The sequence below is a fragment of the Chiloscyllium punctatum genome, chromosome 36 (assembly GCF_047496795.1).
Source record: "Chiloscyllium punctatum isolate Juve2018m chromosome 36, sChiPun1.3, whole genome shotgun sequence".
In the NCBI taxonomy this organism is placed as follows: domain Eukaryota; kingdom Metazoa; phylum Chordata; class Chondrichthyes; order Orectolobiformes; family Hemiscylliidae; genus Chiloscyllium; species Chiloscyllium punctatum.
The window spans coordinates 4391325-4458810 of NC_092774.1; the positions used below are offsets into that span (position 1 = coordinate 4391325).

Consider the following 67486-nt stretch of genomic DNA (forward strand, 5'->3'; position numbering starts at 1 on the left):
TCTCCCGAACTCAAAAGACATTGGTGCTGCTCAGTTTCAATTCTCCCTGTTACTGCTTCAGAAAGCAACATTCCACCTAGTTTTCCAGCCAGCTCTGTTATGAGACACCTCTGGAAAAGGTAGAAGTTCAGACCAGGCCTTCCAGCTCACAGGCAGGGACACAGCCACTGCACCACAAGGGACCAAAGGCAACACTGTAATGTGTGCTTGGCAATATTAGAATGTGATTTCAAAGTGCAAAACACCCTCAGCTCTCTCGGTCCAATTTGCAGGTTGTAGTCTCAAAAAGAAGGGATCTGAGCTCTCGCAGCCTACAGCTTTTGTTCATGCACGGGGCGTGGGCATCGTTGGCTCAGCTAGTATTGATTGCCCGACCTGAGCTGATTCTCAAGGAAGGGGAGGTGGGCTGCCTTCCGGAGACGCTGCAAGCCATTTTGTGTTAGGGAGGGAATTCCAAGAGTTTGATGCGGCCACACAAAAGGAACGGCCTGTGTATTTCCAAGTCGGGATGGTGAGTGGTTTGGAGGGGGGAATCTTGCAGGGGTTGGTTTTCCCATGTATCTGCTGCCCTTGTCCTCCAAGATGGAAGGGGCCGTGGTTTGGAAGGTGCTGTCTGAGGACCTTTGGTGAATTTCTGCAGTGCATCGTATCGATGGTACACACTTCTGTGACTGAACGTTGGTGGTGGAGGGAATGAATGTTTTGGCTGTGGTGCCAATCAAGCAGGGGGCTACCTTTGTCCTGGATGGTGTCGAGCTTCACAAGTGTTGTTAGAGGTACACTCATCCAGGGCAAGTATTCCCTCACACTCCTGACTTGGACCTTGTCGATGGTGGGACATGATATTCAATGATATTAACATCCTCCTAACTCCCCAAAGCAAAGACAATGTTATTGGAAATGGTCATTGCCTAGCATTTGCATGGTGTGAATGCTACCTGCCCCTCCTCAGTCCAAGGCTGGATATTGTCCAGATCTTGCTGCATTTGGACACGGACTGCTTCAGTGTCTGAGAAGTGGCAAAAGGTGCTGAATGTTGTACAGTCATCAGCGAACATCCCCACCTCTAACCATCTGATGGAGGAGGATCATTGTTGGGGCAACAGAAGATGGTTGGGGCTAGGACACTACCCTGAGGATCTCCTGCCGACATGTCCTGGAGCAGAGATGACTGATCTCCAACAACCACAACCATCTTCCAACGTGCCAGTTTAGACTTCTACCAGCAGAGTTTGCCCCGACACCCACTGCTTCCAGCTTTACTCAGGCTCCGTGATGCTACCCTCAGTCAAATGCCATCTTGATGCCACGGGGCTGTCCCTCTCCCCTCCCTCCCCTCTGATAATTCAGCTTCTGTCCGTGGCTGGAATGAGATCAGGAGCTGAGTGGCCCTGGTGGGACCCAAACTGGGTGCCCCCGAGCAGGTTATTGCTGAGCAGATGCTGCTTGATAACACAGTCGATGATAGTTTCCATCACTTTCCTGATGATCAAGGGGAGACTGATGGGGCTGGGTTGGATTTGCCCTGCTTTTTTTGTTTTGGGTACAGGATATACCTGGGCAGTTTTGCACATTGTGGGCTAGATAGATGCCAGTGTTGTAACTGGACTGGAACACCTTGGCTAGGGGGAGCGGTAGGTTCTGGAGCACAAGCCTTCAGTCCTATTGCTGGAATGTTGTCAGGGCCCATCGCCTTTGCAGTATCCAGTGCCTCCAACTATTTCTTCATTTCAGGTGGAGTGAATGGAATTGGCTGAAGACTGGCATCTGTGATGCAGGGGGACCACTGGAGGAGGCTGAGCTGGATCATCCACAGTGGAGATGATCAGAAAATCCCCAGAGGATTTGAAAAGTGTGACTGTAACGGTCTTACTTAAAAAGGGAAGGAGATGAAGGGAAAACGTTGGAGTCTGTTATAAAGGATGTAATAGCAGAGTATTTAAAAATATATAGAGTCAGGGTAGTTTCATGAAGGGGAAGTCATTCCTGACAAATTTCCTGGAATTCTTTTGAGGAGATCTGATGCAGGATAAATGAAGAGGATACTTATAAATTTTGACTTCCAGAAGCCACATGTTAGGCTAGGTAATAACATAAGAGCTTCTGGTGTCAGAGGGAGCATGTCAGCCTGGAGAGAGAATTGGCTAACTAATAAAAGACAGAGAAATAGGATAGGTGGTCTAGGAACCAGAGTGGCATCATCTGAGAATAAGGGGTCGCCCATTGAAGACAGAGACAGGAAGGAATTTCTTCACTCTCCAAGGGAAGTGAACCTGTGGGATTCTTTGCTGCAGAGGGCTGTCGAGGCTGGGTCATCAGTTTATTCAAGGCTGAGACAGACAGAGGGAGAGAGAGAGAGAGAGAGAGAGAGAGAAGGGTAACCAAGGGGAAAGGCAGGAAAGTGGAGTTGACGATGATCGCATCAGCCGTGATTTCATCAAATGTTGGAGAGCTCTGTGTTGTTTTGATTACCACGCTATAGGATAGATGGGATTGCACTGGAGAGGGTGCGGAGATTCACCAGGAAGTTGCCTGGGCAGGAATGTTTGAGCTGTGTCGGGAGTCTGGATAGGCTGGGAGTTGTTCTCCTTCCAGCAGAGGAGGTGCGGGGGGGGGGGGGGGGGGGGGTAGGGGGGTGGGAATATCTGTTTGAGAATGCACAAAATGAGCACAGTGAGGAAGGAATGATTCCCATTAGTAGAGGGGTTAGTAAATAGAGGGGCACGGGGTGGTGGGTATCTGGAAGGGAACTTTAAGTCATTTAACAGGTGAAGTGCCAGAGAGTACAAGGCTACAGGGCGAAGCTGGAGAATGGAGAGGCATTTGATGACAATTACAGACATGATGGACCAAAAGACATCTTTATTTGAGCTATTAAAGACCAATGACTGTTATAGGGAGAGACTGGAGAAGGTTAAGAAGGGAATGGCAAACGAGAAGGCATATTCTCAAAGTCACGAGGGGACAGAGCAGGCCGAGAGAAACCATTCCCCATCATAAAGGATGAAGAACGAGAGGGTCCTAATTTGGAGGAATTTGCAGAAGGAGTAAGTACAAGACGTTGTAGAAATCTTCTTACACAGCACGTGGTTAGGCTCTGCAGCACAGCATAGTCTGAGAAGCAGTTCAGATGAAGAATCACTGGGCTTGAAACATATCTTTGCTTTCTCCCCACAGATACAGTCAGGACCTGCTAAGTTTCACCAACAATTTCTGTTTCCATTCAGGAGAGACGTTAGGAAGCACTTCGACACACAAGGATAATGGATGTTTGGAACGAGCTTCTGCAAAAGGCACTGGGTGCTGGATTAGTTGTGAATTTTAATCTGAATAGATTTTATTTTGGTTGAGCGAAGGTATTAAGGGAAATGGGCCAAAGGCCTGGTATTATGGAGTTAGGCAGCTTCCATCTTGTAGGATGAGGGCGGCCGATACATGGGACCACCACCCCCCCTGCAAGATCCCCCCCCCCCCCCCGAGCCCCACACCATCCCGACTTGGAACTATATCGCCATTCCTTCACCATCACTGATTGAGTGATTATCACAAGAGGAGGGAGAGTCAAAAAGGGTGGTGCTGGAAAAGTACAGCAGGTCAGGTATCATCCATGGAACAGGAGAGTTGATGTTTCGGGCATAAGCCCGTCATCAGGAATAATTGTAACAAGGATTACAAGCCAGCTGGACCTCATAGACTACGAGTTCCCTGATGGACCAGATGAACATCCCAATCAGGGAGATCTGGCTGACATAAAAGGATAAAAAGCGGGAATATTGATCCCTTGAATGCTTGACTCAGTGAGAGGCGATACTATTGTCAAAGGTTATGCATTTGTAAATAAAGGTTGATTGGTGATGGGATGCCAGCCTCTGAAGAGTTATTACAGTGGCAACAAGAGTGAAGCACGATCCTGAAGAGACTTTCTCACAGCAGTCGTTTTGAAGTTGGGGGTAAGCATTTTCCTACATCATGCCTCTGTTTGGGAAACTTGACTCATTCAATGCTGCCATCAGGGACTGTGCCCATTATGTGGAAAAAATGCATTATTTTTACTGGGCAAATGAAAAACAATAAGTAATTCTCCTGACAGCCTGTGCAGCTGCAGCCTTTTCTGTTATTAGGAACCTCCCTTTTCCTGAGGCACCAGCTACTAAAACATTTCAAACATTGATTGACACAGTTGAGGAATATTATGACCCCAGCCTCCTTCAGTTCTGAGACACTATCATTTTTACTCAGCAATTTGAGAACCAGGAGAGTCCGTATCAGGATTTGTGATGAGGTTAAGTTGTGAATTTGGTTTAACCCTTAATGAGATGTTTCAAGACTGTCTAGTGTGTGGGATCAATGATGTGACTAGACAAAAATGCCTACTTACTGCAGCTCAGCTGGACTTCAAATAAGTGCTACAACTGGCTTTATGATGGGAAAATGGAGCATGTGGGCGGCACAGTTGTTAGCACTGCTGCTTCTCAGCGCCAGAGACCCGGGTTCAATTCCCGCCTCAGGCGACTGACTGTGTGGAGTTTGCACGTTCTCCCCATGTCTGTGTGGGTTTCCTCCGGGAGCTCCGGTTTCCTCCCACAGTCCAAAGATGTGCAGGTCAGGTGAATTGGCCATGCTAAATTGCCCCTAGTGTTAGGTAAAGGGTAAATGTAGGGGTATGGGTGGGTTATGCTTCGGTGGATCGGTGTGGACTTGTTGGGCCGAAGGGCCTGTTTCCACACTGTAATGTAATCATGTGAGTTGCAAGGTATTCTGATGGAAATGGACACCTCCTCACCAATCTGCCTGAGCTTCGGGAATACCACTTGAGTACAAGCAAGTATCCTGATCAGAGGGATTCCAGGTTGGCCCACAGTCTCAGCCAGTTATAACTTTCTTCAGGATCCTGCCTGCAAATATGTTGTAATTGTTGATACTTGGACTCTGGACAGCAAGGGAGCCCTGTTATACTTAAATGGAGAAAGATAACTCATAGGCGGATAGCCAGGAGAGTTCATTCTCTGGAAATTCCACCTGCATCGAGCTTGGGACAGTTAAACCACACAGCAACATCCAAATCAAAACCAATCAAAATAAACATCTGGTTAAATGGTCTCCTGGTTGAAATGGAGGCCAATATTGGCTGTATTGCTGATCATAAAACCAGCTTTTAAAAAGATTTTCTCTGGACTTCAGCCCTTAAGTATCCTCTAAGTTCCCTGGTACAGGTTTTCACTCGAGCTGAAGTCTTAATAGCCTGGACAGAGTGGATGATGGGAAGATGTCATTGGCAGGAGAGATGAGGACTTGAGGGAACATCCTTAGACTAAAGACAAGACCCTTCAGAACGGAGATAAAGAGAAACTTCTTCAGTGGTGAATATTGAATTCATTGCCGGGCTGTGGAGGCCAGGTCACTGGGTATATCTAAAACAGAGATCAATAAGTTCTTGATGGGTCAAAAGGATCAAAGGTTACGGTGAGAAAGTGGGAAAATGGGGTTGAAAACCCTGTCAACTGGGATCAAACGGTGGAGGAGATTTGATGGGCCGAATGGCCTAACCTCTGCCCAGATGCCTTATGGTTTTATTCCAACTTGGAGGAACAGCCAAGGTCCATTGAGGAGTCGTGGCTGATACAGGAATAAAGGCAGTGCTATTGTCAAAGGTAAATGAAACAATGATTGTGATGGAGTGCCACCCTATGAAGAGTGTTGTCAGCTGGGTCAGAGTCCATGGTGGGTCTACCCTACTGCACATGGACTCCAGCAGTTCAGGAAGGAGTTCACCCTGCACCCCCTTCTGAAGGAGTAACTCGGGATGGGCTGAACTCATCTGAGACCATGAGGAGGGACTTCCACAGAGAGACAGCCCCTGAATCCCATTGGCGGACATGGATGTCAATCAGCACCAGGTTCGCTCCGGATTGGTAGGGGAGACGTCAATCACTTCCGCGGAGGCCGCTTCGTGCGGGTGGGCGGACTACGTCACCCGCTCCCCATTGGTCAGGCAGGACGTCAATCTTTCAGACGCCCTAAGTTGGCCGCCCAATGGTAAGAAGGACCGCCAATCAGGTTCAATGGGAAGGACCTGATTGGTGGAGAGAGACGTCAATCAGATCCCACCCCTGGATCACGTGTTGAGAGCAGGCCGCTCACTCTCCGGTAGGTTCCTCATTCTGGATCTTGTCTTTCCCCCCGTTTCTCCATGTCTTTCCCCGGACACAGAGGTGACTGTGACACTCCGGGTTTCCCCCTTGACCGATAACTCACCTTTACCCCCCTCCCCTCCCCTCCCCTCCCCAGACCGTTATTCACGGGGCGGACCCGGGACCCGGGACCCGGGCACCTTCCCCACCGACAGCACCGAGCATGCGCACAGCCGGCTCCAGGAACATGCGCAGTTCACCCCCACCCCCCCCCCCACACACTCACTGTCACACTCCCCCCCCCCCCACACACTCACTGTCACACTCCCCCCCCCCCCCTCACACACTCACTGTCACACTCCCCCCCCCCTCACACACTCACTGTCACACTCCCCCCCCCCCACACACACTCACTGTCACACTCCCCCCCCCCCACACACTCACTGTCACACTCCCCCCCCCCCCTCACACACTCACTGTCACACTCCCCCCCCCCTCACACACTCACTGTCACACTCCCCCCCCCCCACACACACTCACTGTCACACTCCCCCCCCCCCACACACTCACTGTCACACTCCCCCCCCCCCCCACACACTCACTGTCACACTCCCCCCCCCACACACACTCACTGTCACACTCCCCCCCCCCACACACACTCACTGTCACACTCCCCCCCCCCACACACTCACTGTCACACTCCCCCCCCCACACACACTCACTGTCACACTCCCCCGCCCCACACACACTCACTGTCACACTCCCCCCCCCCCACACACACTCACTGTCACACTCCCCCCCCCCCACACACTCACTGTCACACTCCCCCACCCTCACACACACACTGTCTCACTCCCCCACCCTCACACACTCACTGTCACACTCCCCCCACCCCCACACACTCACTGTCACACACCCCCCCACCCCCACACACTCACTGTCACACTCCCCCCCCCACACACTCACTGTCACACTCCCCCCCCCACACTCACTGTCACACTCCCCCCACACCCCCCCACACACTCACTGTCACACTCCCCCCACCCCCCACACACACTCACTGTCACACTCCCCCCCCCCTCACACACTCACTGTCACACTCCCCCCCCCACACACTCACTGTCACACTCCCCCCCCCCACACACTCACTGTCACACCCCCCCCCACACACTCACTGTCACACTCCCCCCCCCCCACACACTCACTGTCACACTCCCCCCCCCCACACACACAAACTCACTGTCACACTCCCCCCCCCCCACACACTCACTGTCACACTCCCCCCCCACCCCACACACACACTCACTGTCACACTCCACCCCCCCCCCACACTCCCACCCCCACACACACTGTCACACTCCCCCCACCCCCCCCACACACTCACTGTCACACTCCCCCCCCCCACACACTCACTGTCACACTCCCCCCCCCCACACTCACTGTCACACTCCCCCCCCCACACACACACTCACTGTCACACCCTCCCCCAAACACTCACTGTCACACTCCCCCCCCACACACACACTCACTGTCACACTCCCTCCCCACACACACACTCACTGTCACACTCCCCCCCCCCCCCACACTCACTGTCACACTCCCCCCCCCCCCACACACACACACTCACTGTCACACTCCCCCACACCCCCCCCACACACACTCACTGTCACACTCCCCCCCCCACACACTCACTGTCACACTCCCCCCCCACACACACACTCACTGTCACACTCCCCCCCCCCACACACTCACTGTCACACTCCCCCCCCACACACACACTCACTGTCACACTCCCCCCCCACACACACTCACTGTCACACTCCCCCCACTCACACTCACTGTCACACTCCCCCCACTCACACTCACTGTCACACTCCCACACCCCCCCCCCACACACTCACTGTCACACTCCCCCCCCCACACACACAAACTCACTGTCACACTCCCCCCCCACACACTCACTGTCACACTCCCCCCCCACACACACACACTCACTGTCACACTCCCCACCCCCCCACACACTCACTGTCACACTCCCCACCCCCCCCACACACTCACTGTCACACTCCCCCCCCCTCACACACTCACTGTCACACTCCCCCCCTCACACACTCACTGTCACACTCCCCCCCCCTCACACACTCACTGTCACACTCCCCCCCTCACACACTCACTGTCACACTCCCCCCACCCCCCCCACTCACTGTCACACCCCCACCCTCCCCACACACTCACTGTCACACTCCCCCCCCCCCACACTCACTGTCACACTCACCCCCACACACTCACTGTCACACTCCCCCCCCCACACACACACTCACTGTCACACTCCCCCACCCACACACACTCACTGTCACACTCCCCCCCCACACACACACACTGTCACACTCCCCCCCCCCACACACACACACTGTCACACTCCCCCCCCCCCCACACACACACACTGTCACACTCCCCACCCCCCCCACACTCACTGTCACACTCCCCATCCCCCCCCACACTCACTGTCACACTCCCCACCCCCCCCCACACTCACTGTCACACTCCCCCCCCACACACTCAGTGTCACACTCCCCCCCCACTCACACTCACTGTCACACTCCCCCCCCCCCACACTCACTGTCACACTCCCCCCCCACACACTCACTGTCACACTCCCCCACCCACCCCCCCCACACACTCACTGTCACACTCCCCACCCCCCCCCCACACTCACTGTCACACTCCCCCCCCACACACTCACTGTCACACTCCCCCCCCACTCACACTCACTGTCACACTCCCCACCCCCCCCCACACTCACTGTCACACTCCCCCCCCCCACACACTCACTGTCACACTCCCCCACCCACCCCCCCCACACACACTCACTGTCACACTCCCCCCCCCACACACTCACTGTCACACTCCCCCCCCCCACACACACTCACTGTCACACTCCCCCCCACACACACTCACTGTCACACTCCCCCCCACACACACTCACTGTCACAATCCCCCCCCACCCCCCCACACACTCACTGTCACACTCCCCCCCCCCACACACACAGTCCCCCACCCCCACCCCCACCCCCCCCCCCCCACACACTGTCCCCCCACCTCCCCACACACTGTCCCCCACCTCCACCCCCACCCCACACACACACACTGTCCCCCACCCCCACCCCCACCCCCACACTGTCCCCCACCCCCACCCCCACCCCACCCACACACTGTCCCCCACCCCCACCCCCACCCCCACACTGTCCCCCACCCCCACCCCACCCACACACTGTCCCCCACCTCCACCCCACCCACACACTGTCCCCCACCTCCACCCCCACCCCCCACACACACTGTCCCCCACCTCCACCCCCACCCCCCACACACACTGTCCCCCACCTCCACCCCCACCCCCCACACACACTGTCCCCCACCTCCACCCCCACCCCCCACACACACTGTCCCCCACCCCCACCCCCCACACACACTGTCCCCCACCTCCACCCCCACCCCCCACACACACTGTCCCCCACCCCCCACACACACTGTCCCCCACCTCCACCCCCACCCCCCACACACACTGTCCCCCACCCCCCACACACACTGTCCCCCACCTCCACCCCCACCCCCCACACACACTGTCCCCCTCACACACTGTCCCCCACCTCCACCCCCCACACACACTGTCCCCCACCTCCACCCCACACACACACTGTCCACCACCCCCACCCCCACCCCACCCACACACTGTCCCCCACCTCCAACCCCACCCCCCACACACACTGTCCCCCACCTCCACCCCCACCCCCCACACACACTGTCCCCCACCCCCCACACACACTGTCCCCCACCTCCACCCCCACCCCCCACACACACTGTCCCCCACCCCCACCCCCCACACACACTGTCCCCCACCCCCACCCCCCACACACACTGTCCCCCACCTCCACCCCCACCCCCCACACACACTGTCCCCCACCCCCCACACACACTGTCCCCCACCTCCACCCCCACCCCCCACACACACTGTCCCCCACCCCCCACACACACTGTCCCCCACCTCCACCCCCACCCCACACACACACTGTCCCCCACCCCCCACACACACTGTCCCCCACCCCCACCCCCCACACACACTGTCCCCCACCCCCACCCCCACCCCCCACACACACTGTCCCCCACCTCCACCCCCACCCCCCACACACACTGTCCCCCACCTCCACCCCCACCCCCCACACACACTGTCCCCCACCCCCCACACACACTGTCCCCCACCTCCACCCCCACCCCCCACACACACTGTCCCCCACCCCCACCCCCCACACACACTGTCCCCCACCCCCACCCCACACACACACTGTCCCCCACCCCCACCCCACACACACACTGTCCCCCACCCCCCACACACACTGTCCCCCACCCCCACCCCACACACTCACAGTCACCCTCCCCCCCACACCCCCGTCACCCTCCCCCCCACCCCCACCCCCCACACACACTGTCCCCCACCCCCACCCCCACCCCCACCCCCCACACACACTGTCCCCCACCTCCACCCCCACCCCACACACACACTGTCCCCCACCCCACACACACACTGTCCCCCACCCCCACCCCCCACACACACTGTCCCCCACCTCCACCCCCCACACACACTGTCCCCCACCTCCACCCCCACCCCACACACACAGTCCCCCACCCCCACCCGCACCCCACCCACACACTGTCCCCCACCCCCACCCCCCACACACACTGTCCCCCACCCCCACCCCCCACACACACTGTCCCCCACCTCCACCTCCACCCCCACCCCCCACACACACTGTCCCCCACCCCCACCCCCACCCACACAGTCCCCCACCTCCACCTCCACCCCCACCCCCCACACACACTGTCCCCCACCCCCACCCCCACCCCACCCACACACTGTCCCCCACCCCCACCCCACACACACACTGTCCCCCACCTCCACCCCCACCCCACACACACACTGTCCCCCACCCCCACCCCCCACACACACTGTCCCCCACCTCCACCTCCACCCCCACCCCCCACACACACTGTCCCCCACCTCCACCCCCACCCCCCACACACACTGTCCCCCACCCCCACCCCCACCCCCCACACACACTGTCCCCCACCCCCCACACACACTGTCCCCCACCTCCACCCCCACCCCACACACACACTGTCACCCACCCCCCCACACACTGTCCCCCACCTCCACCCCCACCCCACACACACACACTGTCCCCCACCCCCACCCCCACCCCCACACTGTCCCCCACCCCACCCACACCCCCACCCACACACTGTCCCCCACCCCCACCCCACACACACACACACTGTCCCCCACCTCCACCCCCACCCCCCACACACACTGTCCCCCACCCCCCACACACACTGTCCCCCACCTCCACCCCCCACACACACTGTCCCCCACCTCCACCCCCACCCCCCACACACACTGTCCCCCACCCCCCACACACACTGTCCCCCACCTCCACCCCCACCCCACACACACACACTGTCCCCCACCCCCACCCCCACACTGTCCCCCACCCCCACCCCCACCCCACCCACACCCCCACCCACACACTGTCCCCCACCCCCACCCCACACACACACTGTCCCCCACCTCCACCCCCACCCCCACACTGTCCCCCACCTCCACCCCCACCCCCCACACACACTGTCCCCCACCCCCACCCCCCACACACACTGTCCCCCACCTCCACCCCCACCCCACACACACACTGTCCCCCACCCCACACACACACTGTCCCCCACCCCCACCCCCCACACACACTGTCCCCCACCTCCATCCCCCACACACACTGTCCCCCACCTCCACCCCCACCCCACACACACTGTCCCCCACCTCCACCCCCACCCCACACACACACACTGTCCCCCACCCCCACCCCACCCACACACTGTCCCCCACCCCCACCCCCCACACACACTGTCCCCCACCCCCACCCCCCACACACACTGTCCCCCAACCCCACCCCACACACTGTCCCCCAACCCCACCCCACACACACTGTCCCCCAACCCCACCCCACACACTCACTGTCCCCCACCCCCACCCCCACCCCACACACTCACAGTCACCCTCCCCCCCCACACCCCGTCACCCTCCCCCCCACCCCCACCCCCCACACACACTGTCCCCCACCCCCACCCCCCACACACACTGTCCCCCACCCCCACCCCCCACACACACTGTCCCCCAACCCCACCCCACACACTGTCCCCCAACCCCACCCCACACACACTGTCCCCCAACCCCACCCCACACACTCACTGTCCCCCACCCCCACCCCCACCCCACACACTCACAGTCACCCTCCCCCCCCACACCCCGTCACCCTCCCCCCCACCCCCTCCCCACACACACACTGTCCCCCACCCCCACCCCTCACACACACTGTCCCCCACCCCCACCCCCACCCCCCACACACACTGTCCCCCACCCCCACCCCCACCCCACACACTCACAGTCACCCTCCCCCCCCCACACCCCGTCACCCTCCCCCCCCCACACCCCGTCACCCTCCCCCCCACCCCCTCCCCCCACACACACTGTCCCCCACCCCCACCCCCACCCCCCACACACACTGTCCCCCACCCCCACCCCCACCCCACACACTCACAGTCACCCTCCCCCCCCCACACCCCGTCACCCTCCCCCCCACCCCCTCCCCCCACACACACTGTCACCCTCCCTCCCCACACACACACTGTCCCCCACCTCCACCCCCACCCCCCACACACACTGTCCCCCACCTCCACCCCCACCCCCCACACACACTGTCCCCCACCCCCCACACACACTGTCCCCCACCCCCACCCCCACCCCCACCCCCACACTGTCCCCCACCTCCACCCCCACCCCACACACACACTGTCCCCCACCTCCACCCCCACCCCCACACTGTCCCCCACCTCCACCCCCACCCCCCACACACACTGTCCCCCACCCCCACCCCCCACACACACTGTCCCCCACCTCCACCCCCACCCCACACACACACTGTCCCCCACCCCCCACACACACTGTCCCCCACCTCCACCCCCACCCCCCACACACACTGTCCCCCACCTCCACCCCCACCCCACACACACACTGTCCCCCACCCCCACCCCCACCCCACACACTCACAGTCACCCTCCCCCCCACACCCCGTCACCCTCCCCCCCACCCCCTCCCCCCACACACACTGTCACCCTCCCTCCCCACACACTCACAGTCACCCTCCCCCCCACACCCCGTCACCCTCCCCCCCACCCCCTCCCCCCACACACACTGTCACCCTCCCTCCCCACACACACACTGTCCCCCACCCCCACCCCCCACACACACTGTCCCCCACCCCCACCCCCACCCCACACACTCTCAGTCACCCTCCCCCCACCCCCTCCCCACACACTCACAGTCACCCACCCCCCCCCTCCCCCTCCCCACACGCTCTGTGTCCCATTAACCCCCTCCCCACGTGTCCGATGTCACATTAAAACACTGAACCCCCCCCACACTCAATGTCACATTTAAAGAGGTGATTGAGAGTTACAATGTTTAAAAGATATTTGGACAGACTCACAGGAAAGGTACATTGGGATATGGGCCTAGTGTAAACGGGACTAGTGTCCTTTGGGAAACTGGGCCAGCTTTGACAAGTTTCCATGCTGTAGTGACTCTATAACTCTCAGTGTAAAATTAACCCCCCCCCACAAACACAGTACAAAATTACACCTCCCATCTACAATGGGCACACCCACACAGACTCATCGCCATTGCCACAGAGGGTTGTGGAGGCTCAGTCATTGAGTCCCCTTATGTCAGAGTTCGATCGGTTCCTGATTACTGAGGGGGGGGGGAATCAAAGCTTATGGGCCTGTCCCCCCTTCTCCATTGCTCCCCAGAGTTTCCATTAAGTTTGTTTGGTGTTGTGGGGGTGTTTAATTATGTCCTGAGCATGGGGGGGGGGGGGTCAGTGTGGAGTGGGAGGCAGAAAGAGCCATGTTATGATTTCATCTGCCCCTGCCCCTGCCCAGCCACTGCCCCACCTCTGTCATGGCTGACACTAGTGTTGCAGTTTGTACCTGGGAGAGGGGAGGAGATGTCCTCGTGGTATTAGTGCTGGACTGTTCATCCAGAGACCCAGGGTAACACTCTGCGAGATGTTGCAGTTTGGTAAGGTAAACCCGGATAGGACTTCTCCAGTAAATGGTAGACCCTGGGAGTGTTGCCAAACAGAGACCTTGGAGCACAGGGTGGAAGGTAGAGTTGGAGGTAGACAGGATAATGAAGAAGGGGTTTTACACACTTCCCTTTACTGGTCACTGCACTGAGTATAAGAGTTGGGAGGTCATGTTGTGGTTGTACAGGACATTGGTTAGGGCCACTATTGGAAGACTGTGTACAATTCTGGTTTCCCTGCTATAGGAAGGAGGTTGTTCAACTTGGAAGGCTTCAAAAGATTTACAAAGGATGTTGCTGGGTCGAGAGGGTTTGAATAAACTGGGGCTGTTTTCCCTGGAGCGTTGGAGACACAGAGGGAGTGACCTTGGAGAGGTTTACATTCTAGGTTCATAAAAGGTAGGGTGAATAACCAAGGTCTTTTTCCCCAGAGTGGGGGGAGTCCAAAACTAGAGGGCATAGGTTTAAGGTGAGAAGGGAAAGATTTGGGGGAAAACTTTTCACACAGAGGGTGGTGCATGTATGGAGTGAGCTGCCAGGTAAAGTGGTGGAGGCTGGTATAATGACAACATTTAAAAGTTATCAGGATGGATATATGAATAGGAAGGGTTCAAGGGAATATGGGCCAAATGCTGGCAAATGGGACGAGGTCAGATTGGGATGTCAAGTTGGTACAGATGGCACCACCGGGTCCCTTACCTGTTGTGTGACTCTCTCTGACTGAAATGAGGAAACTTCTTCTTCCGAGTGGTTGTGAACCTGTGGAATTCTGTACCTCAGAAAGCTGTAGGAAGTCAGGTCACTGAAACGTATTCAGGGAAGAGATTGGTTCAAGACTAAGATGCGAAATTCATCAAAATGTACGGGGAGAAAGCAGGAAAATGGCTTTGAGATAGAGGATCCGTGGTAATCCTCCTGAATGGCAGCGCAGGCTGGGAAGGCTGAATGGCCTACTGCTAGTTTCTGTGTTTCCTCTTCAAGGGCCCAGAGGCAAGAAAACCCAGGTCATATTGGAAATAAGGACCAGTTCCAGTTTGGAGGCAGGTGGAGAGATGGAACCATTCCAAACGGGCTCCGATTTGGGGCCAGGTGGCAAGACAGAATAGTTCAGATGTACTTATGACCCAGAGCTTGGGATATACTGGGTAGCGTTTCTACAATTGCAACTAACATGAAAAACGGAAAGTGCAGAAGATCACGAGACAGTGGCACGGGCAGAAAAACAGCAGATGAAGTTTAGTGCAGAGACAGTGTGAAGCGATCATTACAGCTGCAAGGTAGGGAGAGGTGAAAGGTTACCAGGAACATTCTATCGGCACAAATTGAGAAAGGTGGTAGAGCTGAGTGAAGGAGCAGTCAGTACAGGACACTGTGTCCAGAACTCGTTCACAAGGGAGGGGGGACAAGAGGAAGGAGGCAATTGACCCCACACCCTCTAATGACACGACTCGCCATCACCCACACCACTCCCCACCACACCAACCCTCACACACACACACATCAGTGGTACCAGATACAGAACGTTAACTCCATTTCTCTCTCTCTCCAGCGTCAGAGCTGCTGAGTTTCTCACTTGATTCCTTAGCACACCTGGAGTCTCACAGCCAGTGTTAGACATTGGGTTTGATGTCTGCTTGAAACTGTGTGTTCCAGAGAGTGATGCCTACTGGCCAGAGACCATGCAGCGTAAATTGTTGCTCCTTTCAGAATGTGACCTTCTTTGTCCTTAGAAGTGCAAGCTGAAAGCAAGTCTTTTCTCTTTTAGCAAGTGTCTTTCAGAGCTGCCTCTTCGCCTGTCTCATCTCCTCCTGACAGGAAGCTGGAACCTGCCTTCAGGGGCTTGATGGTATCTCGCTCGTCTGGGATCCCGAAAGGCCGCAGGATGGAAGGAGAGGATAGTTGCCCTGGCCCTGGAGAGACGCGGTATGGGTGTGACGTGTGCGGGAAGCAGTTTGCCTACACCTCTTCACTGTCCAGGCACAAGAGCAGCCACACCGCTGGCACCTGGTTTGAGTGTGAGGACTGTGGCAAGGGTTTTGTCTACCTGGCCAAGCTCAACACGCACCGACGTACCCACGACAAGGCCCGCCTGTACGCCTGTGCCGACTGTGGGAAAGGATACCTGCACCCCTCAGTGCTGGAAGCTCACCGACGTTCCCACACCGGAGAGCGGCCCTTTACCTGCCCAGTGTGTGGGAAAGGCTTTGCCCAGTCCTCTGCCCTGTGCTCCCATCGGCGGGTACACAGTGAGGAGCGCCCCTTTGGCTGTGGTGAGTGTGGGAAGAGATTTAAGAGTGCCCAGTGTCTGATGAAGCACCAGCGGTTACACACTGGTGAGAGGCCGTTTGGCTGTCGGCTCTGTCTGAAGCGTTTTGTAAGTGCCGGGGGGTTACTGACCCACCAGCGGGTCCACACTGGTGAGCGCCCCTTCACCTGCTCACTCTGCAGCAAGAGCTTCGCCCACGCCTTCAGCCTGCGCACCCACCAGCGGGTACACACTGGGGAGCGTCCCTTCACCTGCTCCCTGTGTGGCAAGGGCTTCACCCAGTCATTCAGTCTGCGCACCCACCAGCGGGTCCACACTGGGGAGCGCCCCTTTACCTGCCTGGAGTGTGGTAAGGGTTTCACCTACTCCTCCAGCCTACTGGGGCACCGGCGAGTCCATACAGGGGAGCGCCCCTTCACCTGCCCACACTGTGGGAAAGGCTTCACCTACCTGTCTAACCTGCAGGCCCATCGCCGACTCCACTCTGGGGATAAACCACTGGCACCTCCTGCCCCACTCCCTCCCACCGGTTAGGGGGTGATGCTCCTGCTGCACAACCAGTCAGACCATGTGTCTAAATCACTGCCCCCTCCCCATTCTCACTGAATTCGGTCCATAGTGCCTGCACCAAGTTCTATCCCTCTCGTATCTAATCTCCTGCACTTTTCCCCAATATCCCTGTATTCTATTTCTGTCCGAATAACCATCTGGAAGCCCCTCAGTTGAACCTCCCACATTTCCGGGTAATTCATTCCACACTGTTAACTCTTTGCTGGGTGGAGATGATTTCTTTCTCACATCACCCTTATTTTGTTTGTACTTCACCCTAACTCTGCTCCTTTCGTTCTTGTTCCTTTACAATCAGGTACAGCTCTGTTGAGACCCCGACCCCCCCCCCCAACCCCAACCCTCTCTCTTAGCCTTGACCACCCTCTGCAGTGTTCCCTGCTGAGAGAAGACATTCCTCCCCATCTCTGGGAATTCTGTGGGGAATGAATGGATTGGAGGTGTGGTAGCGAAGGGGGGAGAGCATGAAGCCTGATCAATCTATCTAACCTGGCCCTACCTATCCCACAGAGGACAGAATCCATAGTGACGTACTCCCCCCTCTCCCAGACCCCACTGAACCGGAGTAGAACACAGGTCACCCTCCATCTCGAGAGTCTGTCCCCTTCGAACACACAGACTTCAGCAGTTACACCACTTTTCTACAAATGTTGGCCTTGCTGGTGACACCCACAGGAGGACCTAAGAAAACATTTGAAAAAACAAAATCCCCATTCACACTGCACAAGTGGTAGATAATGACCATTTCCAACAAAGGGGAATCACTTAGCCATCACCCTGTTTTACCATTATCGACATCCTGGGGGTTCCCGTTGACCAGATACTGACCTGGACCCAGCCCCATATAAACCCAGCGGCTACCAGAGCAGGTCAGAGGCTGGGAATCCTGCAGCGAGTAACTCCCCAAATCATTGACAAGGTACAACCCTGGAATGTGGCAGAGTATACCCCAGTTGCCCTGGATGGGGGCAACTCCAATAACACTCAAGAAGCTCAACACCGAGCTGGGGGGGGGGGGGGGGGGGGCTGCTTTGCCCCTGGACAGTTCGCACTACATCCAGCCACCGACACTCAGTAGCAGCAGTGTGTAACATCTCCAAGATGTACAGCAGAAACACACCAAGTCTCTTTCAACAGCACCTTTCCCCACGACCACTTCCATCTTGGACAGGGGTAGCAGGTACATGGGAACACCACCCCTTGCTAGTCTGACTCATCCGGACTTGGGAATATATTGGCCGTTCCTTCAGTGGGTCAGAATCCTGGAATTCCCTCCCTAAGGGACACTGTGGGTCTACCGACTGTAGTGGTTCAAGAAGGCAGCTCACCCCCACCACCACCTCGAAGGCAACGAGGGAGGGAGTAGTAACGGCTGAGCCCCGTTCCTGACACCCGCATTGTAAATGAACCAGAACATGTGTCCTGAAACTGGCAATGTGGACATTGGTTGTGTCAGTTGTCGAATTCTCCTGTGAGCTACTTGTATGACTGTCTGCAAACTGACGAAACAACTGTGTGATCTCTGAAGTGAATGGTTAATAATGGTCACTTGAGTCCTGGAGAAATGACCAGTGTTCCTGCAAGTTTCACTTTCTGGGACTCTGAATCATTAACTTTAGCTTCAGAATGTTTCTGTGGGATGTCCCAGCTGCTGACCCAGCAGTGTCCATATTGTGGCTGCGGGGAGTTGGAATCCCTGCAGGACAGCGTTAAAATTCAGCACAGCTTCTGAAGTTAATGTCCCACTGTCAATAAATTCTCTGGTTTAAGCACACCAAGTTTTCAGTCATTCTTTGCCAGATGTGCTGGCCATGGGAGGTGGGATTTAGGAGAAGGCAATGTGTCCCTTTGATTCCTGCTTTTCCATTTGACCCAATCCTGTGAATGAGATGATGGCATTAACCCCACCTTCGCGGGTCAAAAATCAACCCGACATCTCCTTCAATCATTCACTGAGCCTGCCTCCAACACTCAGACTCAATAAAGTTCACTCATTTACCCGTGTTATGGTACAGAAAAAACTCTACATCGACTCTTACACATAGACAGCACAGTATCCCCTACCCTATAAAACTGAAAGGAAGCTGTCTCTACACTGTCCCCCCCATCCCAGGGACAGGGACAGCACGGGGTTAGGTACAGGGTAAAGCTCCCTCTACACTGTCCCCACCCCATCCCAGGGACAGGGACAGCACGGGGTTAGGTACAGGGTAAAGCTCCCTCTACACTGTCCCCACCCCATCCCAGGGACAGGGACAGTACGGGGTTAGATACAGAGTAAAGCTCCCTCTACACTGTCCCCCCCCCATCCCAAGGTCAGGGACAGCACGGGGTTAGATACAGAGTAAAACTCCATCTACACCGTCCCCCCAAACACTCCCAGGGACAGGGACGTCAGGGGGTTAGATACAGAGTAAAGCTCTCTCTACACTGTTTCCCCCCCCACCCCCCACCCCCCCCCAAACACTCTCAGGGACAGCCCGGGGCTATATACAGAGTAAAGCTCCCTCTACACTGTCCCCCCCCATCCCAAGGACAGGGACAGCCCAGGGTTAGATACAGAGTAAAACTCCCTCTACACTGTTCCCCCCCATCCCAGGGATAGGGACAGCATGGGGTTAGACAGAGTATAGCTCCCTCGACACTATCCCAATCAAACATTCCCAGGACAGGGTCAGCACAGGGTTAGGTACAGAGTAAAGCTCCCTCTCTATGTATGCATTCACAATCATAAATATAAAAATAAAATCACACAACACCAGATTATAGTCCAATGAGTTTATTTGGAAGCACCAGCTTTCGGAGCACTGCTCCTTGATCAGAGTATAACTCCACAACCACCTGATGAAGGAGTGACGCTCTGAAAGCTAATGCTCCCAATTCAACCTGTTGGACGAGAACCTGGTGTTGTGTGATTTTTAACTTTGTCCACCCCAGTCTAACACCGGCTCCTACAAATCACAGATCTACCATTGCCTGAAACACCTCTAAATATATACTGTATACTGTATACAATGTAAAAGGTGATAACTGAAGCTCCCTCAGTATGTATACATTCATTTGAGCTGGAAGGTTCATTTTCAGAGGTTTCGTCACCATACTAGGTCACATCTTCAGTGAGCCTCCCAATGAAGCACTGGTGGTGCAGCCTGCTTTCTATTTGTATGTTTGAGTTTCCTGGGGTTGGTGATGTCATTTCCTGTGGTGTCATCATTTCCTATGGTGATGTCATTTCCTGTTCCTTTTCTCAGAGGATGGTAGCTGGGATCCAAGTCTATGTGTTTGTTGATAGAGTTCCGGTTGGAATGCCATGCTTCTAAGAATTCCCGTGCATGTCTCTGTTTGGCTTGTCCTAGGATGGATGTGTTGTCCCAGTCAAAGTGGTGTCCTTCCTCCTCTGTATATGAGGATACTAGTGAGAGAGGGTCATGTCGTTTTGTTGCTAGTTGATGTTCCCATATCCTGGTGGCTGGTTTTCTGCCTGTTTATCCAATGTCGTGTTTGTTACAGTCCTTGCATGGTGTTTTGTAAATGACGTTAGTTTTGCTTGTAGTCAAGTTCATTAGCTGCTGCTTTAGTGTGTTGGTGGGTTGTGGGCTACCATGATGCCAAGGGGTCTGAGTAGTTTGGCAGTCCAGAGCTTCAACCGGCACGGTACCACAGTGGTTAGCACTGCTGCCTCACAGCACCAGAGACCCGCGTTCAATTCCCGCCTCAGGTAACTCTCTGTGTGGAGTTTGCACATTCTCCCCATGTCTGCGTGGGTTCCCTCCGGGTGCTCCACCCACAATCCAAAAAATGTGCAGATTAGGTGAATTGGCCACGCTAAATTGCCCGTTGTGTTCGGTGAAGGGGTAAATGTAGGCGAATGGGTCTGGGTGGGTTGCGCTTCGGCGGGTCGGTGTGGACTTGTTGGGCCGAAGGGCCTATTTCCACACTCTAATCTAAACCTGAGCTACAAATCTTCTCAAAATATGGTAACACCTATGGGTGCAATACGGTGAAACTGGGCGGAAAATGGGAAACCAATACCATCCGACAGAGTGCCACCCGCGACCAGCTGTACTTCCTGCATGAATGTCTAAGGAAACATGTCCTACCGAAATGTCTTCAGTCCAAACCTCCCCTTAACACCCCACTGACCAAAAGATCAGCAGAGCAAAACGGCCACAGAATGCTAAGAGAAATGATTAATGATGCTCACAACAAACTCCATAAATACAACCGGGACATTTTACATCAGAAATCCTTACTCACTCATGCAACAGACACAGTACAACAAGCCATAGATATTAGACAGCGACAAACACAGAAAATGTCAAACTAGACCTGCAGAAAAAAAACTGGAGAAATGTACACAAAATAACAACACTGACAACACAGAGGCATGGATAAAAAACTTAACAGACACTGACAAAGCTGTCTTAGTAAGAGAATTAAATTACAACTTCCAGGATGCGGACAAGAAAGAGTTCTTCGCAGCATAAGAAACAACACTGAAAGACAGCCAACTCACAGAGGAAACCATCAGACAGGCAGTCACACCAACATTAAGCAGGAAAAAAGGAAGGAAACACACAAAAAAATCTAAAAAAAAGGTAAAAACATGGTAATCCTCCCTGCAAAGGATGCTTGACAGTCATCTTAAATCAAAGATTTTACAATCCCACCGACTCCCATAGCTACCTGGATTACACCTCTTCCCACCCTACCTCCTGCAAAAATGCCATCCCGTATTCCCAATTCCTCCGCCTCTGCCATGTCTGCTCCCAGGAGACCAATTCCACCACAAAACACACCAGATGGCCTCATTCTTTAAAGACCTTAATTTCCCTTCCCACATGGTTGAAGATGCCCCCCAGCACATCTCATCCACATCCCGCACCTCCGCCCTCAGACCCCACCCCTCCAACCGTAACAAGGACAGAACGCCCCTGGTGCTCACCTTCCACCCGACAGACCTTCGCATCAACCAAATCATCCGCCGACATTTCCACCACCTCCAAACAGACCCCACCGCCAGGGATATATTTCCCTCCCCACCCCTTTCCACCTTCCGCAAAGACCGTTCCCTCCGTGACTACCTGGTCAGGTCCACACCCCCCTACGACCCACCCTCCCATCCTGGCACTTTCCCCTGCCACCGCAGGAACTGTAAAACCTGTGCCCACACCTCCTCCCTCACCTCTATCCAAGGCCCTAAAGGAGCCTTCCACATCCATCAAAGTTTCACCTGCACATCCACTAATATCATTTATTGTATCCGTTGCTCCCAATGTGGTCTCCTCTACATTGGGGAGACTGGGCGCCTCCTAGCAGAGCGCTTTAGGGAACATCTCCAAGACACCCGCACCAATCAACCACACCGCCCTGTGGCCCAACATTTCAACTCCCCCTCCCACTCTGCTGAGAACATGGAGGTCCTGGGCCTCCTTCACCGCCGCTCCCTCACCACCTGACGCCTGGAGGAGGAACGCCTCATCTTCCGCCTCGGAACACGTCAACCCCAGGGCATCAATGTGGACTTCACCAGTTTCCTCATTTCCCTTCCTCCCACCTTACCCCAGTTCCAACATTCCAGCTCAGCGCTGTCCTCATGACCATTTCTACCTGCCAATCTCCCTTCCCACTTATCCACTCCACCCTCCCCGCTGACCTATCACCTCCATCCCCACCTCCATTCACCTATTGTACTCTTTGTGACCTTCCCCCATCCTCCTCTCTGACCTATCACATCCATCCCCACCTCCATTCACCTATTGTACTCTCGGTGACCTTCCCCCACCCTCCTCTCTGACCTATCACCTCCATCCCCACCTCCATTCACCTATTGTAATCTTTGTGACCTTCCCCCACCCTCCCCGCTGACCTATCACCTCCATCCCCACCTCAATTCACCTATTGTACTCTTTGTGACCTTCCCCCACCCTCCTCTCTGACCTATCACCTCCATCCCCACCTCCATTCACCTATTGTACTCTTTGTGACCTTCCCCCATCCTCCTCTCAGACCTTTTACCCCCATCCCCACCCCCATCCATCTATTGCATTCTTGGCTACCTTCCCCCACCCTCCCCTCTGACCTATCACCTCCCTCCCCACCTCCATCCACCTATTGTACTCGTGGCTACCTTTACTCCAGCACCCCCCCCCCCCCATTTCTCTCTGCACCCTGGAGGCTCCCTGCCTCATTCCTGATGAAAGGGTTTTTTCTTGCTGCTTGGATGCTGCCTGGCCTGCTGTGCGTTTCTAGCACCACTCTAATCTAGACTTAAATCAAAGAGATTACATTGAGAAAGCACATACACGATTTGCTGATACCAACACTCACCAACAAGTGGTGATAGTCCCAACCCCATAACTAAAGAACCGAATCACAGCCCTACTCAAAACACTTCAGAAATCTGGAGAAATAAATAAGACCGACCTCCAAAAATGAAACCAGATGGATCCAACACACCACGCTTCTGTGGATTACCCAAAATTCACAAAGCAGGAGCCCCCCTCAGACCTATAGTCACACTACCCAGAAGCCCAACTTACAGATTGGCCAAGGAACTACACGTAAGACTAAAATACTTAATAGAAGACTCACGCCACTCCACCCAAGAATTCCTGAAGACCATCAAAGACACTAAGGTAGAAGAGGATGAAATAATGGTCTCCTTGGATGTAACAGCCCTGTTTACATCCCTCTACATCAACCTAGCCAATGAAACACTGACTACACTATTAGAAGATCCAAAGACACATACACCAAACACCAATGTCATCACCAAGGACAGTATCGTCAAGCTAGTGGACCTATGCCTTACCACCCACTTCACCTTCAACAACAAAACCTCCAGAACACCCATGGGATCTCCGATATCAGGGTTCTTAGCAGACACAGTAATGCAGAGACTCGAACAAACAGCTCTGCCCCACCCATCCAACCCAAACTCTGGGTCCACTATGCGGATGACACCTTTGTCATCACTAAACAAAACAAATTCGAGGAAACCTTCCAGACCATCAATAATCCCCTCACAGTCATATAATTCACTAAAGAGGGGGAAAACAACAACACACTGCCATTCCGAGATGTCACACTAGAATGAACAGCCAATGGGGAACTTCAAACCAGCAGCTACAGGAAAATAACACATACAGACCAAACTCTGAACTACAGAAGGAAATACCCCAACACCCACAAACGAAGCTACATCAGAACATTATTTTAACCAGCCACCGCACACTGCAGCACAGACGGACTACACAGAGCAGAGGAGAATCACATATACCGTGTATTCAAAAAGAATGGGTACCCAATGAACACAGTCCGCCAATTTCTCAGCCACAAACCCAAACGAGCAGACAAAACACATCCAGAAACCCTAGCCACTCTCCCCTACACCAAAGACATCTTGGAAGTGACTGCCAGACTGCTCAGACCCTTTGGCATCATGGTAGCCCACAAACCCACCAACACACTAAAACAGCAGCTAATGAACTTGAAAGACTGTATACAGACAATGAGCAAAACTAATGTCATTTACAAAACACCATGCAAGGACGGTAACAAACACTACATTGGACAAACAGGCAGAAAACTAGCCACAAAACGACATGACCCTCTCTCACTAGTATCCCCAGATACGGATGAGGAAGGAAACCACTTCGACTGGGACAACACATCCATCCAAGGACAAACCAAACATAGACATGCACGGGAATTCTTAGAAGCATGGCATTCTAACCGGAACTCTATCAACAAACACATCGACTTGGCTCCCAGCTACCATCCTCTGAGAAAAGGAACCGGAAATGACATCACCATAGGAAAGGATGACACCACAGGAAATGACATCACCAACCCCATGAAACTCAAACATACAAATAGAAAGCGGGCTGCACCACCAGTGCTTCATTGGGAGGCTCAGTGAAGATGTGACCTAGTATAGTGATGAAACGTCTGAAAATGAACCTTCCAGCTCAGCAAGCAAACCTACATCCAGAACCTCATCCTGAGCTACAAATCTCAAAACCTGTCTCCATTCAGATAGATAATATATAAGGTGCTGAGTGAATCTCCCTCTGCAAATTTACATCAACAGGTGGACATAGTGCTGACTAGTCACCCCTCAGTCTAGACTCTTCTCCCTGTTGGTGAGAGCAGCTCCCTCTGGCCACAGGAAGATGACACTACTCCCCCATCCTGGCATGTTCCCATTGGCTGGAGGACCGCACCACATGCTCCCACTGCTGGGAGGACCACACCATACCCTCCCATTTGTTGGAGGACCGCACCACACCCTCCCACTGCTTGGAGGATCACACCACACCCTCCCATTGCTTAGGAGGATCACAAAACACCCTCCGACAGCTTGGAGGACAATACCACACCCTCCCATTTCTTGGAGGACCACACCACACCCTCCCACTGGTTGGAGTACTGCACCACACCCTCCCATTTCTTGGAGGACCGCAAAACACACTCACGTTGCTTGGAGGACCGCACCAGGACCACACCACACTCTCCCATTGGTTGGGGGACCGGACCACACCCTCCCATTGTTTGGATGACTGCAGCACACCCTCCCATTAGTTGGAGGACTACACCAACTCTCCCATTGGTTGGAGGACCACACCACACTCTGCCATTGGTTGGAAGACCATACCACACACTGCCATTGGCTAGAGGACCGCAAATTCTCCCTCCCATTGATTGGAGGATTGTACCACACTCTCCCATTACACCATTATAACACCACAGGGACAGACCTCTCTCACACCGCCCCACCATTACACCATTATAACACCACAGGAACACACCTCTCTCACACCGCCCCACCATTACACCATTATAACACCACAGGAACAGACCTCTCTCACACCGCCACACCATTACACCATTATAACACCACAGGGACACACCTCTCTCACACCGCCCCACCATTACACCATTATAACACCACAGGAACAGACCTCTCTCACACCGCCCCACCATTACACCATTATAACACCACAGGGACACACCTCTCTCACACCGCCCCACCATTACACCATTATAACACCACAGGAACACACCTCTCTCACACCGCCCCACCATTACACCATTATAACACCACAGGAACACACCTCTCTCACACCGCCCCACCATTACACCATTACAACACCACAGGGACAGACCGCTCTCACACCGCCCCACCATTACACCATTATAACACCACAGGGACAGACCTCTCCCACACCGTCCCACCATTACACCATTATAACACCACAGGAACACACCTCTCTCACACCGCCCCACCATTACACCATTATAACACCACAGGGACAGACCGCTCTCACACCGCCCCACCATTACACCATTATAACACCACAGGGACAGACCTCTCCCACACCGTCCCACCATTACACCATTATAACACCACAGGGACACACCTCTCTCACACCGCCCCACCATTACACCATTATAACACCACAGGAACAGACCTCTCTCACACCGCCACACCATTACACCATTATAACACCACAGGGACACACCTCTCTCACACCGCCCCACCATTACACCATTATAACACCACAGGGACAGACCTCTCTCACATCGCCCCACCATTACACCATTATAACACCACAGGAACAGACCTCTCTCACACCGCCCCACCATTACACCATTATAACACCACAGGAACAGACCTCTCTCACACCGCCCCACCATTACACCATTATAACACCACAGGAACACACCTCTCTCACACCGCCCCACCATTACACCATTATAACACCACAGGGACACAGCTCTCTCACACCGCCCCACCATTACACCATTATAACACCACAGGAACAGACCTCTCTCACACCGCCCCACCATTACACCATTATAACATCACAGGAACAGACCTCTCTCACACCGCCCCACCATTACACCATTATAACACCACAGGAACACACCTCTCTCACACCGCCCCACCATTACACCATTATAACACCACAGGGACAGACCTCTCTCACACCGCCCCACCATTACACCATTATAACACCACAGGAACACACCTCTCTCACACCGCCCCACCATTACACCATTATAACACCACAGGGACAGACCTCTCTCACACCGCCCCACCATTACACCATTATAACACCACAGGAACACACCTCTCTCACACCGCCCCACCATTACACCATTATAACACCACAGGAACACACCTCTCTCACACCGCCCCACCATTACACCATTATAACACCACAGGGACAGACCTCTCTCACACCGCCCCACCATTACACCATTATAACACCACAGGGACACACCTCTCTCACACCGCCCCACCATTACACCATTATAACACCACAGGAACAGACCTCTCTCACACCGCCCCACCATTACACCATTATAACACCACAGGGACACACCTCTCTCACACCGCCCCACCATTACACCATTATAACACCACAGGGACAGACCTCTCTCACACCGCCCCACCATTACACCATTATAACACCACAGGGACAGACCTCTCTCACACCGCCCCACCATTACACCATTATAACACCACAGGAACAGACCTCTCTCACACCGCCACACCATTATAACACCACAGGGACAGACCTCTCTCACACCGCCCCACCATTACACCATGATAACACCACAGGGACACACCTCTCTCACACCGCCCCACCATTACACCATTATAACACCACAGGAACAGACCTCTCTCACACCGCCCCACCATTACACCATTATAACACCACAGGAACAGACCTCTCTCACACCGCCACACCATTACACCACTATAACACCACAGGAACAGACCTCTCTCACACCGCCCCACCATTACACCATTATAACACCACAGGGACAGACCTCTCTCACACCGCCCCACCATTACACCATTATAACACCACAGGGACAGACCTCTCTCACACCGCCCCACCATTACACCATTATAACAACACAGGGACAGACCTCTCTCACACCGCCCCACCATTACACCATTATAACACCACAGGAACACACCTCTCTCACACTGCCCCACCATTACACCATTATAACACCACAGGAACACACCTCTCTCACACCGCCCCACCATTACACCATTATAACACCACAGGAACAGACCTCTCTCACACCGCCACACCATTACACCATTATAACACCACAGGAACAGACCTCTCTCACACCGTCCCACTATTATGTGGACTGTCCTTATGGGGGGGATCCCTGGGGGTGAGACACACATGTGGGAGTGTCCTCATGGGGGGGACCCCCTGGGGGTGAGAGACACATGTGGGAGTGTCCCCATGGGGGGGACCCCCTGGGGGTGAGACACACATGTGGGAGTGTCCTTATGGGGGGGATCCCTGGGGGTGAGACACACATGGGGGGTCCCCCCTGGGGGTGAGACACACATGTGGGAGTGTCCCTATGGGGGGGGGGAGACCCCCCTGTGGGTGAGACACACATGTGGGAGTGTCCCCATTGGGGGAGCTCCCCCTGGGGGTGAGACACACATGTGGGAGTGTCCTCATGGGGGGGGGGACCCCCCCAGAGGGTTAGACACACATGTGGGAGTGTCCTCATGGGGGGGACCCCCCCTGGGGGTGAGACACACATGTGGGAGTGTCCTCTTGGGGGGGACATGTGGGAGTGTCCTCATGGGGGGGACCCCCCCTGGGGGTGAGACACACATGTGGGAGTGTCCTCATGGGGGGGACCCCCCCTGGGGGTGAGACACACATGTGGGAGTGTCCCCATGAGGGGGGGGGAGACCCCCCTGTGGGTGAGACACACATGTGGGAGTGTCCACATGGGGGGGGGGGGGGGGACCCCCCCCCCAGGGGTGAGACACACATGTGGGAGTGTCCTCATGGGGGGGACCCCCCACCCGGGGGTGAGACACACATGTGGGAGTGTCCTCATGGGGGGGACCCCCCCTGGGGGTGAGACACACATGTGGGAGTGTCCCCATGGAGGGGGGAGACCCCCACTGGGGGTGAGACACACATGTGGGAGTGTCCACATGGGGGGGACCCCCCCAGGGGTGAGACACACATGTGGGAGTGTCCTCATGGGGGAGCTCCCCCTGGGGGTGAGACACACATGTGGGAGTGTCCTCATGGGGGGGACCCCCCCTGGGGGTGAGACACACATGTGGGAGTGTCCCCATGGAGGGGGGAGACCCCCCTGGGGGTGAGACACACATGTGGGAGTGTCCACATGGTGGGGACCCCCCCAGGGGTGAGACACACATGTGGGAGTGTCCCCTTGGGGGGGACCCCCCACTGGGGGTGAGACACACATGTGGGAGTGTCCTCATGGGGGAGCTCCCCCTGGGGGTGAGACACACATGTGGGAGTGTCCTCATGGGGGAGCTCCCCCTGGGGGTGAGACACACATGTGGGAGTGTCCTCATGGGGGAGCTTCCCCTGGGGGTGAGACACACATGTGGGAGTGTCCCCTTGGGGGGGACCCCCCACTGGGGGTGAGACACACATGTGGGAGTGTCCTCATGGGGGAGCTTCCCCTGGGGGTGAGACACACATGTGGGAGTGTCCCCTTGGGGGGGACCCCCCACTGGGGGTGAGACACACATGTGGGAGTGTCCTCATGGGGGAGCTTCCCCTGGGGGTGAGACACACATGTGGGAGTGTCCTCATGGGGGAGACCCCCCCTGGGGGTGAGACCCCCATGTGGGAGTGTCACGTGACCGCTCCAGGAAGTCTGGATTCCTGGAGAGCCGTCGGAACAGCTGAGGGCTGACGTCACAAAGGGAGATCCAACCTCACAAACGCCGCCTGGTTACGGTTGCGTGAGGGGGTGGGGAATGGTTGAGGGAAGCTGGCCCCGCCCCAACACCGCTACAGCCTCACCCCATTGGTTGGAGGCTCCGGCCAGTCCGCCAGGACGCCCAATCATGTCATTGGCCGCAGCCCCCGTCCATCGCAGCTGGTCTTGCTCCGCCCCCCCCCCCCCAACCAGCCGACGTCTGACCCGATTGGTTGGAGGACCATGTCGGTCCTCCGAGCTCCTCGGTCACCCCATTGGCCGGGGCGCTCCGTCCACCGGCGGAACGTCCCGCCCCGCCGCCGCGGCCATCGATCGTTGGGCTCCGTCTCTGCTCCGGGTACGGCTTCCACTCACCGCGTATTCCTCGGGGCCGTTTACTTTTGTTTTTAAATTCCTCCCGCCCGCCCGGGGGTGTGGTTGGGGCGGGGTGGTTGCCGCGGACCCGCCCACCCCTTACCGGCTCGGTCTGTCTGTCTGTCGGGTGGTGGGTGGTGCGGAGGAGAGGTGACGGTTGGTGAGCATGCGCGCTGCCGTCCCCACCGGCGCCCGTCCAGCCGCGCGTGGCCGTGAGCGTGCTGCGGCGCGTGCGCGGGGGGGAGGGGGTTGTTGGCGGCTGGTCAGGACCCTTGGCAAGAATGCCGAAGCCAGGGAGGCAGTTTGGCCGGGGGGAGCTGACACATGGTGGCATTGCAGGAGCTGGGTACTGTTGCATTTGGCTGAGGATGCGGTGACCACCGGCAAAGTGCTGATGGCGATCGGCAGTTAACTGCCAAGGAATGTGGACGTGGTGACCGACAGGGTACACGCTGATGGTGATCGGCAGTTAACTGCCAAGGAATGTGGACGTGGTGACCGACAGGGTACACGCTGATGGTGATCGGCAGTTAACTGCCAAGGACTGTGGACGTGGTGACCGACAGGGTACACGCTGATGGTGATCGGCAGTTAACTGCCAAGGACTGTGGACGTGGTGACCGACAGGGTACACGCTGATGGTGATCGGCAGTTAACTGCCAAGGACTGTGGACGTGGTGACCGACAGGGTACACGCTGATGGTGATCGGCAGTTAACTGCCAAGGAATGTGGACCTGGTGACCGACAGGGTACACACTGATGGTGATCGGCAGTTAACTGCCAAGGAATGTGGACCTGGTGACCGACAGGGTACACACTGATGGTGATCGGCAGTTAACTGCCAAGGAAGTGGACCTGGTGACCGACAGGGTACACACTGATGGTGATCGGCAGTTAACTGCCAAGGAATGTGGACGTGGTGACCGACAGGGTACACACTGATGGCGATCGGCAGTTAACTGCCAAGGAATGTGGACGTGGTGACAGACAGGGTGTACGCTGATGATGATCGGCAGTTAATTGCCAAGGAATGTGGACGTGGTGACAGACAGGGTACACATTGATGATGATCGGCAGTTAACTGCCAAGGAATGAGGACGTGGTGACAGACATGGTTCACGCTGATGGCGATCGGCATTTAACTGCCAAGGAATGTGGACCTGGTGACCGACAGGGTACACACTGATGGCGATCGGCAGTTAACTGCCAAGGAATGTGGACGTGGTGACCGACAGGGTACATGCTGATGACAATCGGCAGCTAGCTGCTGGAAATGTGAATGCAGTGACTGATAGGGTGCATGCTGATGGCGGTTGGCAATTAACTGCCAAGAGCATCTCACTGAAAAGGGGCAACCTGGTAGTTTAGTGGTTAGCACTGCTGCCTCACAGCACCAGGGTCCCAGGTTCAATTCCAGCCTCAGGCAACTGTGTGGAGTTTCCACATTCTCCCCGTGTCTCCTCCGGGTGCTCCAGTTTCCTTCCCCAGTCCAGAGATGTACAGGTCTAGTGAATTGGCCATGTTAAATTGTGTTGAGTGGGCAAAAGTGAGGATTGCAGATTTAGGAAACCAGAGTTTAGATAGTGTTGTGTGCATTAGTCAGAGGGAGGTGGGTCTGGGTGGGATGCTGTTCGGAGGGTCGGTCTGGACTGATTGGACCAAAGGACCTGTTTCCACACTGTGGGGAATCTAAGCTAATCTACACTGATGATGACCGGCAGTTAACTGCTTTAAATGTGGATGCAGGTACCAGCAGGGTGCCTGCTGATGATGATCTGCAGTTAACCGCCAGGAATGTGGACATGGTGATCGACAGTGTACATGCTGATGACAATTGGCAGTTAACTGCCAGGAATGTGGACATGGTGATCGACAGGGTACATGCTGATGACAATTGGCAGTTAACTGCTGGGACCCGTTTAAAATTGAAGTTCAGTGGGATTGTGTGGGTGGTGGGGTGGGGGGGGTTTGAGGTTCCACGAGCTTTCTTGGTCCATTATGGGAAGATCTCTGGTGTTGACCACTTGTAAATCCCTGTTGTTTTTCCTGGCCCGCTGCTAATTTCCATCACCCCCCCCCCCCCCGGCCCCCATTCAACCGTGCCCCATTTCCATTCTGATTCACTCCGTTGTGGCTTTCAGGAAATCCGGTGATGGATGGTCCAGGGAGGACGGCAAACCTGGAGCACAAACAGAGTGGGGCGGAGCCCGAGGAGCCGGGAGGCAGGCTGGACATGCCGGGAGGAAGAGGGAGCGTCACCACCAGCCGAGAAGGGGGAGGGGGTGGTGCCGGGGGGGCGGGCAAGGCCTACGTCTGCCCACTGTGCGGCCGCGGCTTCACCCAGTCGTCCAACCTGTCGCGGCACAAGAGAAGCCACAGCGCCGAGCGGCCGTGCACCTGTGAGGTGTGTGGTAAGGGCTTCTTGTACCCCTCACAGCTGAAGACCCACATGTTGGGCCACAGTGGTGAGAAACCACACTCCTGCCCCCACTGTGGGAAGGCCTTCTCCCGTATGTCGGGCCTGCTGACCCACCAATGGGTGCACACCGGTGAGCGGCCCTACGTCTGTCCGGTCTGTGGCAACGGTTTCACCGACCCGTCCAGCCTCAGTGTCCACCGGCGGGGTCACACCGGTGAGCGGCCCTACGTCTGTGCCGACTGCGGCAAGGCCTTTGCCCACTCCTCCACCCTCCTGGCCCACCAGCGGGTGCACACGGGCGAGCGGCCCTACGTCTGCCCGGACTGTGGCAAGGCCTTCACCCAGTCCTCGGTGCTGGTTGCTCACCGGCGCCTGCACACAGACGAGCGGCCGTACGTATGTGCCATGTGCGGCCGGGCCTTCGCTCAGTCCTCCTCACTGCTCACTCACCAGCGGGTGCACACCGACGAGCGGCCCTTCGCCTGCCCGGTGTGTGGGAAACGTTTCCGTTGGCTCTGCAATCTCCATACCCACCGTCGTACCCACACCGGTGAGCGGCCCTTTGCCTGCCCGCTGTGTGGAAAGCGCTTTGTGGACTCCGGTAACCTGCAGGCACACCGACGGCTGCACGCGGGCGCCAAGGAGTTCTCCTGTACCGTGTGTGGCAAGGCCTTTGTCCAGCAGGCCGCACTGCTGGTCCACCACCGGGTACATACCGGTGAGCGGCCCTATGTCTGTACCATCTGTGGCCGCGGCTTCGCCCTCTCCTCCACCCTCGCCATCCACCGGCGCCGACACACTGGTGAGAGGCCCTTTGTCTGCTCCGTCTGTGGCAAGGGCTTCTCACAGTCCTCCGCCCGCCTGAAGCACCAGCGGGTACACCTCACCGAGGGAGACGCCCAGGAACCAGCCTTGTGAACGCTCCCCGCCTCCCCCTCCCACACCCACTCTCTAACCGACAGCCTCCCGACGGCAGCCCAGGATCAAACCTGTGTCGCCAACACAACGTCCGAGGATGGGGAGAGAGCTCGGCTGGATTGGGAAATCCCAGATGAGAAGGAAACAGAGTTGGATCGTCAGATCTCGGAGCAAAATTCGGGTGTGCTCGGCTGATGGATTCCCGGCTGCTGTGTCTCCCAACCCCCTTCTCCTGCTTTCTCCGCGTAACCTTCATTCATGTCTCTCTCTGTCTCACATACTCAATGACCTGACCCCCCCCCCCCCCCCCACCCCCCACTCCCACGGCCCTCAGGTCCCGGTCTCTCCCACTGTGTGTGGGGGGGTAACACCTTCTCCATGCCCACTCCCCCCTGGGTCATCCCCTCACTATGCCCTCGGGTCCTGGTCTCTCTCTCTGTGGGGGGGTAACACCTTCTCCATGCCCGCTCTCCCCAGGTCTCTCGGTATTCTGTCTGTTTCAATCAAATCCTGCCCCCCCCCCCCCATGACAAGCCCTTCATCCCCAGGATCCTTCCCATAAATCTCTGGACACCTCCCCGAGGCCAGCACACCCTTCCTTAGAAACAGGATCCGTAACTGCTGACAGTATTCCAAATGCAGTCTGCGCTGACCCTGAAACGGCCTCAGCAAGGCATCCCTGATCATGTATTCCTGCCCATCTGGCTGCTCACTGAATCTGCACGTTAACCCGAGGAGAATCCCGAACCAGGATCGCTTCCCCCTCACTTCGGAAGGAGAGTCACATTGGACTGGAAAGTTCGACTCTGTCCATGTTTCTCTCCCCCGTGGATAAAGCAGAGTGTCCCCAGTGCTCTCTGATCTCCAACACCCATAAGTCTCTGCCTCACACTTCAGTGAGCTTACACCCAGATGTTTGAGTTGGAAAAGGGTTGGGGGTGGGGTGACCAGAAGTGAAATTATCCGAGATGAGGGAAGCCCTTCAAATTAGTCGGAACGTATGAAGCGGCCAAGGGACTTGGGAATGGGTGGGAGACTTGTCCATGCAACACAGAAAGCCAGCACTTGGGGTACGACAGGCAGGTGAGTGCAGCGTTGGCCCTTATTTTAAAGGGGGATGGAGTGTCAGTGTCAGGGGATCTCACTGCAACTGTACAAGGTGCTGGTGAGACCACATTGTCAGCAGTTTTGGGCCCCTTATTTCTTTAAGAAAAGATGTCACTTTATCAGAGGCAGTTCAGAGAAGGTTCCCCAGGATGTTCCCTGGTCTGGAGGCATTGTGTTCTGAGCACAGGTTGGCACCCTAATCTCGGGTATTTGGGAGAATGGCAGGTGATCGTATTGAAACATGTCGAGTTCTCACAGGGTTTGACAGGCTCAGTGTGGAGTGAACATTCCCCCTCATGGGAGAGTCTAGGAAGAGAGGACATAGTCTCAGAATGAAGGGGCATCAATTTGATCAGAGTTCTTGTGGGGGGGGGTGAAGGGGTGCAGAGTCCATCTGAATCATAGAATCCCCACAGTGTGGAAACAGGCCCTTTGGCCCAACAAGTCCACACCAATCCTCCAAAGAGTAACCCACTCACACCCATTCCCCCTCCCCTATTATTCTACATTTGCCCCTGACTAATGCACCTAACCAACACATCCCTGGGCACTACGGGCCATTTAACATGACCAATTCACCTGACCTGCACATCTTCGGACTGTGGGAAGAAACTGGAGCACCCGGAGGAAACCCACGCAGACTCGGGGAGAACATGCAAACTCAACACAGACAGTCGTCTGAGGCTGGAATCAAACCTGGGTCCCTAGCACTGTGAGGCAGCCTCCATGCCCCCCTTAAGTATATTTAACGCTGAGATAGATAGATCCTTGATCAGTCAGGGAATGGCACAATCCAGAGAAAATGCAGGAAAGTGGACGTGAGAGTTTCAGATCAGCCATGATCCAGTTGAATGGTGGAGGGGCCGAATGGCCTACTCCTGTTTCTTACAGTCATAAACAGGAGCAGGGTGAGGCCAGTCAGCCCCTTGAGTCACCTCTGCCATCCAACGAGAACATGGCTGATCCACTTCGGTAATATCTTCCTGATTTTGTTCACCCATTGAGAGGACATGCAGCCAGTGTGTAATCCCTATCCCTCACTGCCATTGGTGCAGGCAAATCCATTTAACAGGGGAATAGGTTCCTTTACCATCCCCATGTCTCTCACTGTTGTTAATGTCAGTGGTGAATGCACTCAGTGATGGAGCTTCACAGCTCTCTGAGGCAAAGAATTCGAGAGATTCTCTCCCCTCGAGGTGAAGAAATCCCTCTTCATCTTAAAACTGTTACCCTAGACTGAGCCTCTTGGATATAGCCCTGACTCCATCCAGGGTTAACACCCTTAACGTTTACGTCCTTTTATATTTCATCACCAGAGAGTCCTGCCAGCGGACGGGCCTTTGGCAGGGCATTCCACCCACCACCCACTCTCTGTGTAAAGAACCTGCCTCTGACATCTCCCCAAAACCTTCCTCCAATCACCTTAACATTATGTCCCCTCTACCCTGGGGAAAGGTCTCTTACTGTTCACTCTATCTCTGTGTCTCATCATCTTGGAGATCTCTATCATCTCATCTCTCGTCCTTCTTCACTGCCATGGGAAAAGTCCGAGCTTCCTCATCCTTTCTTCATGAGACATGCCTTGTGGTCCAGGCAGCGTCCTGGTAAATCTCCCCTGCACCCTCTTGAAAGCTCCCACATCCTCCCTGGGCTGGGAGATTTCTTCCGCATCGGTGAGTCAGTCATGCTGCCATTTGTTACTGTCACGGAGATTGAGTTTTTGGAGGCTACAATTTCACATGAATCAGAACTAGCTTGCCCCAGGGAGGTTACCATCACACCACCCAGCGGGGGAGTCCAGAGGAAGGTAGTTGGATGTCAGTACGTTAATGGAATGTTTCCAACCAGCTCTCACAGAAAGGCAACACAAAAAATACAGCAAGGAGCAGAAAGGTACAGATTCCATTTCCATAATTCTCGGAGGAAGGAACAGAGAAAGTAGACAGGCGCACTCTGGAGATGTAATCTACTGGGATAAACCTTTCATGAATGGTGTAGAATTGGCAGCTGACCATTCATGTCAGGTGGAATGGTGCATATTGATAGCGAGGCGAGGGAACACTTTCGGTGCATGGGAGAAGGCCAGGATTCACTTGTGCCCAGGCTGAGGGAGCGGGTGCTGTCGGAGGGTCAGTGCTGAGGGAGCGGGTGCTGTCGGAGGGTCAGTGCTGAGGGAGCGGGCACTGTCGGAGGGTCAGTGCTGAGGGAGGGGACACTGTCGGAGGGTCAGTGCTGAGGGAGTGGGCACTGTCAGAGGGTCAGTGCTGAGGGAGCGGGTGCTGTCGGAGGGTCAGTGCTGAGGGAGCGGGCACTGTCGGAGGGTCAGTGCTGAGGGAGTGGGCACTGTCGGAGGGTCAGTGCTGAGGGAGTGGGCTCTGTCGGAGGGTCAGTGCTGAGGGAGTGGGCACTGTCGGAGGGTCAGTGCTGAGGGAGTGGGCTCTGTCGGAGGGTCAGTGCTGAGGGAGCGGGCACTGTCGGAGGGTCAGTGCTGAGGGAGTGGGCACTGTCGGAGGGTCAGTGCTGAGGGAGCAGGCACTGTCGGAGGGTACGCGCTGATGGAGTGCTGCACTGTTGGAGGGTACGCGCTGAGGGAATGGGCACTGTCGGAGGGTACGCGTTGAGAGAGTGCCGCAGTGTCGGAAGGTCAGTGCTGAGGGAGTGGGCACTGTCGGAGGGTCACTGCTGAGGGAGTGGGCACTGTCGGAGGGTCAGTGCTGAGGGAGTGGGCACTGTCGGAGGGTCAGTGCTGAGGGAGTGGGCACTGTCGGAGGGTCAGTGCTGAGGGAGTGGGCTCTGTCGGAGGGTCAGTGCTGAGGGAGCGGGCACTGTCGGAGGGTCAGTGCTGAGGGAGTGGGCTCTGTCGGAGGGTCAGTGCTGAGGGAGTGGGCACTGTCGGAGGGTCAGTGCTGAGGGAGTGGGCTCTGTCGGAGGGTCAGTGCTGAGGGAGCGGGCACTGTCGGAGGGTCAGTGCTGAGGGAGTGGGCACTGTCGGAGGGTCAGTGCTGAGGGAGCAGGCACTGTCGGAGGGTACGCGCTGATGGAGTGCTGCACTGTTGGAGGGTACGCGCTGAGGGAATGGGCACTGTCGGAGGGTACGCGTTGAGAGAGTGCCGCAGTGTCGGAAGGTCAGTGCTGAGGGAGTGGGCACTGTCGGAGGGTCACTGCTGAGGGAGTGGGCACTGTCGGAGGGTCAGTGCTGAGGGAGTGGGCACTGTCGGAGGGTCAGTGCTGAGGGAGTGGGCACTGTCGGAGGGTCACTGCTGAGGGAGTGGGCACTGTCGGAGGGTCAGTGCTGAGGGAGTGGGCACTGTCGGAGGGTCAGTGCTGAGGGAGCGCCGCACTGTCAGAGGGTCAGCACTGAGGGAGGGAGCACTGTCGGAGGGTCAGTGCTGAGCGAGTGCGCACTGTCGGACGGTCAGCGCTGAGGGAGTGAGAACTGTTAGAGGGTCAGTGCTGAGGGAGTGGGCGCTGTCGGGGGGTCAGTGCTGAGCGAGTGCGCACTGTCGGACGGTCAGCGCTGAGGGAGTGAGAACTGTTAGAGGGTCAGTGCTGAGGGAGTGGGCACTGTCGGAGGGTCAGTGCTGAGGGAGTGGGCGCTGTCGGAGGGTCAGTGCTGAGGGAGTGGGCTCTGTCGGAGGGTCAGTGCTGAGAGAGTGCCGCAATCTTGGAGGGTCAGTGCTGAGGGAGTGGGCACTGTTGGAGCGTCAGTGCTGAGGGAGGGGGCAATGTCGGAGGGTCAGTGCTGAGGGAGCAGGCACTGTTGGAGGGTACGCGCTGAGGGCGTGGGCACTGTCGGAGGGTAAGTGCTGATGGAGTGCCGCACTGTCGGAGGGTACGTGCTGAGGGAGTGGCACATTGTCGGAGGGTACGCGCTGAGGGCGTGGGCACTGTCGGAGGGTACACGCTGAGGGAGTGCTGCACTGTTGGAGGGTACGCGCTGAGGGAATGGTCACTGTCGGAGGGTACGCGTTGAGAGAGTGCCGCAGTGTCGGAGGGTACGCGCTGAGGGAGTGGGCACTGTTGCGGAGGGTACGCACTGAGGGAGTGCCGCACTGTCGGAGGGTCAGTGCTGAGGGAGCGGGCACTGTCGGAGGGTCAGTGCTGAGGGAGCGGGCACTGTCGGAGGGTCCGTGCTGAGGGAGTGGGCACTGTCGGAGGGTCAGGGCTGAGTGAGCGGGCACTGTCGGAGGGTCAGTGCTGAGGGAGCGGGCACTGTTGGAGGGTACACGCTGAGGGCGTGTGCACTGTCGGAGGGTACGCGCTGATGGAGCGGCGCATTGTCGGAGGATGCACGCTGAGGGCGTGGGCACTGTCGGAGGGTACACGCTGAGGGAGTGCTGCACTGTTGGAGGGTACGCGCTGAGGGAATGGGCACTGTCGGAGGGTACGCGTTGAGAGAGTGCCGCAGTGTCGGAGGGTACGCGCTGAGGGAGTGGGCACTGTTGCGGAGGGTACGCACTGAGGGAGTGCCGCACTGTCGGAGGGTCAGTGCTGAGGGAGCGGGCACTGTTGGAGTGTATGCGCTGAGGGAGTGCCGCACTGTTGGAGGGTCAGTGCTGAGGGAGTGGGCACTGTCGGAGGGTCAGTGCTGAGGGAGTGGGCACTGTGGGAGTGTCAGTACTGAGGGAGGGGGCAGTGTCAGAGGGTCAGTGCTGAGGGAGGGGGCACTGTCGGAGGGTCAGTGCTGAGGGAGTGGGCACTGTGGGAGTGTCAGTACTGAGGGAGGGGGCAGTGTCAGAGGGTCAGTGCTGAGGGAGGGGACACTGTCGGAGGGTCAGTGCTGAGGGAGAGGGCACTGTCGGAGGGTCAGTGCTGAGGGAGTGGGCACTGTCGGAGGGTCAGTGCTGAGGGAGGGGGCAGTGTCAGAGGGTCAGTGCTGAGGGAGGGGGCACTGTCGGAGGGTCAGTGCTGAGGGAGGGGGCACTGTCGGAGGGTCAGTGCTGAGGGAGAGGGCACTGTCGGAGGGTCAGTGCTGAGGGAGTGCCGCACTGATATCCCTACAGTAATCCTGATCTACATGTACCCTAAGTGCTGCAATGGCATTTTTCCCTCATCGTGGACCTCTCTATCATGTGGGAATTCTCAGTCCTGTATCGTGAACTGGATGTGCTCTCTGGGGAATTCCTGAGCTGCTGCTGATCTTTATTCCTGGAAACTCAACACGCAAATCCTCGGAAGGTATTAGCAAAGGGACAAGAAAGGTCCGTGATTGCTGGTGACACCGACTGCACCCGGAGATATGTGGCTCGGAGTTTACAGCCATCGATATGGGCTGATGTGAAGGATCCCCTCAGTATGAAAGTGTACTGTACAAATCTCCAATGGGATCGGAAACAAACCTGGATTCCTTCGTGGAGATAGAACAGGAACAGACCCTTCCACCCACCATGCCTGTGCCAACATCCCTATTCTCATCTACTCCCATCTGCCTGCACACCCTCTATTCTCTCTGCCTCTTCGTATTTTCTGTCCAGTTCACTCTTAAATGTTGTATCTATCATTTTCCCTGTCAATGCATTCCAGGTACCTACCACCCTCGGGGTAAAAACAAACTTCCTTCACAATCTTTTAAGTTTCCCCAGCCTCACCTTAAAGCCCAATGCCCCCGGGATATAACATTTCCGCCCTCCGACTCTCCGCCCTATTCATACCTTTCATAATTTTATATATTTCTATCAGGTTGTCCCTCCTCGCCTCTGACTCTCCAGCAAAAACACCCCAAATTCTTCCAGTCTCTCCTTATCGTGAATTAGATTCCAATCCAGGCAACGTCCCGGTAAAACCTTTTCTGCACCCTTTCCACATCCTTCCCACAGTGCAGTGACCAGAACGGTCCCTCTGTTGGGTGACTTCAATAGAAACCATTAGGACCGGGGAAAGCAGATCTGTAATGAAAGCAGAAGCTGCTGGAGAAACTCAACAGGTCAGGCTTGAGAAGTCCAGAACGTCTTCACTTCCCAAAGATGAGTCATGTCAGACTTGAAATATCCATGTTTCTCTCTCCACGGATGTTGGCATTCCTGCCGAGCATCTCCAATAAGACATTGTCTAAGAGTCTGACCAATATTGTGTTTGTCAATAACTCAGGAGAGAGGGAGTGGTGCTGTTTGGAATGAGCCTGGTAATCTGGTTGGACGTGTTGTTTGGAGAGAGAGAGGGAGGGAGGCCTTGAGGGATGAGGGGTGTCTCTGGAGGGGATTGGTCACAGGGAAAGAGTCAGCAGATGGTGGGTTCATCCCTCCTAGTCATCCAAGGACACTTGTCATTACCTCCAGTCTGACTGTCCCAAGGCACTAGCCAGCTGCCTTCCCACCCTCCGGAAACCTGAGGGCGTTCAAAGCAGGTTTTGTTCCCCGATCACCTTCCCCCATCCCAGCTGGGGATTTCTGACCTTACATTGTCTCTCATTCCAGCAGCATTCCGAGTTTGAAGTCATCCCTGTTCCCAGTCCTCTCTCCCTGTCTCTCATTCCTGAGATCTGCCACAGCCCTCTGTGCTCCTCCTATTTCCTGTTCAGCGTCGGAAACCTGGTCGGCATGGACGTGTTGGGCCGAAGGGCCTGTTTCCGTGCTGTGCACCTCTTATGACCGGGAGCATCCGCTGATTCCTGATCACTCCTCCGTAAGTGGCCATGCCTTCAACTTGGCAGAGGCTGGAGCTCTGGCGTTACCTTCCCAAATGCCTCCATCTCTCTCTCTCTCTCCTGTTTACACTCAGCCTTGTTAAAATCCACCTCTCAGACTGAAGCAAGCCAAGGTTCTGGTCATCCAGCCCATGTGTCTGCCCTGGGATGTTTCTTTACATTAAAGAGCCCGTGTCGCCTGGCATTGTCTTTCTCTCGTTCTGTCACGGCCGTGTTTGCAATATTTGTTCCGTGTTAATGATGTGATAAATATGTGTGTTGACTGTCTGTTTCGGAATAAAAACCGTTTGCCATCAGGTCTCTGTAACAAACAACTAAACTTGATTCATTACCAAACTTTGAGAGTGAGGTGAGGTGAGAATTACATTAAGACTGTGGCACCAAGGAGCCCTAGTGACACTGTAATTGGAGACAAACTCTCCACTGGTTGGAGTCACCCCTGGCATATCGATGGTTGTGGTTGTTGGAGGGTCTGTCATCTCAGCTCCGGGACGTCTCTGCAGGAGTTCCTCAGGGTGGTAATTCCAGGCCCCAACCATCTTCAACTGCTTCAGCAATGACCCTCCCTCCATTAGAAGATCAAGAGGAGGGGATGATTCTCCATTGACTGCACAATGTTCAGCACCATTCACCACTCCTGAAGCAGTCTGTCTTCAAATGCAACGAGACCTGGACAGTATCCAGGCTTGGGCTTATGGACATCCAGTAACATTCACATCACACAAATACCAGGCAATGACCATATGCAATAAAAAAAACTAACCACTGTCCCCTGACATTCAGTTACATCACCAACTCCCCCACGATCAACGTCTTAGGGATTACCTTTGACCGGGAACTCAACTGGACCCTCCATATAAACATAGTGGTTGCAAGAGCAGGTCAGAGGCAAGGAATCCTGACTCCCCAAAGCCTGGCATGGGCCCAAGTCAGGTGTGTGCTGGAATGCTCCCCACTTGCCCTGGATGGGGGCAGCTCCCACAACACTTGGGAAGCTCCCTCACCATCCAGGACAAAGCAACCCCTCTGCTTGATTGGCATGGCATCCCCAAGCATCCTCCCCCTCCACCACCAATGCTCAGTAGCAGCATTGTGTACCACCGACAAGATTGCACTGTGGGCATTCGGTAAGGTTCTTTCGACAGCACCTTCCAAATCCCCAAGACCTTTTCCATCCAGAAGGACAGGGGTAGCTTATACAGGGGAGCACCACCCCCTTGCAAGTTCTCCTCCTCCAAAGCCACTCCCCATCCTGATTTGGACATATCTCGCCATCCCTTCGGTATGATTGGGTCAAAGTCCTGGAATTCCTTCCTGAAGTGTCATTTTTGTGGGTCTATCTACAGCACACGGAATGCAGTGGTTAAGAAGGAATTTCGCCCCTCACCAACTCAGAGGCAGGAACGATAAATACTGGGCCCAGCCAGTGATATTCATAAATAAAAGCAAAGCACTGAAGGGCCTGTTTGGGGAGTCACTGTTCTTTATTTACAGCACAGGCCCTTCAGCCCATCATATCCACCTATCTGTTAAACAGCTATCTGTTCTAATCCCCCTTTTCAACACTTAGCTTCTAACATCCCATACACAGAACCTGCTTGGGAATGCAGTGAGCAACCATGTCTCCACTACCTCATAAACTTCACAGCCAATTGGACCTGCCGCCCATTCAAACAAAAACAGAAGTTGCTGGAGAAACTCAGCAGGTCTGGCAGCAGCCATGGAGAGAAAGCAGAGTCAACGTTTCAAGTGACTCTTCATCAAAACCAATAGCAGCTAGGAAAAGGTACTGGGTGACACGGTGGCCCAGTGGCTAGCACTGCTGCCTCACTGCACCAGGGACCTGGGTTTGATTCCCGCCGAGGGTGACTATCCACATGCAGTTTGGCTCGTTCTCCCCGTGTCTGCGTGGGTTTCCTCCGGGTGCTCCAGTTTCCTCCCACAGTCCAAAGCTGTGCAGGCCCGGTGAATTGGCCATGCTAAATTGCCCATATGCTAGGTGCATCATTCAGAGGGACATGGGTCTGGGTGGGTTACTCTTCGGAGGGCTGGTGTGGACTTGTTGGGCCGAAGGGCCTGTTTCCACACCTTAGGGAATCTAATCTAATGTGTTGGTTAGCTGCATTAGTCAGGAGTCAAATGTTGAGTAATAAGGTTGGGGAATGGGTCTGGGTGGGTTACTGTTCAGAGGGTCGGTGCGGACTTGTTGGGCCGAAGGGCCTGTTTCCGCACTTAGGGATTCCAAAAACAACCTGAAGATGTAGAAGGAGTGTGGAGAGGTGAAGGTGTGAGCTGATAGTCGGAGATGGCTGTAGCACTCAATATTGGGTCCCCAGGTGGAAGACATACTGAGAAACTGATCCAGCAGTCCGAAGACAGAGCTATTGACCACAGGGAACACAGTTGTGCAGCAGCTAGCAGGAAGCTCAGAGGAATGGTCACTGGACCCAAAACATTGACTCGTGTCTTTTTCTTTCTCTCTCCATCTCTGCGGATGCTGCCAGATTTCTGTTTCTGTTCACTGGAGGCTAGGGGCCATTTTTTTTTCCCAGACAAAGCCGGGGTGGGGGGGTGGGTTCTGCGAAACCTGGCAATTCAAAACAAGGAACGGAAACTGAAAGTAGAGACCACCGGAGAAACCGAAACCAAGCAGGGTGAACAGCAGCGGCAGAAAGAGAGAGTGAGAGGATAGACAGCAGCTCAGGTAAAGCCCAGTGACCCAGAGTCCTGAAGGACCACCTCTGGAGGTAAAATGTTCACTCAGTTTCTCTCTCTCTCTCTCTCCCCCTCCCTCCACAGATCCTGCCAGATCCATTGGGCTTCTCCAACGATTCCTGGTGCCAAAAAAATTACGTTTTTGAGATGTGGAAGCGAGAGAGGGCAACAGCACTCCTACCACTCAATGAGATCTGATAATCCTCAACCCTGCTGTTCCTCATAACTCGATTCCCTTCCTGATTAAAAATCTCTCTCTCTCTCTCTCAATCTTGAATATACTCAATGACTGGGCCTTGACAGCTGTCTGCAGTAAAGAATTGCACAGATTCACTCCCCTCAGAGTAAAGCAACTCCTTTCCCTCTCTGCCCTTGTTTTTAAATGTTGACCCCTTGGGTCTCGATTCTCCTACAAAAGGAAACAGCCTCTCCACATCCACCCAGTCAAATCCCCTGCGGACTTAGGGGCGGAATGGCTGAATTATGTCCCTATTTCTGTTCAGTCAATTGTGACTGTTACCTCCAGGGGATACAGACCGACCTAATCCTGTCTTGCTTTACCTCAATCGGCTCATTCCAGATATTAATCATAGAATCCCTACTGTCTGGGAAGAGACCAACAAGTCCACACCAACCCTCCAAAGAGTAACCCAATCAAACCCATTCCCCAACTGCTCTATGTTTACCCCTGACTAATGCACCTAACCTGCACATCCCTGGGCACTATGGGTAATTTAGCATGGCCAATCCACCCTAACCTGCACATCCCTGGGCACTATGGGTAATTTAGCATGGCCAATCCACCCTAACCTGCACATCCCTGGGCACTATGGGTAATTTAGCACGGCCAACCCACCCTAACCTGCACATCCCTGGGCACTATGGGTAATTTAGCACGGCCAATCCACCCTAACCTACACATCCCTGGGCACTATGGGTAATTTAGCACGGCCAATCCACCCTAACCTACACATCCCTGGGCACTATGGGTAATTTAGCACGGCCAACCCACCCTAACCTGCACATCCCTGGGCATTATGAGTAATTTAGCATGGCCAATCCACCCTAACCTACACATCCCTGGGCACTATGGGTAATTTAGCACGGCCAACCCACCCTAACCTGCACATCCCTGGGCATTATGAGTAATTTAGCATGGCCAATCCACCCTAACCTACACATCCCTGTGCACTATGGGTAATTTAGCACGGCCAACCCACCCTAACCTACACATCCCTGGGCACTATGGGTAATTTAGCACGGCCAATCCACCCTAACCTGCACATCCCTGGGCATTATGGGTAATTTAGCATGGCCAATCCACCCTAACCTACACATCCCTGGGCACTATGGGTAATTTAGCACGGCCAATCCACCCCGAACCTACACATCCCTGGGCACTATGGGTAATTTAGCACGGCCAATCCACCCTAACCTGCACATCCCTGGGCACTATGGGTAATTTAGCACGGCCAATCCACCCTAACCTGCACATCCCTGGGCATTATGGGTAATTTAGCACAGCCTATCCACTCTGACCTGCACATCCCTGGGCACTATGGGTAATTTAGCACAGCCTATCCACTCTGACCTGCACATCCCTGGGCACTGTGGGTAATTTAGCACGGCCAATCCACCCTAACCTACACATCCCTGGGCATTATGGGTAATTTTAGCATGGCCAATCCACCCTAACCTGCACATCCCTGGGCACTGTGGGTAATTTAGCACGACCAATCCACCCTAACCTACACATCCCTGGGCATTATGGGTAATTTTAGCACGGCCAATCCACCCTAACCTACACATCCCTGGGCACTATGGGTAATTTAGCACGGCCAGTCCACCCTAACCTGCACATCCCTGGGCACTGTGGGTAATTTAGCATGGCCAATCCACCCTAACCTGCACATCCCTGGGCACTATGGGTAATTTAGCACGGCCAATCTACCCTAACCTGTACATCCCTGGTCACTATGGGTAATTTGGCACGGTCAATCCACCCTAACCTGCACATCCCTGGGCACTATGGGTAATTTAGCATGGCCAATCCACCCTAACCTACACATCCCTGGGCACTATGGGTAATTTAGCATGGCCAATCCACCCTAACCTGCACATCCCTGGGCACTATGGGTAATTTAGCACGGCCAATCCACCCTAACCTGCACATCCCTGGGCACTATGGGTAATTTAGCACGGCCAATCCACCCTAACCTGCACATCCCTGGGCACTATGGGTAATTTAGCATGACCAGTCCACCCTGACCTGCACATCCCTGGGGCACTATGGGTAATTTAGCATGACCAGTCCACCCTAACCTGCACATCTTTAGACTGTGGGAGGAAACCCACACAGACATGGGGAGAATGTGTAAACTCCACACAGACAGTCACCTGAGGCAGGACTCAAACCCGGGTACCTGGCAATGTGAGCCAGCATGCCACCCTGAATCTAATAAATTAAAACCAGTGTATGAACTATAACCAATCTGTGGTTACTCCTAAGTTGGTTACAAGTTGCAGTTCCAACAATTTACTCAGAATGATTTCGCTGGTCATTGTAGTTTTTTGAGTTCCTCTCTCCGTTTCAGTTCATGATTTACAGCTATTTCCTGGATGTTACTTGCATCCTATCTGGTGTGGACCATTCCAAAATATCTGTTCAATTCATCTGTCACCTCTTCATAGAGTCAGAGAGATGTACAGCACGGAAACAGGCCCTTCAGTCCAACCCGTCCGTGCCCACCCAGATATCCCAACCTAATCTGGTCCCATTTGCCAGCATCCTGCCCTTAATCCCTCCAAACCCTTCCTATTCATATACCCTTCCAGATGCCTCTTAAATGTTGGAATTGTACCAGCCTCCACCACATCCTCTGACATCCTCTGTACCACCCTCTGTGTGAAAACGTTATCCCTTAGGTCCCTCTTAAATTTTTCACCCTCACCCTGAACCTATTCCCTCTAGTTCCACCTTGTCTAGTTATTCGATCCATGTCCCCCCATGATTTTATAACCCTCTATAAGGTCACCCCTCAGCCCCCGACGCTCCAGGGAAAACAGCCCCAGCCTGTTCAGCCTCTCCCTGTAGCTCAAACCCTCCAACCCTGGCAACATCCTTGTAAATCTTTTCTGAACCCATTCAAGACTACTTCTAATATCTTAGATTTCGCAATCTAAATTCAACCCTCTGTCTTGTGCTAATCTTTAATCGACAGAGCCACTTAATCTTTCCATCTTACTAAATACCTCATACCCTTCAATATTCAGGTACCCAGCCAAGTCATGCAGCAGGTACGTCTCAGTTATGGCCTTTAGATCGTATTTATTTATCTCAATTTGAGATCCCTCAGGGTTACCTAAGTTGATAGGTTTGTTGAGAAGATATGTGATGTTTCAGCTTTCATTAACAGGGGGACTGAGTTTCAGAGCAATGAGGTTATGCGCCAACTCTATAAAACCCTGATCAGACCACACTTGGAATATGGTGTCCAGTTTTGGTCGCCTCATTGTGGGAAGGACCTGGATGGTTTAGAGAGGGTGCAGAGGAGATTTACCAGGATGCTGCCTGGATTGGAGGGCATGTCTTATGAAGAGAGGTTTGAGTGAGCTAGGGGCTTCTCACACTGTTGAGAAGAAGGAAGACAGCTGACTTGTTAAAGGTGTACAAGATAATGAGAGGCAGAGATAGAGTGGATAGCCAGAGACCTTTCCCCAGAGCAGACATGGCTGTCACGAGGGGGAATAACTTTAAGGTGATTTTGGGGAAGGAAGGTTTTGGGGAGATGTCAAAGGTTGGTTCTTTACACAGAGAGTGAAGGGCCTGTACTGTGTTATTCTATGTTCTAAGTTTCACAACATCCTTCCAATAGTCAGGAGACCAGAATTGCACGCAATATTCCAACAGTGGCCCTAACCAATGTCCTGTACAGCCGCAACATGACCCTCCCAACTCCTGTACTCAATACTCTGACCAATAAAGGAGACCATACCAAACGCTGCCTTCACTATCCTATCGACCTGTGACTCCACTTTCAAGGAGCTATGAACCTGCACTCCAAGGTCTCTTTGTTCAGCAACACTCCCTCGGACCTTACCATTAAGTGTATAAGTCCTGCTAAGATTTGCTTTCCCAAAATGCAGCACCTCACATTTATCTAAAATGAACTCCACCTGCCACTCCTTAACCCACTGGCCCATCTGATCAAGATCCTGTTGTAACCTGAGATTTTGGTTAAGAAAAAGAAGGAAGCATATGTCAGGTATAGACAGGATAGATCGAGTGAATCCTTAGAAGAGTATAAAGGCAGTAGGAGTATATTTAAGAGGGAAATCAGGAGGGCAAAAAGGGAACATGAGATAGCTTTGGCAAATAGAATTAAGAAGAATCCAAAGGGTTTTTACGAATATGTTAAGGATAAAAGGGTAACTCGGGAGAGAATAGTGCCCCTCAAAGATCAGCAAAGCATCCTTTGTGTGGAGCCACAGGAGATGGGGGAAGATAGTAAACGAGTAATTTTTATCTGGATATTTAGTGACCAGCATGGTCTGTTTCCATGCTCTCAACTGCTGTGATCTGGAACATGTTGCCCAAGTCCTTGGTGTGCAAAGATTCCATAGGTATTTCCAAGAGGAATCGATCATTTAAAGTTCACCGTGTCGATAACCAGCACACAATTAAAATCACGATCACTGGTTGGCACATGGGAATAATCCAAGGCCCCTGGGAGAGACGGATTCATAATCCTATCATAGCACTTGGTGGAAATGAAATTCAGTTAATAAACTAAGACTGGTCTTAAGAGGCCATGCTAACATCCATGTATTATTTTGACTTTTCATAAGCACTCAGCTAGTTCACAGGCTGGCAACAGTGTAACGATCATATCACCAGTCGAGGAGAAAGTGAGGACTGCAGATGCTGGAGATCGGAGCTGAAAAATGTGTTGCTGGAAAAGTGCAGCAGGTCAGGCAGCATCCAAGGAGCAGGAGAATCGACGTTTCGGGCATCAGCCCTTCAAACTATCACCAGGTTGGCAAAACAAAGTCCTAGACTGGGGTTTGAATTCCATGACTGCACTTGGTAAAATTTCAATTCAATAAGAATCTAGCCCCAGTGTTGACCACGTAGTCATCGGTTGACCTAAATGGCAGTGGCATGGGGAGAGAAAGATTGAGTAATGAGGGATGGCTGTTTGGATTTGACCAAATTTTGGATTGCTGAACTTTACTATCGATTATTATTTTAAGAACCCATCACTGATTACCCAGAACTCTTGTCACTTTAACCCAGTCTGGCCCAAAGGTCAACGGGGTCGACTCTGAGCTTGCCCTCTGAAATGGTCCCAGCACGTCACCCAGTCCAAAGGGTAGGTAGGGACAGGCATTCAGCACTGCACATCACCAGTGACGCACATATCCCACCGAAGATTTCTGTCGGGTGGAATCAGAGAGGAGTTTCTGACTGAGTGGGGAAGGAACATCAGGTCGTAGCTTAGTTTCATCCTAAGACACAAGCCATTCTCTCTTTATCTCACGTTTAATAGGTTTTCCAGATGTTCTACAGTCAGAAAACGCAGCACAATCATACTTAGATAGAGACACAAGACTAAACAATCAATTTAATGCTGAGGAATACACCTTTTTTTTAAAAAAAACCCCACATTGTGAGACAGAGGTCGCCTCTCTGTATGGTCTGGCAGCAATTCTCAATCTCGGATTCGATCATCTCAGCTCAAGGCTGGTTCTTCATTCAAGTTTTCGAGAACACTTGGTCAGATCCTGCAGCCGAAACACTGTCTGCACGTGTCGCTGCCTGGCCCCAGCATTTATCAGCCCGTCCCTAGTTGCCCCCCCTTGAGGTGGTGGGTGGGTGGGCTTCCCCCCCCCCCCCCTTGTCCCGTGCTGGAGGGTTAGACCCATCTCCCTCAGGGAGGGAGCTCCAGGATTCAGACCCAGGAAGGAACGGGCCCAGTCGGGATGGGGAGGGGGGGGAACATGCTGTGGGGGGGGGGGCTGGTGTTCCCGTGTATCTGTCCTCCCCCCACCCCCCTTGTCCTTCAGGATGGACGTGTCCGTGAGGGGGGTTTGGGGAAGGTGCTGTCTGAGGAGCCTCGGGGAGTTGCTGCAGTGAGTCTTGTAGAGGGTACACACTGAGGGTCAGGGGGTGTAGGGAGGGGGAAGGTGCTGTCTGAGGAGACTCGGGGAGTTGCTGCAGTGAGTCTTGTAGAGGGTACACACTGAGGGTCAGGGGGTGTAGGGAGGGGGAAGGTGCTGTCTGAGGAGACTCGGGGAGTTGCTGCAGTGAGTCTTGTAGAGGGTACATGCTGCTGCTACAGTGGAACCTCCACAGAATGAATGCAGGAGGCCATTGATCCCATCATTTCTGGGCTGGCTCTTCAACAGAGTCTGGATTAGTGTGGTGCTGGAAAAGCACAGCAGGTCAGGCAGCATCCAAGGAGCAGGAGAATCGACGTTTCGGGCATCAGCCCTTCATCAGGGAGAGAGCAGACTCGGCCATTGTTCCCCACCCCCCCCCCCAGCCCAAACCCCAGCTTTTGATCCAGGAGCCGTTGGACTCACTTGCCACCGAAGCCAAACAGAGTCACCTTGTGAAACCAGCCTCGTCGCTGCTGTGTCCAGTTTCTGGGCCAGACCATCAACCCCGTTTGGTCACTTCAAAACATTTCACTCACTCCATCGGTCCCCCTTCTCATTTCCCTCATTATCCTCATTCAATTGTTAACGAACGCCCCGCACAGAATGGTCTCCACTTGTATCGCAGGCTGGAGGGAGGGGCTGAATGGCCTCCTGTTCCTGTGGAACAGTCTGGAGGGAGGAGGGGCTGAATGGCCTCCTGTTCCTGTGTAACAGTCTGGAGGAGGGGCTGAATGGCCTCCTGTTCCTGTGGAAGTCTGGAGGAGGGAGGAGGGGCTGAATGGCCTCCTGTTCCTGTGTAACAGTCTGGAGGGGGGAGGAGGGGCTGAATGGCCTCCTGTTCCTGTGTAACAGCCTGGAGGAGGGAGGAGGGGCTGAATGGCCTCCTGTTCCTGTGTCACAGCCTGGAGGAGGGAGGGGCTGAATGGCCTCCTGTTCCTGTGTAACAGCCTGGAGGGGGGAGGAGGGGCTGAATGGCCTCCTGTTCCTGTGTAACAGCCTGGAGGAGGAAGGGGCTGAATGGCCTCCTGTTCCTGTGTAACAGCCTGGAGGTGTGCGGAGGGGCTGAATGGCCTCCTGTTCCTGTGTAACAGCCTGGAGGGGGGAGGAGGGGCTGAATGGCCTCCTGTTCACCCCACACTGCACAGAGTTATCTACAAACCTCAGCCTTCACCTCACACCCCCCCACCCCCACTTTCTCCATGCCCCCTATTCCATCGGCCATTGAACAGTCCCCTTCAGCCCATGTCTCTGACCTTATTGAGTGAAGTGCCCCCTGTTCGATAACAACAAGCCCAGCCTCCCCACCCACTCCCGGACATACCCCCTGGACGGGATATACCCCTCCTGTCCCACCAACCTGGGAGCTGACATCAACACTGGGAGCTGGCAGCTTAGTGCACAGGAGCACCTCCCACAGGTCAGGGGGGTAACTGCAGGATGGAGGGCTGGGTGAAGAGGGGGCTCCCCCCACAGGTCACAGGGGTAACTGCAGGATGGAGGGCTGGGTGAAGAGGGGGCTCCCCCGACAGGTCACAGGGGTAACTGCAGGATGGAGGGGTGGGTGAAGGGGGGGGCTCCTCCCACAGGTCACAGGGGTAACTGCAGGATGGAGGGCTGGGTGAAGGGGGGGGCTCCCCCGACAGGTCACAGGGGTAACTGCAGGATGGAGGGCTGGGTGAAGAGGTGGCTCCTCCCACAGGTCACAGGGGTAACTGCAGGATGGAGGGCTGGGTGAAGGGGGGGGCTCCTCCCACAGGTCACAGGGGTAACTGCAGGATGGAGGGCTGGGTGAAGGGGGGGCTCCCCCGACAGGTCACAGGAGTAACTGCAGGATGGAGGGCTGGGTGAAGAGGGGGCTCCCCCGACAGGTCACAGGGGTAACTGCAGGATGGAGGGCTGGGTGAAGAGGGGGCACCCCCCACAGGTCACAGGGGTAACTGCAGGATGGAGGGCTGGGTGAAGAGGTGGCTCCTCCCACAGGTCACAGGGATAACTGCAGGATGGAGGGCTGGGTGAAGAGGGGGCTCCCCCGACAGGTCACAGGAGTAACTGCAGGATGGAGGGCTGGGTGAAGAGGGTGGCTCCCCCGACAGGTCACAGGAGTAACTGCAGGATGGAGGGCTGGGTGAAGAGGGGGCTCCCCCGACAGGTCACAGGGGTAACTGCAGGATGGAGGGCTGGGTGAAGAGGGGGCACCCCCCACAGGTCACAGGGGTAACTGCAGGATGGAGGGCTGGGTGAAGAGGTGGCTCCTCCCACAGGTCACAGGGGTAACTGCAGGATGGAGGGCTGGGTGAAGGGGGGGGCTCCTCCCACAGGTCACAGGGGTAACTGCAGGATGGAGGGCTGGGTGAAGGGGGGGCTCCCCCGACAGGTCACAGGAGTAACTGCAGGATGGAGGGCTGGGTGAAGAGGGGGCTCCTCCCACAGGTCACAGGGATAACTGCAGGATGGAGGGCTGGGTGAAGGGGGGGCTCCCCCGACAGGTCACAGGAGTAACTGCAGGATGGAGGGCTGGGTGAAGAGGGTGGCTCCCCCGACAGGTCACAGGAGTAACTGCAGGATGGAGGGCTGGGTGAAGAGGGGGCTCCCCCGACAGGTCACAGGGGTAACTGCAGGATGGAGGGCTGGGTGAAGAGGGGGCTCCCCCGACAGGTCACAGGGGTAACTGCAGGATGGAGGGCTGGGTGAAGGGGGGGGCTCCTCCCACAGGTCACAGGGGTAACTGCAGGATGGAGGGCTGGGTGAAGGGGGGGCTCCCCCGACAGGTCACAGGAGTAACTGCAGGATGGAGGGCTGGGTGAAGAGGGGGCTCCTCCCACAGGTCACAGGGATAACTGCAGGATGGAGGGCTGGGTGAAGAGGGGGCTCCCCCGACAGGTCACAGGAGTAACTGCAGGATGGAGGGCTGGGTGAAGAGGGGGGCTCCCCCGACAGGTCACAGGGGTAACTGCAGGATGGAGGGCTGGGTGAAGGGGGGGGCTCCTCCCACAGGTCACAGGGGTAACTGCAGGATGGAGGGCTGGGTGAAGAGGGGGGCTCCCCCACAGGTCACAGGGGTAACTGCAGGATGGATGGCTGGGTGAAGAGGGGGCTCCTCCCACAGGTCACAGGGGTAACTGCAGGATGGAGGGCTGGGTGAAGGGGGGGCTCCCCCGACAGGTCACAGGAGTAACTGCAGGATGGAGGGCTGGGTGAAGAGGGGGCTCCTCCCACAGGTCACAGGGATAACTGCAGGATGGAGGGCTGGGTGAAGAGGGGGCTCCCCCGACAGGTCACAGGAGTAACTGCAGGATGGAGGGCTGGGTGAAGAGGGGGGCTCCCCCACAGGTCACAGGGATAACTGCAGGATGGAGGGCTGGGTAAAGAGGTGGCTCCTCCCACAGGTCACAGGGGTAACTGCAGGATGGAGGGCTGGGTGAAGAGGGGGCTCCTCCCACAGGTCACAGGGGTAACTGCAGGATGGAGGGCTGGGTGAAGAGGGGGGCTCCCCCACAGGTCACAGGGGTAACTGCAGGATGGAGGGCTGGGTGAAGAGGGGGCTCCTCCCACAGGTCACAGGGGTAACTGCAGGATGGAGGGCTGGGTGAAGAGGGGGGCTCCCCCACAGGTCACAGGGATAACTGCAGGATTGAGGGCTGGGTGAAGAGGTGGCACCCCCCACAGGTCACAGGGGTAACTGCAGGATGGAGGGTTGGGTGAAGAGGGGGCTCCCCCCACAGGTCACAGGTTTAACTGCAGGATGGAGGGCTGGGTGAAGGGGGGGGCTCCCCCCACAGGTCAGAGGTGGAGTCGCCGGTGGGTCTGCAGGTTGGCAGACTGTCGGAAGCACTTACCACAGACAGGGCATGGGAAGGGGCGCTCGCGGGTGTGCACCCTGCGGTGGTTGAGCAGCGAGGAGGCACAGATAAATCGGCGTGGGCAGACTGGGCACGCGTACGGCCTCTCCCCAGTGTGGACCCGCCGGTGGGTCTGAAGGATGGAGGGTTGGGTGAAACGGCGCGGGCACACCGGGCAGGGGTACGGCCTCTCACCGCTGTGCACCCGCCGGTGGGTCGCCAGCTCCCGGGCACTCTTAAAGCGCTTGGGGCACTCGGGGCAGGGGAAGGGCCGGTCGTCAGAGTGGACCCGCTGGTGGGCCAACAGGCTGGAGGAGCGGGCAAAGCGTTTGGCACACAGGGAGCAGGCGAAGGGCCGCTCGCCAGTGTGGGTGCGGCGGTGGGCCTGGAGGTTACGGGCTTGGCGAAAACGCTCACCGCACACGCCGCACGGGTAGGGCCGCTCCTCGGAGTGGACCTGGCGGTGCACCTTCAGCTCCTTGGAACTCTTGAAGCGTTTCTGACAGAGCTCACAGGGGAAGGGGCGCTCATCCGAGTGGACGCCAGCGTGGGCGGTCAGACTGGAGGAGCGGGCAAAGGCCTTGCCGCACAGTGAGCAGGCGAAGGGCCGCTCGCCGGTGTGTGCCCGCTGGTGGGCCAGCAGCACTGCCAGCTGGGTGAAGCCCTTGCCACAGATACCGCAGGGGAACGGCCGCTCGCCCTGGTGCAGCCGCTGGTGGATCTTCAGCTCCTTCTCACTCTTGAAGCGGCGCTGGCATCCGTCACACGGGTACGGGCGCTCGTCTGAGTGGACCCGCTGGTGGGCGGCCAGGCTGGAGGAGCGGGTGAAGCCCTTGCCGCAGAGCGGGCAGGCGAAGGGCCGCTCACCAGTGTGGACCCGCTGGTGGGTCAGTAGGTTGGAGGAGTACAGGAAGCCCTTGCCACAAGCGGAGCAGATGAAGGGCCGCTCCCGGGTGTGGCTGCGCCGGTGGATGGCCAGCTCCGAGGGGTAGTTGAAGGCCCGGGCGCAGTCCCCGCAGGGGTACGGGCGCTCCCCGTCCCGTCGGCACCGGTGCCGCGCCATGTTGGACGCCCGACGGAAACCCAGGCCACAGCCTGGGCACGAGAAGGGCTTGTCGACCCCGCCCTTGGGCCCGGGAGCGGGCACCGGGACGTCTGGATTGACCACCACCACAGACCCCAGGTCCTGCCCAGGCGTCTCCTCTGATCCTGGTGTCTGCACATCCTCCATGGCCGATATCCAGCGAGGGCAGCCTCAGACCTGAGGGGGGGGAGAGACAAGAGACAGAAGCTATCAGCCCTGGGCAAACCAGATCGAGAATCCCACCACCCCACACCCCCCCACCCCATATCCAAGCAGGCAGCCCAGAGCTGGGTCACTTGGCTGGTCTTGGGGACGAAGGGACTGTCTGATGAGGGGGAGGGTTGGGGCCTGGTCTCGTTGGGGAGACGAGATTGTGGCACAGCGGGTCAGACCTGAAACGTCGACTCTCCTGCTCCTCGGACGCTGCCCGACCTGCTGTGCTTTTCCAGTGCCACACTCTCGACTCGAATCTCCGACATCTGCGGCCCTTGTGAGTGGGAGAATCTCGGATGGGGGGAGCACCAGCACAGAAGAAGGGTTTTGAAGACAGAGAGAGGGAGGAATTGCTTCACTCTCCGAGAGGAGTGAATCGGTGAGATTCTTTCCTGCAGAGGGCTGGATCACTGATTCCATTCAAGGCTGAGGGAGATGTGAAATCAAGAAGGGGACTAAAATATTCGGGGGAGAGTGGAGTTGAGGAGGATCAGATCAATCACACTCCGTGGAGACGGTTTCCACCAAACAGGACAAGGACCTTGGGCTGTCGACACTGGGTCAGAAAGTGGTGTCAACGCGAAGAGGGACAGGCCGTTAATCGGGGGGGCAGTAAGGCAGGAAAAGGTACAGCCGTCAGAGATCAGGTTGGCTGCGATCTCACTGAGTCAAAACCGACAGCAGATCAAACGGGCTGAAGGACCTCAACCTTGTGCACAACCCTGGGCACGATCGGCAATTTGGCATGGACAATTCACACTTAGTACCCAGGGATGTGCAGGTTAGGGTGGATTGGCCGTGCTAAATTACCCATAGTGCCCAGGGATGTGCAGGTTAGGGTGGGTTGGCCGTGCTAAATTACCCATAGTGCCCCAGGGATGTGCAGGTTAGGGTGGATTGGCGATGCTAAATTACCCATAGTGCCCAGTGATGTGCAGGTTAGGGTGGATTGGCCGTGCTAAATTACCCATAGTGCCCAGGGATGTGTAGGTTAGGGTGGATTGGCCGTGCTAAATTACCCACAGTGTCCAGGAATGTGCAGGTTCGGGTGGATTGGCCATGCTAAATTACCCATAGTGCCCAGGAATGTGCAGGTTAGGGTGGACTGGCCGTGCTAAATTACCCAGAGTGCCCAGGGTTGTGTAGGTTAGGGTGGATTAGCCATGCTAAATTACCCATAGTGCCCAGGGACGTGCAGGTTAGGGTGGATTAGCCGTGCTAGATTACCCATAGTGCACTGGGATGTGCAGGTTAGGGTGACTGGCCATGCTAAATTACACATAGTGCCCAGGGATATGCAGGTTAGGGTGGATTGGCCATGCTAAACTACCCATAGAGCCCAGGGATGTGCAGGTTAGGGTGAATTGGCCGTGCTAAATTACCCATAGTGCCCAGGGTTGTGTACGTTAGGGTGGGTTGGCCATGCTAAATTACCCATAGTGCCCAGGGATGTGCAGGTTAGGGTGGGTTGGCCATGCTAAATTACCCATAGTGCCCAGGGATGTGCAGATGAGGGGGATTGACCGTGCTAAATTACCCATAGTGCCCAGGGATGTGCAGATTAGGGTGGATTGGCCGTGCTAAATTACCCATAGTGTCCAGGGATGTACAGGTTAGGGTGGATTGGCCGTGCTAAATTACCCAAAGTACCCAGGGATGTGCAGGTTAGGGTGGATTGGCCGTGCTAAATTACCCATAGTGCCCAGGGATGTGCAGGTTAGGGTGGATTGGCCATGCTAAATTATCCATAGTGCCCAGGGATGTGCAGGTTAGGGTGGATTGGCCGTACTAAATTACCCATAGTGCCCAGGGATGTGCAGGTTAGGGTGGATTGGCCGTACTAAATTACCCATAGTCCACAGGGATGTGCAGGTTAGGGTGGATTGCCGGTGCTAAATTACCCATAGTGCCCAGGGATGTGTAGGTGTGGGTGGATTGGCTGTGCTAAATTACCCATAGTCCCCAGGGATGTGCAGGTTAGGGTGGATTGGCCGTGCTAAATTACCCATAGTGCCTAAGGATGTGCAGGTTAGAGTTGGATTGGCCGTGCTAAATTACCCATAGTGCACAGGGATGTGCAGGTTAGGGTGGATGGGCCATGCTAAATTACCCATGGTGCCCAGGAATGTACAGGCTAGGGTGGATTGGCCATGCTAAATTTCCCATAGTGCCCAGGGTTTTGTAGGGCAGGGTGAATTGGCCATGCTAAATTACCCCTGGTGCCCCACGATGTGCAGGTTAGGGTGGGTTTGCCATGCTAAATTACGCATAGTGCCCAGGGATGTGCAGATGAGGGGGATTGGCGATGCTAAATTACCCATAGTGCCCAGGGTTGTGTACGTTAGGGTGGGTTGGCCATGCTAAACTACCCATAGTGCCCAGGGATGTGCAGGTTAGGGTGTGTTGGCCATGCTAAATTGCCCATAGTGCCCAGGGATGTGCAGATTAGGGTAGATTGGCCATGCTAAATTACCCATAGTGCCCAGGGATGTGCAGATAAGGGGGATTGGCCGTGCTAAATTACCCATAGTGCCCAGGGATGTACAGGCTAGGGTGGATTGGCCATTGTAAATCACCCATTGTGCCCAGGGATGTGTAGGTTAGGGTGGATTGGCCGTGCTAAATTACCCATAGTGCCCAGGGATGTACAGGTTAGCGTGGATTGGCCATGCTAAATTACCCATAGTGCCCAGGGATGTGCAGGTTAGGGTTGATTGGCGGTGCTAAATTACCCATAGTCCACAGGGATGTGTAGGTGTGGGTGGATTGGCCGTGCTAAATTACCCATAGTCCCCAGGGATGTGCAGATTAGGGTGGATTGGCCGTGCTAAATTATCCATAGTCCCCAGGGATGTGTAGGTGAGGGGGATTGGCCGTGCTAAATTACCCATTGTGCCCAGGGATATACAGGTTAGGGCGGATTGGCCGTGCTAAATTACCCATAGTGCCTAGGGATGTGCAGGTTAGAGTGGGATTGGCCGTGCTAAATTACCCAAAGTGCCCAGGGATGTGCAGGTTAGGGTGGATGGGCCTTGCTAAATTACCCATAGTGCCCAGGGATGTGCAGGTTAGGTTGGATTAGCCGTGCTAAATTACCCATAGTGCCCAGGGATGTGCAGGTTAGGGTGGATTGGCCATGCTAAATTGCCCATAGTGCCCAGGGATATGCAGGTTAAGGCGGTTTGGCCATGGTAAATAACCCCTAGTGCACAGGGATGTGCAGTTTAGGGTGGGTTGGCCGTGATAAATTACCCATAGTGCACAGGGATGTGCAGGTTAGGGTGGGTTGGCCGTGCTAAATTACCCATAGTGTCCAGGGATGTGCAGATGAGGGGGATTGGCCATGCTAAATTACCCATGGTGCCCAGAGTTGTGTAGGTTAGGGTGGATTGACCATGCTAAATTACCCATAGTGCCCAAGGATGTGCAGATTAGGGTGGATTGGCCATGCTAAATTACCCATAGTGCCCAGGGATGTGCAGATGAGGGGGATTGGCCATGCTAAATTACCCATGGTGCCCAGGAATGTACAGGCTAGGGTGGATTCGCCATGCTAAATTTCCCATTGTGCCCAGGGATGTAAAGGTTAGGGTGGATTGGCCGTGCTAAATTACCCATAGTCCACAGGGATGTGTAGGTGTGGGTGGATTGGCCGTGCTAAATTACCCATAGTGCACAGGGATGTGCAGGTTAGGGTGGGTTGGCCGTGCTAAATTACCCGTAGTGCCCAGGGATGTGCAGGTTAGGGTGGGTTGGCCGTGCTAAATTACCCATAGTGCCCAGGGATGTGCACGTTAGGGTGGGTTGGCCGTGCTAAATTACCCATAGTGCCCAGGGATGTGCAGGTTAGGGTGGGTTGGCCGTGCTAAATTACCCATAGTGCCCAGGGATGTGCTGGTTAGGGTGGGTTGGCCGTGCTAAATTACCCATAGTGCCCAGGAATGTGCAGGTTAGGGTGGATTGGACGTGCTAAATTACCCATAGTGCCCAGGGATGTGCAGGTTAGGGTGGGTTGGCCGTGCTAAATTACCCATAGTGCCCAGGGATGTGCTGGTTAGGGTGGGTTGGCCGTGCTAAATTACCCATAGTGCCCAGGAATGTGCAGGTTAGGGTGGATTGGACGTGCTAAATTGCCCATAGTGCCCAGGGATGTGCAGGTTAGGGTGGATTGGCCATGCTAAATTACCCATAGTGCCCAGGGATGTGCAGGTTAGGGTGGATTGGCCGTGCTAAATTACCCATAGTGCCCAGGAATGTGCAGTTTAGGGTGGATTGGCTGTGCTAAATTACCCATAGTGCCCAGGAATGTGCAGGTTCGGGTGGATCGGCCGTGCTAAATTACCCATAGTGCCCAGGGATGTGCAGGTTCGGGTGGATTGGCCGTGCTAAATTGTCCCATAGTGTCCAGGGATGTGCAGGTTAGGGTGGGTTGGCCGTGCTAAATTACCCATAGTGCCCAGGGATGTGCAGGTTAGGGTGGATTGGCCGTGCTAAATTACCCATAGTGCCCAGGAATGTGCAGTTTAGGGTGGATTGGCTGTGCTAAATTACCCATAGTGCCCAGGAATGTGCAGGTTCGGGTGGATTGGCCGTGCTAAATTACCCATAGTGCCCAGGGATGTGCAGGTTAGGGTGGATTGGCCGTGCTAAATTACCCATAGTGCCCAGGGATGTGCAGGTTAGGGTGCGGGGGCGGGGGGTGTTCTGGGCTGTTTGGCCAATGGACCTGTCTGCACTGGTATTCTAATAACCTTGCACCCCCCCCCCCCCTCCTCCATTCCCTCCAGGTCAGACCCCAACCTAGTGGCCGCCTTTACCCAGACCACCCCGCGCGGGTGAAACCGCCCTATTGTCCCCAGCACCCACGGAAGGTGTAAGCGCATGCGCAATACCGGCACCGGCTAGGATGGGAAGGGTTGGCCAATGGCACGAAATACGCATGCTCGGTGCCGGCAGCGGTGAGCACACGCGCAAGTGAGCCGTTCAGCCTTCCCTGCGCGCAGCCGCTCCTCCGTCACGGCCGGCAGCCGCGCAGACTCAGTGGACACCTAACGCCCCCCCCGTCGCTGGCCTCAGATCTGCGCGGGCGCAGTGCGGACCCTCACCAGGAGAAAACGGTCAACTCCCCCTCCCCCTCCCTGTTCGGTCGGTAACGGATCCCGTCTGCGACACAATAACCATCGCCCACCCCCCGGACACCGAAACCGCTCAACGGGTAGCCGCCGGTGAACAGTGATTGTGGTGAGCCGACATCAGGGAGGTCCGATCGCGGTCAAATACAAACCGGCGAATGTCCGATCGCTTCTCGCTCGGGCGGGCGGCGCCTGGTGCCTCCCCCCCTCCCCCCCCCCTCGGAGACCCACGTGACCCGACTCTGATTGACACGCCGCCCCCGACCAATCAGGAGGCCGCTCACCCCTCCCACCCGCCTCGGAGGACCGCTGGTCCTCCAGCCAACGGGAGAGCGCGGAGTGCAGGGGCGGTGCCGGGGCGGGATCCTCCAACCAATGGGGGCGCACGGGGCCAGGGGGTGGAGCCTGGAGGACCAGGGAGTCCTCCAACCAATGGGGTTGGAGCGGGTGAGCGGGAAGCTGCGTATACTGCCCGTGACCAGAGGGGGAGCTCGTGTTCCCCTCAGGGAGACAGTGAAGGAGATTGGGAGCTTGGTGAGGGCTATATCCCATCATGCAGTGGGAAGGGCTCACTTGGCATGTTATACATCAGTGTGCACACACACACATACACATGCAGAGGAAGGTACAGCCAGCACCTTATATCCTGTATGTGTGTGTTATACTGAGGGAGCTGTCATCATCTCATTCCAAGCATGTGTCAGTATTTCGAACAACAATAATCCCATTGCAGTGGAATACCACAGTGGCCACTCGGTGCCCCTCTGCCATTCGATATAATCAGGGCTGCACCGCTCGCGGGCACAGCTCCACCTTTGTTGCCTGCCCTCTCAGCAACCTCAATTCGCTCACCGAGCGAGGAACCGCTCCACCTCAGCCCTGGATCATACCCACTGACCCCCCCCCCCCCCCCCCCCGAGCCAAGACTGCGCTCTGGGGCACATGAAATATACACATGAAATTCTCCCCCGGCTGAGAGAGGGAATTAAAGGAGCTCAAGCAATGGCTGGAGAGGTGGCGTCATGTTCGGGGACCTTGGATCATTGGGATCTGTTCTGGGACTGAAAAAGCCTGTTGAAAAAGGATGGGTTTCATCTGAGCTGGAACGGAGCCACTCTGCTGGCCCGGGGAGATTTGCTGGTTCTGTTTCGGGACACTGTGAACTATTAGACAGGGGTGTAAGTCGTGTGGTAAATAGAAAGATATAAAAAGTCATACAGCTGTCCAGCACAGAAACAGACCCTTCGGTCCAACTGGTCCATGCCCACCCAGATATCCCGAACCTAATCTAGGCCCAATTGCCAGCCCTTGGCCCATATCCCTCTAAACCCTTCCTATTCAGATACCCATCCAGGTGCCTTTTAAATGTTGCAATTGTACCAGCCTCCACCACTTCCTCTGGCAGCTCATTACATATATGTGTGAAAAAGGTGCCCCTTAGATCACTTCTAAATCTTTCCTCTCTCACCCTAAACCTATGCCCCTCTAGTTCTGGACTCCCCCACACCAGGGAAAATACTTTGTCTATTTACCCTCTCCATGTCCCCCCATGATTTTATAACCCTCTATAAGGTCACCCCTCAGCCTCCGACGCTCCAGGGAAAACAGCCCCAGCTTGTTCAGCCTCTCCCTGTAGCTCAGACCCTCCAACCCTGGCAACATCCTTGTAAATCTTTTCTGAACCCTTTCAAGTTTCACAACATCTTTTCGATAGGAAGGAGACCAGAATTGCACACAATATGCCAAAATTGGCTTAACCAATGTCCTGTACAGCCGCAACATGATCTCCCAACTCCTGTACTCAATACTCTGACCAATAAAGGAAAGCATACCAAACGCCTTCTTCACTATCCTATCGACCTGCGACTCCACTTTCAAGGAGCTATGAAGCTGCACTCCAAGGTCTCTTTGTTCAGCAACACTCCCTAGGACCTTACTATTAAGTGTATAAGTGCTGCTAAGATTTGCTTTCCCAAAATGCAGCACCTCACATTTATCTGAATTAAACTCCATCTGCCCCTTCTCAGCCCATTGGCCCATCTGGTCCAGATCCTGTTGTAATCTGAGGTAACCCTCTTCGCTGTCCACTACACCTCCAATTTTGGGGTCATCTACAAACTTACTAACTGTACCTCTTATGCTCACATCCAAATCATTTATGTAAATGACAAAAGGTAGAGGGCCCAGCACCGATCCTTGTGGCACTCCACTTCTGACCAAAGTACATGACCTCACACTTTCCCACGTTTCCCCCCATCTGCCACTTCTTTGCCCCGTCTCCTAACCTGCCCAAATCCTTCTGCACCCTCCCCAGTGCTAACTGTCCCTCTTTGTATCGTCTGCAAACATCGGCCGAGCTCCCCTCGGTTCCTTCACTTGGATCATTAATGTATAAAGTGCAAAGGTGTGGTCCCAAAGCTGAACCCTGAGGAACAGCCCTTGTCACAGACTGCCATTCCTGAGAAGGACCCTTCTATCCCCACTCTCTGCTTTCTGCCAGACAGCCTCTGCTGTCCATGCTCGCCTCTTGCCTCGAACACCATGGGCCCTTACCTTACTCAGTAGCCTCCTGTGTGGCACCTTATCGAAAGCCTTCTTCAACTCCAAGTAGATAACATCTACTAACTCTCCTTGATCATTACTCCCTCAAAGAATTCGAGCAGATTTGTCAGGCGTGGCCTCCCCTTGATGAAACCACACTGACTCTGCCCTGTTCCACCATTCACTTCCAAGTATTCAGAAATCTCATCCTTGACAATGGATTCCAAAGTCTTACCAACGACTGAGCTCAGGCTAATCGGCCTATAACCTCCCATCTTTTGCCTTGTTCCCTTCTTAAACAGGGCAGTTACGTTTGTGATTTTCCAGTCCTCCCTGACTCCAGTGATAACTGAAAGATCACCACTAACGCCTCCACTGTCTCTTCCTATATCTCCCTCAGAACTCCAGGGTGGAATCCATCTGGTCCAGGCGACTTCTCCAGCTTCAGGCCAGTCAGTTTTCCTCGCACCTTCTCCTTGGCAAATGGCCACCCCACCCATCTCTGCCCCCTCACCCATCTCTGCGGCCTCACCCATCTCTGCGGCCTCACCCATCTCTGCCCCCTCACCCATCTCTGCCCCCTCACCCATCTCTGCGGCCTCACCCATCTCTGCGGCCTCACCCATCTCTGCGGCCTCACCCATCTCTGCGGCCTCACCCATCTCTGCCCCCTCACCCATCTCTGCGGCCTCACCCATCTCTGCGGCCTCACCCATCTCTGCCCCCTCACCCATCTCTGCCCCCTCACCCATCTCTGCGGCCTCACCCATCTCTGCCCCCTCACCCATCTCTGCCCCCTCACCCATCTCTGCGGCCTCACCCATCTCTGCGGCCTCACCCATCTCTGCCCCCTCGCCCATCTCTGCCCCCTCACCCATCTCTGCCCCCTCACCCATCTCTGCCCCCTCACCCTTTTGAAGGTCTTGCTGGATGAGGTTAAGGGGAATTCAGAGAGGTTCCACAAGTACGAGGAGAGAGCAAGCAGATAGAGAGAGAGTAGGGCCCCTTCCGATCAACAAGATGGCCTTTGAACTGAATCACAGGAGATGGGAACAATATCCAATGAATATTTTGCATGAGTTTTTACTCTGGAGAAAGCGATGGAAGCGAGAGTACACGGGGAAACAGATGCTGATGTTTTCAAAACCGTTCACGTTACAGAACAGGAAATTCTGGACAATCCAAAGGGTGGGTAGATCTCCCGGGCCTGATCTCGTGTATCCCAGGACGTTGTGGGGGCTCAGGGAGGGAATTGTGGGACCCCTCGCAGGAATATTTGTATCATCTCTAACTCCAGGGGACTGGAGAGTGGCTAACGATGGGATGGAAGGAGAGGTCTGGGAATCCTAGACCTGGGAGCCTGACTTGGATGGTGGGGACTTTGTAGGGGAGTGATTCCGAAAGCTAGGATTTATACTGGGGGGAGAAGGAATGATTAGGGATAGTCAGCACGGGAAATCGTGCCTCACAAAGTGGATGGAGTTTTGTTTTTGAGGGTGTAACCAAACAGATTGATGAGGGTGGAGTGGTCAGCGTCTCTGAGCTAGACTTCAGGAAAGCCTTTGCCAAGACTCCACACGGCCCGTGTCAAATTAATCCCGTGGGATTCAGGGAGAGCTTCCCAATTGGATATAAAATTAACTTAACGGCAAGAGACAGAGATTGGAAGGTTTGTAAATCCGACTGGGGAGCTGTGAGCAGCGATGTTCCACACAGATCGCTGCTGGATCCACTGTCTTTGATGTCAGTGGTTGGGATGAGAATGGAAGGGGGGGGGGGAGAGTGAGGAAGTTTGCTGATGCCTCCAGGGTCAGTGGGATAGTGGACAGTAAAGATGGTTATCTGAGATTGTAAAGGGATCCTGATCGATTGGGTCAATGGGCCAAGGAGGGGCAGATGGAGTTTAATTCGGAGATACGGGAGGTGCTGCATTCTGGGAAAACACACACGGGCAGGACTTATCCCGGGCCCTGGGGAGGGGTTGGAGAACAGGGGGACCTAGGGGCTCAGGGACACCATCCTTTGAAGGTTGTGTCACTGGGAGACGGAGAGGGGGGGGGGTGAGGTGTTGGAGAACAGGGGGACCTAGGGGCTCGGGGACCTAGGGGCTCAGGGACACCATCCTTTGAAGGTTGTGTCACTGGGAGACGGGGAGGGGGGGGGTGAGGTGTTGGAGAACAGGGGGACCTAGGGGCTCAGGGACACCATCCTTTGAAGGTTGTGTCACGGGGAAGACGGGGAAGGGGGGGGGTGAGGTGTTGGAGAACAGGGGGACCTAGGGGCTCAGGGACACCATCCTTTGAAGGTTGTGTCACTGGGAGACGGGGAGGGGGGGGGGGGGTGAGGTGTTGGAGAACAGGGGGACCTAGGGGCTCAGGGACACCATCCTTTGAAGGTTGTGTCACAGGGGAGACGGGGAGGGGGGGGGTGAGGTGTTGGAGAACAGGGGGACCTAGGGGCTCAGGGACACCATCCTTTGAAGGTTGTGTCACTGGGAGACGGGGAGGGGGTTACGAAGGCGTTGAGCCACACTCCCCTTCATCACTCAGACCCTTTGAGTCCAGGGAGTTGGGGACGTCCCGTTGGGGTTGTACAGGACATTGGTGAGGCCTCGTCTGGGAGACTGTGTCCCGTTCTGGTCTCCCCTGTTACAGGAAGGAGATTATTAAACCGGAGAGGGTTCAGGAAGGATTTACCAGGAAGTTGGAGGGTCTGAGCTACAGGGAGGAGGCTGAACAGGCTGGGGCTGTTTTCCCTGGAGCGTCGGGGGCTGAGGGGTGACCTTATAGAGGGTTATAAAACCAAGAGGAGTATAGATAAGGTGAATGGCAGGCGTCTTTTCCCTCGGGTGTGTGGGGGGTGGGGGGTTTCAAAACTAGGGGGCCCGTTTTTTAAGATGAGGTCATTCTCCTGTCTTTGTATTCTTGTGACAATTCAGTGGGAAAAAGGGGCTCTATTTAAGGAATTTTTCGTCATTCTGCAATCCAAAGTAAGCTTGATATCGCGCTCTAAAACCCCTTCCACCGTCTTATCCCCAAATACACGTGAAAATAAATCGTTCAGTTTGACCAATCTCCTTCGGGATTCTGTAACCTCACCAGAGGACCTCAGAGGCCTGTGGTCTTTCTCTCTCTCTCCCTCTCTCTCTCTCCCCTCTCCCCCTCTCTCTCTCCCCCCCTCTCTCTCTCCCCCTCTCTCCCTCTCTCTCTCCCCCTCTCTCCCTCTCTCTCCCCCCCTCTCTCTCTCTCTCTCCCCCTCTCTCTCTCTCTCTCCCCCCCCTCTCTCTCTCTCTCTCCCCCCCCTCTCTCTCTCTCTCCCTCTCTCTCCCTCCCTCTCTCTCTCTCCCTCTCTCTCCCTCTCTCCCCCTCTCTCCCTCTCTCTCTCTCTCTCTCTCCCCCCCCTCCCTCTCCCTCTCCCCCTCTCTCCCCCCCCTCTCTCTCTCCGTCTCTCTCTCTCTCTCTCTCCCCCTCTCTCTCCCTCTCTCTCTCTCCCCCCCTCTCTCTCTCTCTCTCTCTCCCCCTCTCTCTCTCTCTCTCCCCCCCCCCTCTCTCTCTCCCTCTCTCTCCTTTTAGATAAACCTCCTCCTGTTCCCAATCTGCCCAGGAGGATCCTCTCCATGTTGTCTACCCATTCCGCTGACAAAATCCCTTTGCCCATTCCGTTTGCCATCATGTGTTCACATTTTCCGACCTCATCCGGCAAATCTCCCTGCAGCGGGTTGAATTCACTCACTGGCCCCAGCGCCGGCCGGGCCCAGCATTTCCCCTCCCCTCCCCTCCCCCCAACCCCCGGCTCCCCCCTTCCCACCCCCCCTAGATAAGGCAGTGAGTGGGTGGGGGGGGGTTGGGGTGAGCTGTCCCCTTGTCCCAGTGCGGTCCACGTGCTGGGGGGTTAGACCCACCATCTCCCTCAGGGAGGGAGCTCCCGGATTCAGACCCAGGAAGGAACGGGCCCAGTCGGGATGGGGAGGGGAGGGGGGGGGAACACGCAGAGGGTGGGCGCTGGTGTTCCCGTGTATCTGCTGCCCCTTGTCCCTCAGGATGGACGTGGCCGTGGGGGGGTTTGGGGAAGGTGCTGCCTGAGGAGACTCAGGGAGTTGCTGCAGTGAGTCTTGTAGAGGGTACACACCTGAATCTCAATGGGAACCCCCAGGATGGTGATAGTGGGGGGGAGGGGGGATTCAGTGATGGTAACACCATTGAACGTCAAGGGGGCGATGGTTAGGTTCTCTCTCAATGGGAACCCCCAGGATGCTGATAGTGGGGGGAGGGGGGTATTCAGTGATGGTAACACCATTGAACGTCAAGGGGGCGATGTTTAGATTCTCTCTCAATGGGAACCCCCAGGATGGTGACAGTGGGGGGGAGGGGTATTCAGTGATGTTAACACCATTGAACGTCAAGGGGGCGATGGTTAGATTCTCTCTCAATGGGAACCC

At 55.4% G+C, this 67486-nt stretch overlaps 3 protein-coding genes across 5 annotated transcripts; 2 read left to right on the plus strand and 1 right to left on the minus strand.

Moving 5' to 3' along the window:
- The first annotated feature begins 6109 nt into the window (after positions 1-6109).
- Positions 6110-18926, plus strand: LOC140460190 (uncharacterized). The gene is made up of 2 exons (XM_072554580.1): positions 6110-6147; positions 16085-18926. The coding sequence occupies exon 2, from the start codon at positions 16163-16165 to the stop codon at positions 17117-17119; it is 957 nt and encodes a 318-aa protein (XP_072410681.1). The 5' UTR covers positions 6110-6147; positions 16085-16162; the 3' UTR covers positions 17120-18926.
- Positions 18927-30142: 11216 nt separating this feature from the next.
- LOC140461077 (uncharacterized) lies at positions 30143-41658 on the plus strand. Its single transcript, XM_072555860.1, has 2 exons — positions 30143-30257; positions 32417-41658. The coding sequence occupies exons 1-2, from the start codon at positions 30143-30145 to the stop codon at positions 33610-33612; spliced, it is 1311 nt and encodes a 436-aa protein (XP_072411961.1). The 3' UTR covers positions 33613-41658.
- Positions 41659-49600: 7942 nt separating this feature from the next.
- LOC140460191 (uncharacterized) lies at positions 49601-60732 on the minus strand. Of its 3 annotated transcripts, none has more exons than XM_072554583.1 (3): positions 60660-60732; positions 54019-55339; positions 49601-52500 (listed from the first exon to the last, which is right to left on the minus strand). In XM_072554583.1, the coding sequence occupies exon 2, from the start codon at positions 55307-55309 to the stop codon at positions 54020-54022; it is 1290 nt and encodes a 429-aa protein (XP_072410684.1). In that variant the 5' UTR covers positions 55310-55339; positions 60660-60732; the 3' UTR covers positions 49601-52500; position 54019. The 3 variants fall into 3 exon arrangements, with proteins under 3 accessions (XP_072410684.1, XP_072410683.1, XP_072410682.1); XM_072554582.1 differs by having other exon boundaries at positions 49601-53961; XM_072554581.1 differs by having other exon boundaries at positions 49601-55339.
- Positions 60733-67486: the final 6754 nt, after the last annotated feature.

Coding starts and splice junctions, on each gene's coding strand:
- LOC140460190 (XM_072554580.1), top strand. CDS start 16,163: ATGGTATCTCGCTCGTCTGGGATCCCGAAAGGCCGCAGGATGGAAGGA.
- LOC140461077 (XM_072555860.1), top strand. CDS start 30,143: ATGTCGGTCCTCCGAGCTCCTCGGTCACCCCATTGGCCGGGGCGCTCC. Junction 30,258..32,416: donor GGGCTCCGTCTCTGCTCCGG/GTACGGCTTCCA, acceptor TGTGGCTTTCAG/GAAATCCGGTGATGGATGGT.
- LOC140460191 (XM_072554583.1), bottom strand. CDS start 55,309: ATGGAGGATGTGCAGACACCAGGATCAGAGGAGACGCCTGGGCAGGAC.